This window comes from Polistes dominula, unplaced genomic scaffold (genome assembly GCF_049000335.1).
Source record: "Polistes dominula isolate Pdom_NZ unplaced genomic scaffold, Pdom_raw_medaka contig_22, whole genome shotgun sequence".
Classification (NCBI taxonomy): Eukaryota; Metazoa; Arthropoda; class Insecta; order Hymenoptera; family Vespidae; genus Polistes; species Polistes dominula.
Genome location: NW_028300966.1, coordinates 1894309 through 1966397, shown reverse-complemented (window position 1 = coordinate 1966397; position 72089 = coordinate 1894309). Strand labels below are relative to the sequence as shown.

The window sequence follows — 72089 nt, the reverse complement described above, 5'->3', positions numbered from 1 at the left end:
CACAAGAGTTAGAAGTGAAACCTTCAAATAAACAAGTTTCCAGGATATAATTTATTATATAATATTATTATAATATTATTTGTACTTTTAATTTGTAATTATTTCTTTAATTATAAATTTAATTATATAATAATTCGCGCCTGTTCGTATGCAACCCTCCCGACAACACACTTTGAAATTGTTGCTTGCGAGCGCCATCTACTGGGACGGAATTTTTTTCCAGTCAAAACTGTTTATACACGTATGTATAACGGGTTGCCAATCTTTCGGGCAGAAAAAATTCAGTCCCAGTAGATCGCGCTCGCAAGCAACATTTTCAAACTGTGTCTGGAGGGTTGCATTCATACAGGCGCGCATTTTGATAATAATTACAAAGAAAGTAAATAATAGAATAATTTAAACAATATTTGCAAATCAAATATTTTTATAAATAATAAAATAAAAATTAAACTGTAATATTGTAATTAATTTATGCATATTTTTAGAATAATATTTATTATTGTTAAAAAATAAAATAAAAAAAAATTGTAAATTGATTATCAAACGATTAGAATTATTTTGACAATTTCTATTAATTGGTATGTTATATATCTAAATAAATGTTATATACCAATCAAGGTATGTATATCGGTTTAACTAACATAAGATTGGTTAACTCGAAAGGCTTTACCAATTTAAACATGACTATATCTTCAACGTAATTTCCTTTAGCTCCGATGTATCTGTCAGGCAAAATGATTTTCTCGGTGGTTGCTTTCTGAACATAGTTCTCTCTCGTGCTTCCAAACTCCTATATAATACTTGCCGACGGCAACTATAGTAACGTTAGACGTGTCCTCGATTTTGGTGAATATCTTCTCGTCTCGTAGAAACAATGCGAGACGACTAAAATAGAAAATTTATCATTGATTTTTACCTAAATTCTATTTTCTTCATTTCTTCCAATTATTTTTTCTTCTTTTTTATCAATCTTTTTATACCTTTCAATTATATATATATATATATATATATATATATATATATATATATATATATATATATATATATATATATATATATATATATATATAAATGTATTAAAATTTATGTAATATAAATTAATATAATATTAAGATTTATTATAATATATAATTTAATTTATATTAATATAAATTAAATTTGTATTATAAATATTTATTTATAATATAATTATATTAATTATATAATAATTAAACAATATATGAAAAATTATAATCATAACAAAAAGTTATATAATTTATATATATATATATATATAAGTATAATTATATATTATAACATAGTTACTTAGGGATATTACAAAATTGTTGTTAATTCAAATTTAAGCCCATGTTTGTGCAAAATTATTTTTGAATGATTACTTTTCTTTGTTTGTTTCTTTTTTTTTTCTTCATAGATAATTTCACCTTTCATAGATAACAAAGTGTCCATCATGAAGAAAAAGACCACGACGAATTTGACGATAGAATTAATTAACAAATTTATGTGAAAATATTACTCGTGAGATTTACTCTTTTAACATTCTAAAGAGAATTCGTGAATACAAGTGTAGCAACATTTCTAAAAGGGACTTTTATTAGGATTAACATATTTTCCAAGATAGACAGGAAAGATATATCTGTCTTGAAAGTAAATTACCTGACAAGTAGTTGAAGAAGATTCTCTCTCTCTCTCTCTCTCTCTTTCTCTCACTCTCTTAACCATCCCAAAGAGCATCGTCTAGGTAGAAGATCTCCCTCGATAGACTGGGTCGTCTGTGGGTGGTAAATTATAAGATTGTTTACACGAAAGAGAGAGAAAGAGAGAGAAAGAGAGAGAGAGAGAGAGAGTGAGAGTGAGAGGGAGAATTCTGCTCGTGTTCCGGGTTCTTCTTACCTGTTTTCATTGCACGATATGGTTTCTTCCTGATAAGTACACGAGATGATTATCCACAGGTAATACTTTTCAAAGTTGAACGCATTATGGAAAATAATATTTATTTAACGTTATCCATTATTTATGTATTTTTTTATTTAACATATTACCATAAAACTTTAGGTATATATACATAATAAAATATTTAAATAAAATAAAATATATAAATTACAATATTATATAAATTAAATATATAAATAAAATAAAATATATATAAATTACAATATTATATAAATTAAATATATAAATTAAATAAAATATATATAAATTACAATATTATATAAATTAAATATATATTATTTATTATATAATTAAATAAGATAAACACACCAAAATATAAATCCCTCAAAGGATATCTTTAATAATATAGTTTGATCACTTACTCTGACAAGTAGAAGGAAGGGCGTTTTAGTGCAATTCGTCATTTACGCATACGTTGCAATGTTATATGTTTCCCCTACTGAGCAGGTAATTACCATTACAAGAGTAAGTGAGAATACTATTCCTAGGGACTTTATCGCCTGCTTTCAGTCTACAGGGCATTACTGCATCCACTCAACTCGTATTGCTGGCCACCGTCAGGTTGTTTAGGCAGAATACATCCAACCCGTGGGACTCGGCCGGTCTGCAAATTACACGTAAGCCGCACGCGCGGCTGATTAATTATTGCAAACCGCTTATTCGCGTGTTATTCGCGATGATTCTCCTACCTCGCGATTCTTCCTTGTGAAGGAGGGAGCTTAAGCATGATAACGATAACAGTAGCCAGTGCTGCTCGTTAAACATTTCCACGAAAAAATAACTACCTGTGCTTGGTAACTGTTCTCAAAACCAAGAAAGGGGGAAGGACTTTTCTGATTGAATAATACAAAATGTTATTTTTATCTTCGTTAACATCGAAGATGAAAGGGAACGTAATGTTCATATTTTTTTTAACTTATGTACCCTCTCGTACTAATCTGACAAACCTAAAACCCCCCCCCCCCTCCCCCTACCCTCTCCTCCCCATCTCAAACCTCGACATTTCATTTAAATATACGAGTCTTTGAGATTGTTTCAATGTAAACAACTTTGTTCATTTATTATTTATACACGTTACATAAAAGCAGTCAGTCAATCTTGTCTCTGACATCACGGCACTCATATTTTTAGTTTATTTCATAGAATATTTTGTACTTTCGAGTTAAAACTTCAACGTAGTTAATACGATTAGCTTGAAAACATAAAATTAATATACGCGTATAAAAACGCGTTCATTATAAATGAAAGAAATTTGAGATACTCGTTAAATTTATTTTTTAAACTACCTGTGTATATTTAAGTTTAGAATTTTATCGTTTAGAAATAGATTTTTAATCTGTTAATTCATCATTTTTTAATTTCATCATCGTTCATGTCTGGAAACGATTCTTCTGGCAAGTGCTTTCTATCAGAAAATCTTTCAGAGCTTTTAGGTTGAAGATCTCGTAACTCTGGTGATTTATAAAAATCTGAGGAAAATGTGATGAAACTTTTTTGACTTAAAGAATCAAAATCAAAACGTGATTATGTATCATTTATACAGTAAATGATTTTATTAGAAAAAAAAAAAATGATTTTCTATTAATTGAATAATTGAAGCAAAAAAAATATAAAATTGTATATAATTTTATACGATATTATTATATATTGTAAATGTTATTGATTTTCATTAAACACACATATGTATATATCTATATATAATAATTAAATATGAATAGATTTGAATCGATATAATACTAAACACAATATGAGATATATCAAAATCTATACGGTATTAACTAACGATAAATGTGATTTACTAGCAAATAGGATAATAATCACCAATAAGTTAGATATCGTTCTAATAGCCCAATAGATTAGAATAAATTGTGCTCGTTATACTAATGAGTTAGTTACAAATCACTAATGAAAATCTTTAGATTTATTATAGATTACAGTTACATTTAAAAAAAAATAATTACGAATAATCTATTTTTGTAATAAAAATTTCTACAAAACTAACGTGATCTTGTACAAGCACATTATTATAAATAATAAATAATCATTTGATAGTTAGCAAATAAAATATAAGAAGATTAATAGATGATCGCATGATAAAAGGTATGATTATGTTTGATATGAATTATGTAAGTTACTCACGCGATGATAATAGCAAAATGAAGAACGAAAGAATCACTATAGTGAGAGTAAAATGTGAACCATCATGGTTCGTGATTGATTATTTATAGATTTTTATAGATCAATGTGTAACTATTCTAACAATTCTATTATATTAAGGGGACCTTCTACTCTGAGCACCTAAAAAAAAGGCTATTTTCGCGAATTTTTTCCAAGAAAACTATAAAAGATATCGATCTAAAAGTTGTTGGGTTTGTTAAATTGAGTCTTAAACTATATAAATGAATTTTTATTTTTTCATTTTAATTAATTTTTTATTGCAAAAACAGTTGTATAAAAAAACACCTTAAAACTTTAGTACTTTGGTAGCTCCATCAGAATTTGAGAATGGCTTACCTGAAACAAAAGTAAAATGGTTTTATATTCTGTATGACTTCAGCTACAAAGTGACAGTTTTATATAAAAATTTTATCAATAAATAAAAAAATGGTGGACAAATTACAAAAAAAAAACTTAAATTTGACCTTTTTTTTATTGTTTTTGACTAAAAATAAATAGTAAAAATTAAAATATAAGAAAAAACTCTCCGTCACTTTGTTACAGCTCATGTGTAGAATATGTAGATTAAATTTTATAAGAATCGGTTTACTGGTTCGTGAGATACGATGGAGCTAGTATTTCAAAACATAGTTTCGAGATAAACGCGTTTAAAGTTTTTTTTTTCTACTCAAAATCGTTAAAAATTCTTACCTAAACTTAATCTGCGATGCCTGGACCGTACAATAGACCTTCTTCTTGTTCATATTCTTCAATTTCTTCCAGTCTTGCCTTCTTCCACTTTGATCTGGCATCTTTTGAGCACTCAGAGCTTCGACGGTTCGCAGATTCGATACGTCGGCCGTCGCGTCTTTTAGCAAAGTCGATCGCTCCTGGCCCAAGTTTCATGCCCATCGTTTCCATTATCTTCATCACTGTTTGAAATCCTTCGTTAAAGATACATGCTAAAACTTTGCACGCAATTTCAACAACTTCTTGGCCGTTAAACAGGTGTTTAGGTGCCATGTTCCATACGCAGTTATTAAAGCTTTCATTATTATTCTGCGTATGTCCACCTAAACATCTTTCCAGCAGTTCTGTCTTAGTCAGATCCTCATAAATAGGCTTTAGCACTTTCTGTACATCTTTAGAAAGTGCCGGAGGATGCTTGTATTTTTGCTTCAGTGCCTTAGTTTTGAGGTACTTACAACAGTCGATGGAACACGTATGGTAATTATTATTATCTTTTTTTTTTTTATGAATCGTGAGATATTATGATCCCTTTCTATTTGTAAGGAAAGATACAGTCTCCGTCGAAAGTGTACGAACAAGTTGAAATGAAAATAAATTAAAATGAAAACAAACTTTGAAAAGGGTTGAGAACAAGGGAATCTGTTATTTTATAAAATTCAACTTCAATGATCAATTAAACATTTCTCATTTCTTTTTCTTTTTATGAAATAAAAATGTTTCCTTGTCGAAGATATTAGAATGAGAATTGAGATGAAAATAATAAGGGAAGTGTAAACACATTCGGCCCATTACCGGCATTTATTATCGGCCCATTACCGGCATTTATTATCGGCCCATTACCGGCATTTATTATCGGCCCATTACCGGCATTTATTATCGGCCCATTACCGGCATTTATTATCGGCCCATTACCGGCATTTATTATCGGCCCATTACCGGCATTTATTATCGGCCCATTACCGGCATTTATTATCGGCCCATTACCGGCATTTATTATCGGCCCATTACCGGCATTTATTATCGGCCCATTACAAATATTTAGTATCGGCCCATTACCGGCATTTATTATCGGCCCATTAAAAATATTTAGTATTGGCCCATTACAAATATTTAGTATCGGCCCATTACAAATATTTAGTATAGGCCCATTACAAATGTTTAGTATCGGCCCATTACAAATATTTAGTATCGGCCCATTACCGGCATTTATTATCGGCCCATTACCGGCATTTATTATCGGCCAATTACCGGCATTTATTATCGGCTCATTACCAGCATTTATTATCGGCCCATTACCGGCATTTATTATCGGCTCATTACCGGCATTTATTATCGGCCCATTACCGGCATTTATTATCGGCCCATTACCGGCATTTATTATCGGCCCATTACCGGCATTTATTATCGGCCCATTACCGGCATTTATTATCGGCCCATTACCGGCATTTATTATCGGCCCATTACAAATATTTAGTATCGGCCCATTACAAATATTTAGTATCGGCCCATTACAAATATTTAGTATCGGCCCATTACAAATATTTAGTATCGGCCCATTACAAATATTTAGTATCAGCCCATTACAAATATTTAGTATAGGCCCATTACAAATGTTTAGTATCGGCCCATTACAAATATTTAGTATCGGCCCATTACAAATATTTAGTATCGGCCCATTACCGGCATTTATTATCGGCCCATTACAAATATTTAGTATCGGCCCATTACAAATATTTAGTATCGGCCCATTACAAATATTTAGTATCGGCCCATTACAAATATTTAGTATCGGCCCATTACAAATATTTAGTATCGGCCCATTACCGGCATTTATTATCGGCCCATTACCGGCATTTATTATCGGCCCATTACCGGCATTTATTATCGGCCCATTACCGGCATTTATTATCGGCCCATTACCGGCATTTATTATCGGCCCATTACCAGGATTTATTATCGGCCCATTACCGGCATTTATTATCGGCCCATTACAAATATTTAGTATCGGCCTATTACCGGCATTTATTATCGGCCCATTACAAATATTTAGTATCAGCCCATTACAAATATTTAGTATCGGCCCATTACAAATATTTAGTATCGGCCCATTACAAATATTTAGTATCGGCCCATTACCGGCACTTATTATCAGCCCATTACAAATATTTAGTATCGGCCCATTACAAATATTTAGTATCGGCCCATTACAAATATTTAGTATCGGCCCATTACCGGCATTTATTATCGGCCCATTACCGGCATTTATTATCGGCCCATTACCGGCATTTATTATCGGCCCATTACCGGCATTTATTATCGGCCCATTACCGGCATTTATTATCGGCCCATTACCGGCATTTATTATCGGCCTATTACAAATATTTAGTATCGGCCCATTACCGGCATTTATTATCGGCCCATTACCGGCATTTATTATCGGCCCATTACAAATATTTAGTATCGGCATATTACCGGCATTTATTATCGGCCCATTACAAATATTTAGTATCGGCCCATTACAAATATTTAGTATCGGCCCATTACAAATATTTAGTATCGGCCCATTACAAATATTTAGTATCGGCCCATTACCGGCATTTATTATCGGCCCATTACCGGCATTTATTATCGGCCCATTACCGGCATTTATTATCGGCCCATTACCGGCATTTATTATCGGCCCATTACAAATATTTAGTATCGGCCCATTACCGGCATTTATTATCGGCCCATTACAAATATTTAGTATCGGCCCATTACAAATATTTAGTATCGGCCCATTACAAATATTTAGTATCGGCCCATTACAAATATTTAGTATCGGCCCATTACAAATATTTAGTATCGGCCCATTACAAATATTTAGTATCGGCCCATTACAAATATTTAGTATCGGCCCATTACCGGCATTTATTATCGGCCCATTACCGGCATTTATTATCGGCCCATTACCGGCATTTATTATCGGCCCATTACCGGCATTTATTATCGGCCCATTACAAATATTTAGTATCGGCCCATTACCGGCATTTATTATCGGCCCATTACAAATATTTAGTATCGGCCCATTACAAATATTTAGTATCGGCCCATTACAAATATTTAGTATCGGCCCATTACAAATATTTAGTATCGGCCCATTACATATATTTAGTATAGGCCCATTACAAATGTTTAGTATCGGCCCATTACAAATATTTAGTATCGGCTTATTACAAATATTTAGTATCGGCCCATTACAAATATTTAGTATCGGCCCATTACAAATATTTAGTATCGGCCCATTACAAATTGATCATTGGCCGATTAATGGGCCCAGCAATGGGCCACGTATTATTCAAATTATTAGCCCATTAATTGAGATATCTGGAATATGTCAAAAAAAATTATCTCATTAAATATCTGATTTTATCCATGGCATGAAACTCTGACAAATGATACAACAATATATAATATATATAATATAAATATTATTATGTATTATTATTAATTATATATATATATTTTATAAATGGAATTTACAAAGTACTCTAATTAAAAATAAGATTTTACGTTAGAATTTAGTACGAATGAAAAGTGTCACCACCACCATTACGACTATCACCATCACCACCCTCCCATCGTTTCCATGATAAAAATTACGAATCAAAGCTTTGAAGGTAGCTTAAGGGTCGACGTTTTTTCCTTGAGAAAGAAAAAAAAAAGGAAATTTTTATTATCATCAAATATATATATATACGTACTTGTGAAAGTAGTATTCGCGTAAGAAAGATAAAAAGCGTTTTATCATCTTTAATTGCTATTATAGTATAACCGGGTCAAAAGCTTCAAAAGATTCGCAACAGCTCGAAAGATGGGACAAGTATGTACTCGGTGATAATTTAACTCAACCTTTACAAGGAGTTTCCATCTCCCTTTTTTTCTTTCTTTCTTTCTTTTATTTCCTTTTTTCTTTTTTATCCGTAGATCTTATTCTTTTGTGAAATCCTTTAATAGAAATTCACAGTGACGACTGTAGTAAAGGTGACTTAACTGAGTTATAATGTTATTATACTTCGTAAAACCTAAAGAACTCTTGATACGATGCAAAGAAGAGTAACATTAAATATGAAAAAGGATAAAGAAAGAAAAAAACACACACACACACACACACACATATACACAGTAAAAATAAAGAAACGAAGACATACATACCTTGGATAAAGTAAGAATATAAAATTTATTTTGAAAAGTAAAAGAAATGTTTTAAGAATCGATGTAACTTACGTGGCTGTCTTTCCTTCTTACGAGAATACGAGCATTTCTTGGAAATATTTATGAAATTACTTACAGCTTCTAGCTTCCAAAGAGAAAGAGAAAAAGATAAAGAGAAAGAGAAATAGACAGAGAGAGAGAGAGAGAGAGATAGAGAGAAATAGTTTCTTATTCCTTTTCTTGATCGACAAGAACGAAGAGAGAAAGATTCATCTCGCGAATGCGATGATCCTTTTGTTTTTCGAGAAGGAAAAGCTGGGATGATCCTAGGTAAGGATTCTCTCGTTTAAGGATTATAACGAGCGAGAGAGAGAGAGAGAGAGAGAGAGAGAGAGATAACATTGAACTATCTTCTCTCTTTCTCTCTCTTTCTTATCGTTTTAAATTCTTTAGAAAATTTCGACGAAATGAGAGAGAGAGAGAGAGAATATTATCGATCCTGAGTATAAACAAAGATGAGAATTTACCAAGGATTTATAAAGATTCTTATTTTAATAGGATGATTCGTGAATTTTCGAATGATTTATTATATTTCAGCGAGATTTACTTGTTTTATTCATTTTTCTATTAACTGAATTTTTAATTACTGGTTTATAATATTGGACTGGCAATTAATTCATTGATTATTTTAACCCTTAGTGTATTATGGATGCATATACGTGTTTGTTAATATTAATATAAAATAATGTAATATGTGTAATTAATAATTAATTAAATTATATTTATAGAAAGCACAAGTTTAATCATTAAATATATTATTTATTATTAGAATTTGGTTAATAATAAATTATTTCGTTTCTACAAAACATTTTAGTTTTCAAAGTATTCAGCACTCAAAGTGTTGAAAAAGCCACCTATCGATAAAATTCGCAATTATTTATTTGCCAACCTAATACAAGGGTGATTTCTTTTTTTTTTTTTTTTTATCATTGAACAAGAAAGTGGAAACTCGTAGATGGGAATGAAAAATACAAAAGAAAAAAAAAGTAATAATAAAAAAAGAAATGAAATTTACATTGAAAGCATTGAAAGGTAATCAGAATGCTATTTTGAAAAAAAAAAAAATAAAATGAGGGAGGTTAAAGAGATTAGGTTCTTTTGGTGTAAGTGTAGACGATGTAAACGAAAGGTAAGATAATGGAAAATCATAAAAGAACATTGGCAAATTCCCTGATTGGTCGCCGGTTTAAGAGACAGACAGACAAAGTGTGGAAATCTAGAATGGTAATATTTCAAATTCATTTTCCTGACAATCTCCGGCACTTACACAATGAATCCTCAAACCTTTCATTTAGAGAACCAATGAAATCAGAAATAATCCGTCTATGCAGAACAATAATATTGAAAAGATCAGCTGAGAGGAATAAAACAAATCAAAAAAGTAATGAAAATGAAACAAATAAACGATAAAGTTGATAAAGGAAAAGTCTAATAAATTTCACTTTATTGGAATCTGAACTATTTCTATCTTCTTTCTCTATTTTATATGTTTGTTGAACGTTAAAGTATACTTTAGATAAGATGAAAGAAAGAAAGAAAGAAATAAACAAAAAAACAAAACAAAAAAATACAGGAAAATAAAATGAGAATAAAAGTACATGCAGTTTGTATTTGAATGTGTGTTCTATTTCTTTTTACTTTGGTTTTTTTGTTTGTTTGTTTGGTTCTGTTTCAACGATTTTCCCTAAAAATTCATTGAACGAGTCTAAAACGAGAAAAAACGTACCTTTCCATTCTATTTCGTTTTCTTTTCTTTTTTTGGGGGGGTTAAGGAGGAAGGGTAAATCTTCCACGTAGGGGATCTACCTGTAAAAACCATGAGCAAACATTTCGATAAGTTATCGCGTAATTATGATGCCCATAGAAATCGTACGTTAGAACGTTTTATTTTTCTCCGGTAAGCAATAAAGTATACAACCTAGTCGTTTTTCATCGGCACCGTAGAAATAAAAGTTGAGAAATAGGAACAACGGAAACAAATATTCTTCCATTCGGTATCCAAAATTTCCTAACACATGATATTTATTTATTCTATTTTTTTCAAGAACGATTAATTTATTTTATCTCTTTCTTGATATTTAAATGTAACAATTTGTACGTGATTTTTTTAATTAACATAAGTCATGATTTAAAAATTATTATAAAAAAAAAATAAATGAAAAAGAGAAAATGAGAATTTTGTGCGTTGATTAAAATGAGTTGAAAAGAAAAGTGTCGTTCGTATTCAAAAGAGAAAGAAAATATTAAATTTGTTCTTTCGTCAAGCAACGAAAGTTTTTCGTTTCGTTTCGTTTCGTTTCATTTTGTTTCATTACGTTTCGTTTCACTTTTCAGTTGTTTTAATGTAAGTATAGTTCGTATATAATTTTAATGCGAAACGTAAACGCACGATGTACAAAGAAGAACACGCTGCCTTTCATACAAAGGTGAAACGAATGAAATTACGTTTTAACTAAAGCGGATGAATTAAAAGATCGTCGGTTGTGTTGAAAGAGAAAAAGAGAAAAAGAAAAATGGAAAAGAAAATGAAGAAGAAGAAGAAGAATTTTCGTACTTCCGAAAAATAAAAGCAGAACAAAAAAATGATATTAGGGAAACCCCTCGCGTGCTCGACCTTTTTATGGTTTCTTCTTCTTCTTCTTCTTCTTCTTCTTCTACCACTTGTTCCCCTTAACCATTTATCCGGTGTTCTTTGTTTTCAACGAAGCACAAACCGGGTTTGTCCCATTTCCTCTTTTCCATTTCCTATTTTACTTCTCTTCGTACCTCGTACTTCAAGCTCACTTTCTTTCTTCCTCTTGATTCTTCCCTCTCTCGGTTGGGTGCTCCTCTATCAACCCGATTCTTCTCGGCGAATTAACGTTTCACCACGAATCCGCAAAATAAATCTTCTAAGGCCGCAATTACAGTGGTCGCGGCAAGAAACTAAATCTTCGAATAACGATGCGGCCATTCCACAGGGGAGGGGGTGGTTCAGGATGGTGTAAGAAGGGTATGGAATGTGGTTATAATAAATTTATATCTTTCTCGTGCAAAACTAGTGTAACAGGAAAATTTGATTCTAATAAATCTTTTAGAAAATCGAAAAAAAATCTTCCTTCTGTGACCAAAAAAAAAAAAAAAGAAAATAATAAGAAAATTATTATCATCTTCTTCGATGTTAAAAAAGTAATAATAATAAGAATTTAAATTTACTAAAATAATATAAAGTTATATCTTTTGCGTGCAAACGAGTGTAATAGAAAAATTTGGTTTTGTAATAAATTTAAAAAAAAATCGAAAGTTATTATTATTATTATTATTTTTAACTGGCATTAGGAACTCGAAAGTTCATTGTCGCAAATACCAAATCCCGCCATTGTTCCTGTCCCTGAGCGCGATCCTTCCATTCGCGGTCTTCGTATCCTATTTTTTCAGGTCTCTTCTAATATTATCCTCCCATCTACATCTCGGTCTACCTAGTAGTCTATTCCCGTTTGGTATACTGACCAATATTTTGTGCGCCGTTCGATCCTCCCCCATGCACCACGCCAGGTGACCAGCCCATCTTAATCAGCCTGATTTTACGACGTTGATAATGTCCGGTTTGTTGTACAATCAATGTACTTCAACGTTATGGTGTTTTCTCCATTCGTCCGTTTCCTCATCACGTTTTGCACCGAAGATTTTACAAAAAACTTTGTTTTCGAAAATCCTCAATTTCTTTACGTCCCATAACGTAAGCGACCACGATTCACTACCATAAAGGACTACTGGTAGGATGATTGTCCTGTATATCCTGATTTTTGTAATTGCCTAGACAGCAATCGCGAGTTGAGTAATTTGTTAACCGAATGAAAATATGAGTTGCCTAAATTGATTCTTTTCTTAAGTTCTTCACAAAATCGAAAGTTGCTACGAAAAAAAAAAAAATAACAAACTTCTTTTTTCATCATCTTCAATGCTGACAAAAAAATAATAATCATTATTATAAGAATGTATGATATTATAATTGTATAAGTATTATTCACGGACCCAAAAATTCATGTTATTGAAAATAACTTATCTTTAGACGTTTAACATTAAAAAGTTCTGAACTAACCAAGAGGGATGATGATGAAGAAGAAGAAGAAGAAGAAGAAGAAGAAGAAGAAGAAGACCAACGTTCAATTACGAGACACAAAAGAGAAAGTTGCCTGAACGTCATCCGTTGTTACTGCTCGGCCGCACGTTTATTTGTTCTCTGGACTACTATGGCTGCCTTGTGATAGTAGGAAGGGACGAATCACTATTGTTCTTAAAGATTGAGTCTTCTGGAAGGATTAATGAGAGCTCTTTCATAAATCCGATTGGAAAAGCCCATCTTGAATCTTCTGCTGATGTCAGATGTCAAAAATTGTCATCTCTTTTAATCTACTGTGTCTATTATTATTATTATTATTATTATTATTATAAAATTGCAAAATCTTTTTCTTCTAATTTTTTTTAATCTAGTATTATATTTTTTGATATTTTATATAAAAAAAAAAAAAAAAATAAAATTATTAATCCTTCGAGAAGTTATACTCGATGATTACTCAGTGGTTTAACAGGATAACTATGTTTGTTTAGGTTTATATATATATATTAAAATTATTAATATAATATATTAATAAAATAAAAATAGTTAATTTAATAATAATATATAAATATATTATATATTAAAATTATAGAACCCAATAAGAGTACTATATATAGAACTATTGAGTTCAAATGAAGATGATTTCAATTTTTCGTTGACGAACTTGCCAAAAGTTCCTATCATTCTTTACATTTACACATATGAAATACATAAAACTATTTTATATATATATATATATATATATAAAAGAATAATAGTTTTTTCTAGGAATAGAAAAATGTTAAAAAGTTCTGATTGTAAGATTTTTCTTTATATTTCTGTACGTACAAAGGTATACCAAAAGAAACTTGAGATTGGTAGACGTTTCGATCTCGATAAAATTGAACGTTTTCGATATGAGAACGTTTAAATTACCTTCGATTCTTTTTCCCTTTCTCTCCCTTCATCCCTATACTAACCCCATTCCACCCTTTTCAAACAACAGAAGCTCGTTTCTAAACCGAGCGAGAAACTCTCTTTTACTGCGGTTGTTTTACGCGCTCGATCCGAAAATGTCGGCTAGCTGTTGAAGGGAGAGAGGAGGAAGGGCGTTTTTCGTCTCAAGTATCCACAACTTTACCTTCAAAGTAGTACGAACACTATACACTCAGACTACCAATATATCTAGGTATATTGTACAAAAGTAACTGTTTTTCGTTCTAACTATTTTTATTTTCCTTCCTGTAATCGTAGTTTCCTTTTTTTTTTTAAAGTATTTACGCATTATAGGGTTAACCAATCAAATAAAAATTATATATTAGAATTTTTTTTTATGAAATAATAAAAAATAAGTGACTCAAAAAGGTTTATATAAAATAATAATAAATCATTTTGATGATTACTTATTGATTATTGTTGTAAATTGTCTTCGTGTAATTGTAGTATATTTTTTTGTGTGTTTTAAAGTATTTACGTATTATACAGTAAAGTAATCGAATAAAAATTATATTAACAATAATATTTCTATAAAATCATGAAAAATAAGTGACTCATAAAATTTACAAATAATAATAAAAATTATTTTGATGATGATTTGTTGTTGTTAAAATTGATGTAATTAATTAAATCGTTTTTTGTGTTTGCAATCAAAAATAGTTGACGATATTCTCTCGAGGGAGATAATCGAGGGAGAGAGAGAGAGAGAAACTAGAGAAGTGGTGTATCCAGATAATATACGCATAGTATGTATACATATATATATGTAGTAGAATTACGTTATATATATATATATAGTAACTTTAGTGTAAAATCGAGCACGAAGATCGAGAATGGTAGGCGGCACGATCGAAACTAAAATTACATAGTTAATGGAACTCTGGACGTGGGCATATTCTCTCTTGCATTATGCGAACAAGGATAAAAAGAAATCTAGGAGAATCTCGTTCCCTTTAATCCTCACTCTCAACCCTTCACACCAACTTTACTCTAGAAAAATATAAGACAACGTTTTTTCTCTACTCAGGTTAAATCAAGATTTTTATCTTAGACTTTCCCTTTTAAGTTTTCTCAAGGAATTTTTACCACCCTGTTTTGTGTCTTACGTTAAATACGAACGATTTTCTTCTTCTAATTTACTTGGCAAATTAACCCTTTGCACTTGAGACCTTTTTTTCACTTGCACTAACAAACAACTCGACGACGATTAAGGAAACATTTTACATGTACATACTTTAAAGTCATTTATATAAACAAACAAACGTATACAAATAAAAATCAAATTTCATCAATTTTTTTTATTTTTCTAATATATAATATATTATTATATAATATTATTAATAATATAATAATAATAATATATAATTGTATTATATTATATATTAACGAATAGAAAACCAAAGTTTTATTGGATGATTAAATTTTTAAGACCATCCTCAGAATGAATTTCGAATACAGCAGTAATACCGTCATTAAATGGTAAAGTAACACCTCCATCAATAACTAAACCAGCATCGAAACCATGAGACATGACCTTGACCTTTCGACACATTCTTCTTTCGGGGGAAGATTTTGGTTTAGGCCATTTACTTGCTCTATACAATTCACGAATCATGTAAGACATTCTGTCATCTTCTACGTGAATAAGCAAATAATAAAATTAATTTATTTATTGAAATATGATTTTGTGATTTTCTTTTATTAAAGTTATTAATTTTATAAACAAATTGATACCTGGATCAAATGGAAGACTACGATGATAAGATTCAATTACATTCAAAGCTTCATCCTCATCGATATCCTTTCCCATTGCAATTTTGACCAATCTTTTAACAGTTTCAGGTGCTTGAAGATTCATAGAACGATACCAACTTCTAGAACCTGAACCAGTGCATACACACATTCCAGAACTTTGTAGTTTATAAACGTCTTGATCGTCAACTTGAATGGTCAATGTTAGTGTACCAGTTGATAAAAATTCACCCATGTATACCTAATAAAATAAAACCTTAAAGCAAAATTAAATAAAAATACATTTTTTTTCTCTCTTAATTATTATCATTATTATCAATTATCATTCTTTAAAAAAAAAAAAAATATTGAAAGAATGGAATAAACAAATAATATAAAAAAATGTTGATTTTGTTTTAAACCTCGTTTAACGCCAACCACGGTAAAACCCTTCGATTAGATTTCTGAAGAAAATCTGTGATATTTCTTTCGTTACTTTCTATGACGTTCCTGCAAAATAAAAAACAACAAAGAAAAAAAGAAATTTCAGACACATTAGAATGATAATTTGTGGAACGATAAAATGATAATTGATTTTAGCTTCGACACCGCCTGCCTGTACACCGATACCGTTTTTCATCTCTCTCTCATCTCTCTCTCTCTCTCTCTGTCTCTTCTCGTGCCGCATGAATATTAATTATTTTTGATGGAAGGTTTTTGCTTTGTGTTTTTGACCCTTCTCCCCTTGCCTCCCTTTCGTTGTTCTCCCCGTTGATCGAAAGGGAATTAAAAGCCAAATCGACATTTAACGTTAGGTTGCACGGATACACGTTAATTACCAATATTACTGTGATTTCGATAAATACGTTCTCTTATATGTAATCGAAATTTAATGAGCAATTTCAAATTGTTCGTTGAATTTGTTAAAAAAAAAAAAAAAAAAAAAAAATAGAAAATAAAATCAAATGAGAGAGAAAGAGGATTAAAATCAAAAGGACGAGAAGCTGATATTCATCAATTTTCACGTTGACACTTTGTGTGTGTGGTTTAATTGTAGATTCCCCATTGTGTATAGTACTTTAATAAAGTTACCACAGTATAAATAATTGTCAGTAGTTAACTCTATCTTTCTTTCTTTCTTTCTTGCTTTCATTCTTTCTTTTGCCTGTCTTGCATCAAGCCGTAAAATTTACGCGGGAATGTACGGGCTCGCGAACGCATAGTTTCAAAGTTATGACCTCTTCGTAAAAGTCATAACTACGTTAGACCTTGTAATTTGCAAGTTATAACTGCCAAAGTTATATAATGTATATAAACTATAACTTGAAACTGCCTTGTGGTCGAGCAATGAGAGCAATGAAGACGCATTACCCAACTGCTTTTATGAAAAACACGTAATCGGTGAATACCTATTGCTTATTTGAAACTTTCAAAAGAGTAAATGGATCTTCTTTTCTTTAATGACCTGCTACGATGAATAAAAGTTCCTATTATATAGGAAGGAAACATTATCCGCGATATGAACTATGAAAAAAGATAAGAAAATAAAGAAATCACCTTTGTTTCTTTTAAACCACAATTACGAACTTTAATTGGCTTGAACTACTTTCATTTTCGTTTTCTTATATTTATATTACATATGAGATGTTTATTTTGAAACTGGCCTAATTTCATTTGTTTCATTGCATTGAAACACAAATCCTTCGAACATAAATGGAGTTAGGCCACTTTGAAAATAAACGGCTTATATATTGATCAAAATGTTTGCTTATAATTCATTCGAACATGTATAAAAAATGATCTTTTACTTCTCTCTACTTACTCGCAATTCTGTTCATCGTAGTTAACTTTCATTAAATCTTTTAACGAACGAGTTTTTTCATCTAATTGATAAGGTTCGTCATTAATATTTTTCCCATACATTGTGGTTCTTATTCGACTTCTCATCAATAAATGATATTTTCCTTCTTGTAATTTTTGAAATATATTTTCAATCTTTGTACAATGATCTTTGGAAAATGTACGTTCATTGATAACGGTTTTTGGATTAATACCAATTATTGCTTTTTTATTATTTTTAATCAATCTTGATGCTAATAAAAAAGCACCATCTCCACCGATTGAAATCACCAGATCAGCCCATTCAACGTCTTCGTTAGCATTGTCTACGCTAATTGAAATATTGATTAATCATTTCAAGGTTTTTGTTTTGTTTGTTAAGTAATTTTAAGTAATCACGTAAAAATACCTTTTGATCATTCTAAAGTTACATCCAATTTTCTTCATTATTTCGTTCAATTGATTTTCACAATCAGTTTTCATTTTGTGTTCTTTTTTTAAAGTATCCAAAGATATTTCCGATTTCAATGTAAAAAATTTATCATTAAGTCTCATTTCATCTAAATCGGGATATTTCGATCTTATGATATCCCAACGTGTTACTTTAGTTATTCCTAAAACCCTTTGTGGTTTAAAGGGTAGACACAGCAAACGTTGTGTTAATTTCATTATTTTTTCAATCATGTCAAACTAATTCGAAAATTGGTTAGAATATATTGAAAATAATTGACAAAAATAAGCAGCTAAATTCAGGATGTAGAAAAAAAAACAAAGACAAAATCTTATGTAAATAAATATATTAACGTTGATAAAGAGATAAAAAAAAGAATGGGTTAAAAAGGGGTTAACGTTTGTCGGATTGGTATTTATTCCTTGTTTGCTTTAAGAGAGAATCTACGGAATTCAGAAACAGGATTCAGGATTCGTGCTATCCTTAGCAGCATCCTCCGCAGTTCGAATTCCCACTACCGCAGCATTCCGAGTCAGACCGTCTTCCGGTATTTCTTGGGAAACAGCAGGTACCACCGCCGCTACCGGAGCAACTGTATATCCTTCCGCAGGATTGACCACCGCATCCACCACAAATTCGATACCGAAAACCTTTGCACGTGTGGCACTTGATTCTAATATAAGAAAAACTCAAACTATATTTTTATACACTAAAAAATATTTTAAAAAAAGAAAAAATGTACTGTAAATTATATTTTCTATTTTTTATTACAATAATGTTGTTTTCAAATTTAATATTACTCACTGACAAGGATTCAATTGTATTCCATGACAACGATTGATTTCATCAGAACAAATAGGACCACCGCAATAATTGCAAGGACAATCCTTGCAACGATTTTGAAATTTCACCGTCGTACATGTCGGTGAAGATCTTAAGCAGGAAATTGGTGGACATGGTGACGACCTACAGGAAATTTGTGGTCGTCCTGGTGTACAACACGAACCACGTGTATGCTGTAAATTACGTCTACCGAAAATCGTCCAAGCATTCGAGAAGTGTTGTATAGGTTTGTATAATCCTCCACAACCACCACGTATCCTTCCATCTTCGTTTTGATTCTCCGAACCACCACCACCACCACCATCACCACCATCATCATCGTAGTGGTCTTGCTCTTCTTGAAATCTAAGCACGTCTTCGTTGATTACATTGTCGGACCATGGATATTCATCTTCGTCCATGTTCTCATAAAACATTGCATTCGAAGAATCAATGTTATTATTATTATTATTATTATTATTTAAAGATTTTATTTCTGTGTCGTTTAAATCATCTATTGATGATTGATCCAATTCATGACGAATTTTATTTTGTTGTTCAGTTAAATTGCATTTACTTCCACCACCTCTAAGACGTTCCACAATGTTCAATGTCTCATAAGATGATGAATTTTTACATGGTAATATTCCTTTTGAAAAATTACAGTCCTTGTAAGTTTTAGTACGTTCAACACGTTTCGTATTATACGAGAATAAATGAGAACAATTTTTCATTGGACAATAAATATTTGAAATAGTTTTTTTAGGAATGTCAAATTTTTTCAAACGTCGATTCTTTCTGTAAATATTTATAACAATGATATTTAAAATTTCAATCCTATTGCTTAGAGTTGATTATATAATTTTTCCATAGAGAAATCAGATTTTTTGGTCTTTCTTTCTTTTTGATTTTCTTTGCAAACAATAGTCGATTATTCGTACAAAGTTTAAACGAATTTGTCATTATTTTCATTTTTCAATGTGTCAATCAAGAAAATCGTATCGAAATACGCACGCATAGTACTCACTAATGTTAAAATATATTTGTTGTGTTTCTTTCATTCGTCACGAAATCAAATTAATCTCGGAGTAAAATTAAAAGTGGATTTTAATTAGTAAAAAGAGATTTAGACAAATTTAAAGAATTAAAGTTACGAAGTTAATTACTGTACGATCCGAAATGATTGTACGGTAACTAGCGGTATTCGAAATGCGCGCGTCTGATTCTATCGATTATGATTCTAGATCGATTCTTGTTACGAGTATCGAACAATTAGTTTAGTAGAATATCCTAGTTTCTTTTCGATTATTTTATTTATCATATAACGAAAAATAAAACAATAGAATATACCTATTATTTTCTCCATGGTACTTTGAAGTGTTTGATAGAAGCAACGTGGTGGACGTTGTTGTTTCGCGTTGAAACTTCCTAGAGACGTTAGTAGTAATACTAGTACTCCCATCAGCCATTATGTTTTGCTCAAGTTGAAAGTTCTGACGACGACGACGACGACGACGATGACGTTCAGGGACACCAGGAACTACGTAGCTGACGTAGTTGTTGTACGACGAGGGAACGCACTCTGCAGAAACGCTTACGCGTCCAACGCAATTCTTGCCTAAGAGACAACAGCTTTCCCAACAACTTTCCTGAGCTTTCTCCAACCACCACCCCATCCGTTGACCACGAAGGCTACTTAGGCTTCTAACAAACCCACGACATAGAAGATCTTCCTTAGGTCTTCCAAGTGAACTTACCACCTGGAAAACCCTATTCTTCTTTCTTCTACTACGAATTTTTGCCATTACGTTCTTTCTCAAGTTTTTACCACCACCACCACCACGTAAACGATTACGTGTTACGTAAAATCGTGGAAATAATTTTCTACCTGATAAATCAATTATATTCATTTTTGTTTGATCAAATATAATTGTGTTTTATATTTCAAATAAATAAAACATCAAATAACTCACTTAGATTGAACTCATCTTCGTCGTACAATCCGTTAGATGTTATTTCAATTCCTTATTAAAATAAAATAGAATTTGATTGAACATTAATCTTGTTTTTAAAATATAAACAACAATTATTTACCTGGTACGCAAGAACATTTTCCATCGCAACCTTGTCCTAATCCTGGACCACAACCTGGAAGTCCTCCGCAACAATTTGTACATTTGCGTTTCTTTTTGATTATAGGCATGGTCAATGTTTGAACACCCTTGTCTTTAACTAATACATAATTCATTCTTTTTTTTTCTACCCCTATTTCATTATTATACCAAATAATCTTACCATACATCATACACGTCGTAGGAGATAATAATACTTGGCTAAAAGATTAAATATAAGTATCATAATGTATAATGTATATAAAAATAAAGTAGAAACATTATTCCGGCGTAAGAATCACTGTAATAATATCATCCTACTTGGCTTCCGTAGAAATGGCAACATCCCTCGTCGTTATAACAGGGTCAATCCTAGAATAATGATCAGAATGGATCCTAACAATCGCTATAATATGTGGACTTTATATAACGTGCTTTACTTTTGTTGCACCAAGCTCGTTTCGAACGTTTCCTTGCTGGATCCGATTATCCTGCAGACAATGGAAAATACATCAATTGAATATCATACGAATTTTCAATCATAAATTATTATTATTATTCGATCAAATCTATATATGAGCCGTTTATTTTGAAAGTGATCTAATTTTTATTTTCAAAAAAAATCAACTTAGCTACATTTTTCAGTCTGATTCAGCAATTTCTTTCTAATATATTTTAAATCATGAAGATTTTGTAACAAGAAAGGTAATGCAATGATCAAAAAGTTTATTTTGAAAGTAACCTAATTCCATTTGTCAATTATTAATTTCCAATTGCAACGTGGTTATTGTACAATTTCATGTTATGTATCAATAAAGCATTTGAGGTTGCTTATACTCCAAGTAAATATTATAATACTCAATTGTAAATAAAATGAGACAAGAAGATTTTGTATGAAGAAAATTATTAGAAGATGCAATTTTTGAAAAGGGTCAAGAAAATATGTTGGATGTATTTTGTCAGAAATGAACCGTGTCAAATTTTCTATAAGACATCAATGAATGAGAATGAAAATTTGAAAGTTTTGAATTTATTACCACGTCTGGGTAGACCAAAAAAGTTCGAAAATATTCTATTGACACCACTGTATAAATTATGTTTCTGAAGTGTTTTAAAGATATGTAATATAAATTGAGTATTGTTTTTTTTCAATTTGAAGCATCTTAAATTATGTTGAATGGACTTGGATCCATTCGAAATTTTCTAACAAATCTGGTTGTTAATTTAGAAAGTGGCCTAATTCTATTCGTGGTTAGAAAATGCATATTATTCATTTAATAATTGGCACTATTTTAATAGAAACTATAAATTGAACATCCTTAGATACACTTAAGCAGTATAACTTGTACCTTATACGTATATTTTGAATTGCATTGAAACACAAACACTTCGAACATAAATGGAGTTAGGCTACTTTCCAAATAAACGGCTCATGTATTGTATATATATATATATATATATATATACCTGTCTGAGTCATTTTTCACATCTTCTTTGGGCCTACAAACCAAAAAAAAAAAAATATCAAATCGCAGTTTTAAGAAAAATCATACTATTCATAGAATTTACATATTTTTTATGTATTTTTTTTTTAAATGCTTACTTCTGTATTTCATCTTCCTTTTTGACAGTACCACCATCTTTTTCGGTTTGCCTAAAGTGATTATGATAATGAAGTTAATAGGTGATAAAATTTGGGATTTGTTTGTTTGTTTTTTTTTTTTTTTTTATATGAAAATACCTGTAATCGTTTGGAAATACAAGAAAATGGGAGGTGAGGGGTGATAAAGCTATTTAACTCGTGATATTTTAACGCGTTATTAACCGTTAATGAGCAAAAAATACAGAAAGAGAGAAAGAGAGAAAGAGAGAATGAAATATAAAGCCACATAAAGATAATAATTACGGAGTAACGAGAGAATATCTCAACTTACTGATATTTTTCCAACAGTTCTGCCATTCTTCTTTCCCTCACTCGTTTAAATTTTCTAACGGAGGATTAAAAATATAAAAGAGAGAAAGAAAAAAAGAAAGGAAAATAACCAAAACAAAACAACAAAATATTATGAGTTTACGTAGAACGACATAAATCTTACGTATTAAATAACAAATAACACAAAACCACAACACTAATTACTTACTCTCGTAATGGATCCATTTTTTCTGAAGGAATTGCCATGATTTTTTTTTTTTTTTTGATTTTTTTTACTCTTTTTTTTTTGGTCTATTTAATGTTATTCAAGTTTATACGAAAAAAAAATTTGATTTAATTTAGATTTGCCGAACTACATGTTGAAAATTTAATTTTGAATGATCGAAAGAATGGTGACGAAATTGGAAATTACAAAAAAAAAAAAAACATGTTTAATTGATCATTTTCTTATTCGATTTAATCGATATAATCGATTATGTATCTGTAACTTCATTCATTGCTAACAATTTTAATCGAATTATTAATAATAATAAATACAATAATAATAATAATAATAGTAAAGTAATCGTTCTTTTGTTTATCAAAAAATATCAACGAAATATTTTTATTCACGATGTCAATGATAATAAAAAAAATTTATTTCTTTTCGTGGTTGAATTGTAGTTTTATTGAAAAAAAAAAAAAAAAGAAAAAAAAATAAATGTCGAATTTATAGACGCTCATCTTTGATGTGAATTTTTTTTACTATTACATGAGGCATAAAATATTTGTGTGCAATAAAATTTGATTTCCATATTCTTTCGATTTATTTATGGTTAGATTTCTATTTCTATAGTTTCTTCATATCATGTTTTATATTTTTTGTATCGTTTTGCAATGTTACTACATTTACTATCAAAAGAACTAACGTTACATTTTTACCTTAAGCTGAATTGCCAAGCTATGGGGTAATAAAACTACGGTTTTTTATACTTTTATTTTTTTCATTTCGTATTCATATTCTCATTTTATATCTAGTTATTTTTTAGAATAAAAAAAGAAAAAAATATATATATATATATATGTATATGCATTTATTTTGAATATATTTTATGTATCATATTTATTTTGAAAATATTTTCATCATTCTCTCTGTTGACACAATTTTGAACATCCATTCCAATCCGAAATTTCGTTTTCTTTATCCTCAGGTGTATCTTTAGATTTGGAAATATCTTTTATCGCTTGGCCTATGTTAGTTATGGCAGATTTAACAAAATTCTTGCAACTATCTTGTACACGGGACCAAACTTTTCCCATCTCGAAATCTCCCAAAAATGAATTTTCATAATTTTTTGGTAATCCTTGTCTATCCGATGTATTTTCCATTTCTGATTCGTAGTACCTTTACGTAGAAAATCCAAAAAAAAAAAACAAAATTAAAGTGAATCAAAATAGAAAAAAAAATATATATATAAAAAATTATTTTATAATTAATTAATAATTATATTAATAATATTAGATTAATTAGAAATTAAATTATATTATTTTAATATTATATAATTATATTACATATAAATCAATGAAATAAATGAATTAAATAAATAATTCATATTAAATAAAATAATTAATTAATTTATAAATATATATATATAAAATATATAAAAATTATTTCATAATTAATTAATATTTTTGTTAATTTAAAACAAAACAAAAATATTAATATAATAAATATTAAATATTCTGCAAAATTTCTATCCACGTTAAAATAGAGATTGAAGGGTTGGGGGTTAATATTATCGATTATATTAAAGGTGAAAATGTGTATGACATCCCAACTAACTCATTAAAGGGTTATAAACCCTTTTAATCGAATGATTTTCGATCCGATAAACTATACAAGCGTAATTACGTTAAAGATTCATTTTCTTTCCATTTTCCAACGATATAGTTATCTTAAATAGATTTTTCATTATGGTGTGTGATTATATAAACGATTAAATAATGTTTCCTATACAAAAATTCATTTTATTTAATCTCTTTTCTTATTATTTTTTTCTCTTTCTTTTCATTCATAATGGATTTTAATAAATTTTATATTATTTATTATAAAATATTTATTATATGAATTAACCTGTTAATTGAGGAATTTTCTTTTTAATTTTGCACACCATATTTAATTATATATTTATTATTTTTTATATATTTATTTATTTATTACTTTTGCTTAAAATAAATAAAAAGAACTATGAAATATATATATATTTTATATATATATATATAAAGTACGAAAAATACGTATGACGTATTTATCCGTTCCACCCAATTAACATATTAATATTTTTATATATTTATATTTATGATTTATTATTTATTATATCTATTATTAATTATACTTAAAATAAATAAAAAAACCCTGAAATATATATTTTTTTCATTTATTTATATATAAAATACGTAAAATACGTTGGACGTATTTATACGTTCCACCCAATTAATAGGTTAATATTTTTATATATTTATATTTATGATTTACTATTTATTATGTATATTATCGTTCTAATTAATTATACTTAAAATAAATGAAAAATATAAATTTTTTCATTTATTTATATATAAAATACGTAAAATACGTTAGACGTATTTATACGTTCCACCCAATTAACAAGTTAAGTATTAAAAATTCGAGAAAATTTGTTTAACGCGAGAATTTTGACTTCAATCATTTTTCCTTCTTTCCCTTTAGACTTTTCTATAATTATTTGATAAAAGAAATAAGAAAAAATAGTTAGGGATAAAAAAAAAGAAAATAAAAATCCGACTCACCGTGGTCTTTTAGTAACCGAACGAACGTTAGAACTCGTCGTACCAACGTCTCTCAATCGAATATTCTCTCTCCTACCGTAATCCAGTCGACGAGTTTTCGATTCTACCATTTCGAGTTGACTCCAAGTCGAGTTCTCAATGGAAGAATGCTTTTTACCAGTGAAATGACTGCACCGGCAACGTTCGTGCTTGAAATCTCTGCTTTTACAAGGAGCTCCGTACTTGTCGATCATTGCATGCTCCTCCTCCTCCTCCTCCATCTCCTCCACCTCCTCCACCCCCCTTCTTCTCTTCCTCTTCTTCCTCATCCTTTTCCTTCCCAAATGGACCATCTCGTTGAACATCTTCGTTCATCGTCGTCGAATGTTCTTCGATCATAGAAGATCCCTTGGAACAGGGGCAAACATTCGTTTGATTATTCGAGCTCGAGTGCCAACTTGTAGAAAATTCTTCCATGCTTTCGCCAGTTTCTACGAATAGACTCGATTTCGATGGTGTACACTCATGGGAAAAACGAGTATCATTTTTTTCCGAACAACAACAACCCTTCACCAATAGCATGTTCGTAGACGAATCAATATTTTCATTGTTAATCCAAACGGGATATTTTTCTATCAATGATGTATGATTGGTATTACTATTACTATTATTATTATTATTATTATTATAATTTCTACAATTATCGTAGGAAATACTATTGGATTTAAATGAACATTCGTTATCGTTTCTATAAACATTTGAATTTTTGTCAATATGAGAATTATTATTATTATTGTAAATGTTCAAAGAACAAGATGGTGAACTGCAATGGTGACGACAATCCTTTGTGAGTTTCATTTTACTAATAGATGCAAATTCACCGTTCAATGGCCAATAATTTGTCGAATAATAATTATTGAAATTCTCGTTATTGCTTTCGGCCATTTCACTAATGTTCCTATTCATTATTATTTCAGGAATTTATGGTTAAATATATTGTCTTTATAATTTGATTTTTTTTTTTTTCGAATTTAATAATTTGTTAAAAATTTTCTTTTCAACGTGTACACCTAATGTCGGTTGATTTATTTTGTTTAAATTGTAATTCTTTTTATAATCATTTTCATCTTGAATTATTATATTATTATTAGTTGTAGTAGTTGCAATTATTGATGGTTTATACAAGTTGTTGTTAAAGGATTTCAAGGATACTTTAATAAAATCATTTTCTTGACATTTTTCTAATAGTTCAAATGAAATATTTTCTGGAAAGATAACAACACGTGTTTTAATTTATATTAAAAGAATTATTAAAAATTATATAACATTAAAAAAACAAAAATAATTGAATTATTTCAAAGATACCTTAAAAGATGTTAATAATCTCAAAGTTTAAATATAAAATTAAGAATTTAGGTTATCCATCGTTGTCAAAATCATCTAACGTGCCAAAATAAAATCACATGGTTAGAATCGAGGGTGGTGATGAGGGGGGAAATAATCCAATTGAAGGAATCTCTCACCGTCTTTTTTTTTTTTTTTTACATTTCATTTTCATTGACTCGTTTTGGAAGCTTCCTCTCTCTCTCTCTCTCTCTCTCACACACTCTCTCTCTCATTCATTTTTTTTTTTGGTGAGCAATTTAAAGCTTGTTCTATGCAAAGAGAGAGTGTCCCATAATGCTATGGCATAGTAATCGTTGTCGTCAAATTAGAAAGGGAAATAAATCATTAAAAAGAACTTAAACGTTTTTTCTCGACGAACAGTTTATCGTTGTGTGTGCCACTCGTCGAATGCTTGCCACTAATGGCACTCTCTCGCTTCGTCTCTTTAATTAAAAACCGTCCATCGAAGGGTGGGGGAGAGGAGGCAGGTGGGTGGGTGGTAGGTAGACAGAGAAAGGAGGCCTTTACAAAAATATATATATGTTGCATCGACTCATTACAGTAATTAATGTCGTCTGTATCTTCCACGTTGTAGGGTAAAAGACAATGAATCGAATGATGAACGAAACAACAACAAAAACAACAACAACAACAAAAAAGAAAAAAAAATATTATCTTTCATAACTTTTTATTTAACATTAATATTTATAAAAAAAAACAAAGGATAATTAATTAATTTATGAAAGTTACATTGAGATAGAAATAATTATATAATAATATTAAACAAAAAATTGTAATGGTAATATAATGGTAATATAAAATAAAATTATATTATAAAATAAAATTGTAAAGTAAAATTAAATCTAAAATAAAATATAAAAAAAAATTATATTATAAAATAAAATCGTAAAGTAAAATTAAATAAAAAATAAAATTATAATATAATATAAAATTATAATGTAAAATAAAATATAAAATAAATTAAAATTATAATTAGAAATAAAATAAAATTATAATTAAAAATAAAATTATAAAATGAAATAAAATTATATAATAAAATAAAATATTTAATGTTAATTTAATAAAATATTATTACCAATATAATGATAATTAAAACACACTCCCCTCTCCACTTACTGTCCAACTTTTTGTTGTTGAATTTTTTGAAATTTCCAATTAATCTTTCATCCCTTATTTTTCTTCCCTTACTTCTAACACTTCTAGCATTTCTCTCATACATTTGTGAATTTGGCAGAGGGTTAGGGTAGTACATTCGCGCCGTTTGGTTTAACTCAGAAGGAGGAGGGTTGGTTTCCTTCGACAGGGGAGTAAAAGGGTGGAGAAGGGAGGGGGAGGGTCATGCGTTACGAGAGGACGAGCACCATCTTTACGTCTTTATATTATATTTCTCTCTCTCTTTCTTTTTCTTTCTCTTTCTTCAACTCTCACATGTCTACCCTTAAGGTAATAGAAAAAGATTTTGCCTTTTTATATTTTCTTTCTTTTTTTTTTTTTTTACTTTCCTACCCTTTTCTTTACTTTCTTCCTTCTTTTTCAAAAGAAAGAAGCATAAAATTGTATTTCAGGTTCCTGGATGAGGATCAGGTTGCCTCGACGAGAATATGTAGAATCCTGGCGTATTTTGTAAAGGTAATCCGCGGATGCTTTTCATCCTTGGAATGAAACGTCTCGAGTATATATATATATAGATATAAGGGATATCTTTTTGCAAGTGGTGCCTTTTCGTCCGGAAGGTGCGTATAGAAAGAAGGGCCCTACAATCTACAGTGCGACGAGTACGATACGTTTCCCCCTCTTCCACCTCCCTTCTCATCTACCATGGAATTTTATTACTACCACATGCATATTTACTTTATCGTAATTCTCTATACATAATAATATTTCATTCATTTCAGTCGTTAGAATCAAATTAATGCAAAGTATTGTGTATATTGCGTTTACATAGTTCTAATAATATAATCTTAACTAACTATAAAATTATTTATAATAATAATTATAATTGTGCACATAATTATGAAAGTGATTTAATAGTTTATGTAAAGGATTACATAAATTATAAATAAATTTTATATAATATTGAAATAACAAATTTTATGTTACGAGTCATTTTTAACAATATCGTGAAAATTATGTTGAAGTAATTATAATATATTTTAATTTTAATTATATATAATTAATTATTTAATATATGTGTCATTATATTTATATTAAATAATTAATTTTAAATATTATATAATTAAAAATAATATTATTTTTAATATACTATATTATAATTATATAATTACATTAATAATAATAATAATAATAATATTATAAATTAATATTATAAATTAATATTTTATTTATTTATATTAAATAATTAATTTTAATTATATATAATTTATTTAATATATTTTAAATATATAATAATATCTTTAAAATAATGTAACATAAAATAACTAATAAACTAATTGTTTTTTATTTAATTTTAACTTAGACCTACTTTCATAATTATGGGCCCAATTATACATAATTCGATAGATAAAGATATCTTTTAGATGAAAATGTGATGCCCAATCGATATTTTGTTCGTTGTACTCGTCATACTCATCGTCGTCATCGTCGTCATAGTCGTTTTCTTATCTACAGAGAAAAAGAGAGAGAGAGAGAGAGAGAGAGAGAGAGGTAAAGTTTCATTCGTGCATACGAGTACTTAAGCTTAGTAGTCTCGGTTGCATTTGTCTTGGCAGAATATGCGCGAGGGTAGAAAGACCGGAGGGATGTGGAGGATGATGCACCCCCTAGAGTGGAGCACTTGAGACACCAGACACCCCTCCGCCGCCTGTCTGGTCACACGGCAGGCAACCCTTTTTTTTTAAGTGGCGAGTATTATGTCACTCTTGTGCTTTAATAGACACCTACCACACCTACTACAACGTTATCGTCGTTGCCTTGCATGCTTGGTTTACTGGCTGGCTGGCTGGCTGGGTGGCTGGCTGGCTGACTGGTGTATTCAACTCTGTGAAAAAATTCTGTCCTTTCGTTATAAAAAAAAATAAAAAAGATTTCACCTTGCGTGCAAAGGTTTACGTGAAGAAAGAGCAAAAGAAGATGATAAAATGAAAGAAAAACTTTAACCCACACTTTCGACGAATCAAGCTCCAGCAAGAATGCTGTTTAAGGTACACCGAGTACCACTTTTAAAGGTATCACCCCCCCCCCAACCTTCCATTATAAATTTACCTTTCCCCCCCTCCTTTCTACCCCATTACAATTTTTATACTTATCTTTCCTTTAAAATGAAACAAAAATAATATAAAACACATTATATCGTTGACGTTTCTTTTATTTCATTCTTTATTTTTGCAAATAAATAATTTCATAAATTTAATTAATCCGTTGAGTACGGAATTATTTGAATATTATTAACATATTTATATTATTAATTTGTTGTTATATGGATTAATATGTACAAAGTATAATATATTTTATTTGCAATTTATTTCTATTGGTAATATAAATATATTGGTAATATAAATTTATAATATTGTATATAATACTTACTATTAAATTAAAATAAATATTAATATTTACTGTTAAATTTAAATTAAATTTTATAATATATTACTTAAATATATAATTATATATTATAAAATATACACATATATTGTTAATATAAATATATTTTTGCAACAACATTTCAATTACAAAATCTAAATATATATATATATATATATATATATATATATATATATATATATTAAATAAAAAATAGAAATATTTATATATTTATATATTTTATAATATATTTATTTAAGAGCTTCTTAAATTTAGATGACGAGTCTCAATTGTCAAATGCACCCGAAGGTTTAATAATAAAATAAATATAATTCATAAATAAAATAAGAAAATATATATTTATAATTAGTCCCGCTTTTTGTAAGATTTATTTGACAATTTATGGGTTACATTTACAAAACTTATATTCACCTTGATATATACCGGTAATCAAGCAAAGTGATTAATCTTCGTTAATCGTATTTTGTCTAACAGGTATCGCTAGCTGGCAAGCAAGCAAGCAAGCAAGCAAGCAAGAAAGGGAAGAGAGAACAGGAAGAGGACCCTATACCCGGTGATCGATGAAAGCACGCATCGCATACCTTCAAAGTGAATTGTATCGAACCATACGATCAAAGCGTATGATCTCCGAGCTTCCAAGCGGAAGGCAAGATAAGCTTAGGCTAACTTCTGCTGGTCGACACGGTAAAAGATGGAAACCGAAAGAAAATAGTCAAGTAAGAGAAGAGGAAGAAGATGAAGAAGAAGAAGAAGAAGAAAATACGATAGAAAAGGTAAGAGAAAATCGCCAATCTCAAGGGAAATAAACCGGGGAGCTATTCTAAAATTCTGGTAAAGAGGAGTGGGGAACGGTAAGAGGAATCGGCGGCAGAAGGGAAGGGGAAGGAGGACCCTTTGAAAATATCGTGAAATATTTAACAGAAGCTCTCGTCGTCAAATTTCTTTTTGAAGCCGGTTATCCGGCATTATTTTTTACGATAAGGAAAATAGGATGGAAGAAAAGGGACCTTCGTCTTACGAAAAAGCAAAAAAAAAAAATAAAACAAAAAGGGAAATAATTTGAAGATTATTTCACGTTGATCGTGGGTTACCGATAAAAGAAAGAATGAAAAAAAAAATAATCCACGTGCTCAGAACGTTTTCTACAAGATTAAATAGCGAGTCCTGGGTCCAATGAGAGTACGAAAAAGGTAGGACAAAAAAAAGGAAATAAAAAACTAGAAGAAGAAGAAGAAGAAGAAGAACAGAATAAAAAAAATAAAAAGAAAAAGAAAGGAGACAGAAGGAACAAGTTATAGGATATAGAGGCTACGGTTAAAGTACCGTCGACGCGGAAACAAATTGCAGCCATTGTCCCCCCACCCTCTCCGTCCCCTTCCTCCATTCCTTCTCCCTCCCTTCGGACGTGAGCCTCCCTTTGAAGTTCACCGGACGAACGAGGCGAAACGTTCCGCATTAAAAAGGACGGTCTTCATAATGGGAGAGAAGAGATTTCGTAAATTAATATTGAAACGCGGAGAGAGGACTTACGAAAGAGAGAAAGAGAGAAAGAGAGAGAGAGAGAGAGAGAGAGAGAGAAGAGGATCTATCTGGTCGACGTGGCTCACCAGGCGCCAAGGCCGTGGAGGGTGAGTTTGAAAGGGTGGCTCAATTACGTGGCCGCACGTAAAATGCGCGATTTTCCTTCCCCCCATATTTCCCCCCTCCTCTTCTCTCCTACTCCATTTCCTTTCCTATAAGAATATTCGAGAAAAAAGGACGAAAAAGTAGAAGAAGAAAAAGGGAAGGTTGTGACCCCCTTCCCCTCAACTCCACCTCGCCAATTTGAATGATACGACGTTGTTGGACCGAACGAACGAAAAGAAGAAGAAAAAAAAGGAGAATAAAGATGAAGAATAGAGGAACGAGAAGAGAATGAGAGAACGAAGAGAGGATGAGGTAGGTGAGTGGGTGGGTAAGCTGCAGACAGGGTGGAGAGATAGATAATCAAGGCCAGACTGGAGGTGAACCAGGCATGTTAACCAATCAATCGTGTAGGTACCGGCTCTGTAACATCGACGCTTCCAGCACGCGGAGTTTCGGATATGCGAAGGGTAGGTTGGTTGGTTGGTTGGTTGGTTGCTTGGTTGGTTGGTTGGTTTATACCGCTCGGTGGACCAGCTTCAGGGAAAAGGAGGAGAACGGCTAGGGGGAGAGGATGGGAGAGAGGGAGGAGGAGTTGAATCACGTTGGTGGGGGTACAGTGTTCGGGCAATTACCTAGACCCGATCTAGCCACAGTCCCTCGAGCGTAATCACCAACACGTGCTGCTATTAGGCGTGCACGTGATCGATGTATCGAATCCAGTGGAAAATTGAGAAGATAGATAGATAGATAGATGGAGAACAAGTGGGAGTGAGAGTGAAGGAAAAGGAGAGGAGAGGAGGAGGAGGATCCTGTCGAGACTGGTCAGATTTTATCGGAAGGACAGAGTCCGGCTACCATTCGCCGTCGGCGACTTGTTAGAGCATCGATCTCCACGCACGGATTGAAAGTGGAAAGTGTACTCTCTCAAGCCCATTGGGTGTATAGGTCTGGCTTGTTTCTGACCTTCGAATTGGATTTCACGATTCCAAACGCGATGCTTGTTGCTTCGGAATAAATGCAAAAGGGGGTTTGGTTTTGGTTGGTGTCTCTCTTGTTGTTTAACGGCTTAATGATTTCGATGATTCCAGTACACCAATTGAACAGGTTAAAGAACCCAGATTGGATGGTTTACGTACTATATTTCGTACAGTCTATTAGAAGATCCAATACTCCGAAACTGGACACGCATATATGTTACATAGACGAAAGATGATTAATTTTCGTTGGGATAACGAGCTCTTTTCTATTTTTTTTTCTTTTTATATTATTTTCAGCTACCAGCTAGAGATACCCGATGGGATTCGTTAGACTATCGATTCGAATTGAAAATGGAAAGTCCACAAATCCAATGATATCCACCATCCTCCTTCTACACTGGATACTTCTCCATCCATCCAAGTTTCAAATTAAAAGTTGAAATTGCGAGAGTATGACGATAGGAAGAAGCCTTCAAAATACAACTGACGTTTACTTTCTATCGCAATATTGATTTTGATTCGTTTTTTTTTTGTTACCTACCCGATTTGTGGAAATTTCATTATACCTGGTGAGCATCGATCGATCCATTTGATTTCTTTCATTCAATTTTCTTACGTAGAAATAAACTCTCCACGAGATATTATTTCGTTCGATTATTTAACGGAAGGACTTGATGATCGATAAGCGTAGGATACGACAGTCAGAAGGATGTCATAACGTTTACACGCTATACACGATACAACTCACCCCATTCCTGTTTTTCCTGATAAAATCTGGCAATTTTCCAATAGAAATCCACGCAATCTCGATTTCGTGCAAGCTGCAGGATTGGCGTAAAATAAAATTTAATTTTCCATGGGATTCAATGGCAATTCGTGAACGGACAAGTGTGGGCCTTTTTGCTACGTTGAATTCGAATTGTACGAACAAACATCAATATATTTGCCTTTCTATGCCACCAGTGAAATTTACCAACACACACCGAGACCCCGGGCTATTTAACTTGTTCTCCCCCCCCCTCCTCCCACCCTTTTTATTTTGTTTTATTCGTTTTACATGACATTTTCTCTTTAAATTTTTGTCCTACTTTTTTTTCTTTCAATGTGCGATCAAAATGCAATTAAGCAAATCAAGCAAATAAAATAGAAATGTTATATTTAATCAACCGAAATATAAAATATCACAAAATATCTAAACAGATCTTGAAGAATCATACCATCACCAATGACAGGGATTGGGGGTGGTGTATTTTCTTAGTTTTTAGATTATACCGATAAACGTAGAGGAATAAAATTCTTCCAAAAATTTAATACTCGCAATAATATTTCATAGTGCACGGTAGGATATTGGAAGACATACGTACCTAAACCCGTAAGTTTTCTTGTCGTTGCTAAGGACAAGGTATTGCCAGGATCATACGACAGGATTACGAGGGCCCGGTCGTTACACACGCCTGACTGAAGATTTATGCTCGATGCTTGTGCTTCTTACCGGCTTTTGGATTGCTACCCGTGTAGACACTGCAGGGGAGAGGGGGTAAGGATTTTAGTTATTTCAATTCGTAAAAACGTAACGGGAGGAAAATAGAATTTTAGCTCGATCCAAAATAATAAAAAGAAAAAGAGGATACCGTTTGTTTTAGATATCCTGGGGGGGGGGGGTGGATAGGGTAGGGGTTGACTTTATCATTTTTACGATAATAATTTAGAAATAATGAAAGCAAACGTTACGTACGGATTTCAAATAATGTACCAAATGTCGTTCGTGTGTTTCAAGTAGAACTACTTCCCCTGTTGGGAAATCCAAGTTTGAAATGAACGGACTCACGTAGTGGCTCATGCTATCCTCTCTCTTTCTCTCTCTATCTTTCTCTTGTACTCTACTTCAACTCGTTCTTCCTTCTCTCTTACGAAAACCCCGTAGTCGTCCCTTGGATTTCCAGAATTTCATTATGGCGCCAAGGATGGGCTCTCCTCTTCCCAGGGTCACCATGGAGACTCTCAACGCGTCTAAGTCTCAACTAGTAATACGCCATCAACCCCCTACTCACACCCCTCACCCTATCATCTTTAGTTTTCTTCCTGCTAGCATCGAGGAGGTAAAAGGCTTTCGACGGGCTAGCAGAGAAAGGATGGTAGGAAGGAAGGAAGGAAAAAGGAAAGAGTGTAAATTTGCCGCGTGATCTTCTCATATAACGCGACGGCACGCAACCTTCGACGATTCAACTATGTTAGACGACAAAAGAAAAGGCCAAAGTTTTCTCTAACCTTTGTTCTACCTTTCTTTACTTTTTTTATTTTTATTTTTAAGACCATTTGCCACTGGACAATACGTTTAAACGATTATCATCGTCTGTTTATGACACCCGTGTTGTCACAAGTTGCTTATGGCAAATATTGGATTGGCAGTTAAGTGATTACGAATTTTAAATCAGAATGAAAATTCCAAAATATCAATTTATTCAATTAGGTATTGTCCATTTTTGTTGATGACCTTTTACTATTGGTCAGGCAGTATCAATTTCTGATCTTTGCTATCAAAAAACTGAATTAGGTGTAAAACAAAATCATCAATGACTTAATTGCCAACTCAATACTTCGTTCGATTAAAAACTCTTCGACTATTGGAATAATACAAACTCGAATTAAAGGATGACAAATTATTCTTACTGGTGATTATTTTAACTAAATGGGAAATAAATTATTCTAAGGGATGATATTATTTCTTAAAAAGGTATGCAATTATTTAAAGAAGTATATTAATGATCTTTGAGTGTATAAAAAAATGTTTAATTTATGTCTTCTTTTTCATTTTATTCTAATTATTTCACAGTATTAAACTCAATAGCAAATAACACCATGAATAATCATAATAATGTCTAATTTGAAAATGGTGAGAACATTCCTTGTTCGTAGAATAAAAGGCTAGACAGTAAAAATGACAGTATAAAATATTCTTTATTTTGATTTTATTTTATTCCATTTTCCTAACTAACACTGAGAAATAATACTACCAGTTTGTAATACGTAAGAAAAGATAACTGAGAAAGCAACATCTAGTTGTAACCCGAACTACCACCTTCAACATCCTGGCTTTTATTTAAAATATTTCTTTCTGGTAAACTGCTAACAGCAACATCAGCAACAGCAGCAGCTACATTGAACTGAATAAAACATTGTTTCTGTTCTTTCTATCATTTTCATTCTTATTTTGTTTTTTTTTGTTCCTTTAAATTTTTCTACAATTCAGTTTTTCCAACGGGAGTAAAGTGTTGTCTCGACCAGTAATGGTAAGTTTCTTGGACACGCGTTTCATGTGGTTTGTGAGTACTTTAAACGAACGATGAAGAATAATCATTTGAACGAAGTTCTACGTAGATGAAAAGGAGGACAAATTTAATATGCAAATAGCTAGGGACATTTACGACGATTCTTTTATTTTATTTCAAGCGTGAGAGAAGAGGTCGGTTTTTAGAGAAAAGGGTTTCAAGAGGAACTGTATCAACTTTTCTACTACTACTACTACTACTCTTCTTTATCTCTTTAAAAAAAAAAAAAAAAAACAAAAAAGAAATATGAGATAGAAGAAGAGACAAGCAGTTGAACAAAGAAAGAGATAGACCTATATATGTATATAGTGAAATGAGAAAAAGGGAAGATAGAGAAGAAAAGCCAGAAGAGTGGCTAAATAAAAAGGGATACTTTACCACCCATCCCACCCCCCCCCCCTCCTAAAAAAAACGAAAGAAAGAAAAGAAAAAAAAAACAAGTCAAATGCTTGGCGAACCAAAACGAAATGTCCCTAAGTAATTTTTGCATATCTGCATCTTCATTAAGTTGAATAATGCGAAAGGACACCCTGTATCTGGTTTATAAAAGTGGATTAACCCCACCAACCCCTTTAATCCTATTTCTTTCTCTCTCTCTCTTAATTTTTTTTTTAATTTTCTCCGTTTGACGATTATATTTTGGATATGGTCCCCAATGATTGGGGATTTTGTTGATAGGTGGCCTTTCAAAATTAGCAATGATTTAGTTGCCAATCCAATAAATGTTCAAAGTCATTTTTTCAATGATTTAACTTGACATTTTATTTCAAACAGAACAATAATAATAATAATAATAATGAAAATAAAAAATAAAAATAATAGAGAAAGAGAGGCCTCAAGACAGACGAAAAAAACGAATGAGTGTGAGAGAGACGGAAAAAAAGTGAAACCAAAAAAAAAACTCAGACGAGTGGTGTAGGTGGAGAGGAGAACTCTCGTAGGTCCCCACGCGACGGCGGTGGCGGTGTTATTTAAATTTTTTAATTTAATTACGAAGCTTAATGTGACCCCCTATCCCCCCCCGTTCTACCCCCATAAGCCGTTCTTGTCCAGTAGTCGGAGCGTGGTGCGAATGATTAACGCGTTCGTCGGTACGTGTTATTTCCTAGACGAGTCGATGAAACGGACCTTTTTCTTTTTATCATTTTCTCTCTCTCTCTCTCTCTCTCTCTTTTACTCTCACGCACACACTCTCACACTCTTTTGCAGCTTTCACTACACTTGGCCACCAGACTCTCTCATTCATAAGCAAAGCCGAAGTGGTTGAAAAAGCTCTCAGTTTTTTTTCCCATTTTTTTTTTTCTTCTTTTCTTCTTCTACTCTTCCCTAAAAACCGACCAACCACCGACCCCTGGCCAACCCCAGATCTAATTTTATTTTTTTTTCTCCCGGATATTTAAGTAATTTATGATTCTTTTTTTTTTTCAAGGTTAATACACTCCGGTCATTTGAAAAAAAAAAAAAGAAATTAACGAACGTAAGTTCTGTCTTTTTCTTCTGCTTCATTTGCTTCTTTTATTATTTCGTTTTTTTTTCTTTTTCTTTTGAAACTCTTTACCCCTTTTTCTCATTTTTACTTGTTTCCTCTTTTCAATATAACAATAATACGTGTACGACTTCATACGAGTACCCTGTGATCCTTTGAACTTATTCATCTTTGTACAAAAATACTTGGAATAAAACTTAGAGAGAAAGTTCTTGACGCTTGTGCATTCTAATCGAGACAAGTGTATTGCGTAGATTGGCTCATTTTGAAAAACGATTGTGCTAGTATTATTTTTATACGTTTCATTTTTAATAATAACAACCCCCTATCTCCAATATTATCTTTTTTCGTTTGTTTTTGATACAATTGTGTATCACATTTTTCCAAGAAAATAATTACAAAGAATAAATGAAAGTAGAATAAATGAAAATACGAAGAAGATAAAACACTGAGAAAGATAATAAGGGAAAACATAATAAGGGCAGTAAAAATGAACGAATATATAACGTAATAAAAAAAAAAAAATAAAACTAAACTAAATAACAATTATTAAAATAAAATAAAATAAAATTAAATAATAATTAAAAATAAAATAAAATTAAATTTAAAAAAAAAAAAACGTAATTCTATTTAATTGTATAAGTGTTTCACAGATATCCTTTTTTATTTTTTATTTCTTCGAATTAGTCGTCTGAAAGTAACATTTTAAGAAGAAAATGGGTTCGATGGTCTAAGGGGTAGTAAAAAGGTGAATGACGTTGTTGTCCTCGCCTTTCGCGACACATTTCTTCGAAAGATTGTTAGCTTTAAAGACGAATCTCACGATCTAAAGAAAGTTCGTTGAACAAAGGGAAAGTCGTCGTAGTTGTCGTTGTCGTCGTCGTCGTCGTCGTCGTCGTGTGCTTGCGAAGGGACGATGATGACGGGCAAAAAGTCAAGGCAGGAAGTTAAAGCCCTTCCTATCGGAGCTCCTTCCTTTCTTTTGTTATAAACGGTACGTCGACTTTGAAAATGCGTGCTCCTTGTTATGTTCCTTGATCGAACCACATCAAAGCATAGAAGAAAGGATTCAGTATTGTGATGTTCTAAAAGTAGTAATAGCTTTTAGCTATGACATAGAATAAGACTGACAGAAATGTTGTCAATACTGTTAAATGAGAACAAAAAAGACAAAATAATTAATTATATCCAAAAAAAATTCAATAGAATTAACCCTTTGAGTGTTGAATACATTTAACTAAAATTTGTTGTAATAACGGAATAATTTATTATTAACTAGATTCTATAATATTATAATAATTTATATTTAATAATTAAAGAGTTTTTCTTTCTATATAAATATAATTTTAATTAATTAATATAAACATTATATTGTTTTACATTAATATTAATAAAATTATTAAAACTATACATATAGTATAGTTATATTAATTTAATATAACATTAAATAAAAAAAAACAAACAAACACCTAAATGCATCGATAGACTACTCTGTTAATTTTTACCAAACGCATGTATGCATCCATAACACTCTAAGGGTTAATTGCAATCTTATAAATATAAATTGTAAAAGATATAATACAAAATTGAGAGGTTTAAAAAATATAAAAAAGAAATATCGATTAAGATTAAATTTGATTTTCAAATTGCATATTCAATATAGAAGAGGATCAAGGTACAAAGTTGTGTTGTGTGAAATGCACATACAAAATCTGCATTAGAGTTTGCAAGGATATCAGAGAACGGGGGTGGAATACATCGAAGTGAAGTAACTTAATCGTAGACAATCCTCCTTTCAACCTTGGCTCGTCGCACAAATTCGCGAACGAGGACAGTAACCAAAGAGAGGGTATAAAGAGGGAGAGAGAGAGAGAGAGAGAGAAAGATGGAGAGAAAGATAGTCTTCGAAGAGAATCGAGAAAGGGCGGTGGTGGTGGTGGTGGATCTTTAGGGGGTTGCGGTTTCGCCAAGAGAGATTTAAACCACCATCTCTCCCGAAGGTTACGAATTTATCCTCCCTTCATGCTCCTCTTCTTCTCCTCTTTCCCTCTTTCTCTTTCTCTTTCTGAACGAGGAACGTTAGAAACCCTTAGACGAAGCAGAAAAGATCGAGAACCGAAAGACCACCCTACCCTAAATGATACTTCACCGAACGTTGGGATGCCTTTCCATTCGGTAATTTGTGTGGGAATATGCCGAGTGCGTCTTTTTCCAACATTTTTTTTCTCTCTCTCTCTCTCTCTCTCTTTTTTTATTATTTTTACCTGTCTTCTCGATTCTCTTCTTTCTTTCGAAAAAAGGAAGATATCCTACAGTACTCCAACCCATACTTTTCTACTCCTCCTTCTTTCCTTTAGTAGTCTATTCCCCATTTCTTTCTTCCTTTCATCCCTTCTTTTCTACCTATAACGAATATCCATTCCCCCACGTCCCTTCGGATATAACTTACAGACGCCATTAAACGCCACGAGCAGGTTTAAACCCAGGGAAAAGACCCCTTTCGGCAGGAGGGTGTAAAGATTTCCAAGAATTTACCCCCTACCTTCTTCCCAACTCCACCCTGCACCCACCCATCACCTTTTCTCTTAAACTTCACCGCCCATCCCCCTTCTTTTGTATTTGAGCATAACCCACGAAAATTTTGACAATCTCTTACGCTTCTTCTTCTTCTTCTTCTTCTTCAGTTTTCTTATTCTTTTTCATCCAACGTCTTCTTCTTCTTCTTCATCATCTATTTTACTTTGTTTTCTCTCATTTCTCTTCCCCCCTCCCCCTCCCCCCCTCACTCCTTTAGGACGACGTAACACGAGAGGAATCTCGTGTCGTCCACACTGCTCTTACCCAAAAGGGTCCTCCACGAACTTATACCGCGACTCTTCCTACGGGACAGCTTTAATCAAAATGTTTAATGCATTCTGCTACGAACGTGGAAAGTCTGTACGAGACGTCTAACGGCCTTGATTGTTCTACTCTAAAGATATATATATATATACATATATACAACTATGTATATGTATACCACATATATATCTATCTATTCGTTGGGTTAATTAATTCGATTCGAAAATTCAATTTCGAGTATCGGCATTTCACTTTCTAGCTAGTTGATGAATAATTAAATATAAAAGAACCAAAAAAAAAAAACTAAAAATAAAAAATTCCTAGATCGAATGGGAGAGGAAAGATATATATATATAAAAAGGAAATTTAAAGGACAAGATATCGATTGATATTAAATAACGCAACTTTTCCGAGTACAATAAAGCCTAAACGATCTCGATCAAGGGAGGAAAAGGGGTCGGGGGAGGAGGGACTGGGTCTTACAGTAATTTATTCTGTCGCGGTAGTGTTTAAACACGGGATGAATTAAATTGGATGGCTGTATAAATCCTTAGAATCCTCCCGTTCGTGTCGAAGTACGGGTCGCAGATGTTTCTCGGCGATTGTCCCCATAAAAAAAGCCTTCCTGGGGGTAGGCGATAAAGAGAGGGCGTGGAAGCACAGCCCACGAAACGGATAGAAATTGAAAAATGTAAAGATACCGGATATCTCTCTCGTTATTCCTTCCAAATATATTTTTATAAATGTGTTACAAAATACTGCGTTTTTCATTGTTTTTTTTTTTTATTCCTTGTTTCTCTCATTGACAATCATCGAGTTCGTTCAATGCTTTACGCGAAAATTCACAAGAAACGGTGGAGACGAAGAGGGGTGAGAGGGTTTACAAAAAAATATTGATCTTGTAACACGTGTCTCGCAAAAGGTTTAGCCTACATTCGCTAGGGAGTTTTGTCGACTTTTCCGTCCTAAATCAACAACGTAGCGACGCCTTTCCTTCGTTTCGTGTTGACACCGTCTTTCTGCTCCGTTTACGCTACCTTTAAGATTCACCCCTCACCTCTCACCCTCATCTTCACCTCTCATACGAAGAATGTACATCTTACTGTCGTGTGATGTTTGGATGAGTCGACGGTTTAAAAGATAAATCTCGCGAGAATTTCATGGGCATTGATGTGCTTCTTCTTCTTCTTCTTCTTCTTTCTGTCGGTTGAAATAGTTTTCTTCTCATATTCAACCTATAATTCAATATTCAATCTGACAATCTTATAAAATATATATCGTAACTTAATAGTCAAACTATTTTTTTTTTTTTTATGAACTATTATGTTATCAAAGTAAACATGAATATCAAATAAGATTACATGAAAGAAAGATTCATATTCTATGAGAAACACGCACACATATATACATACATACATATATATATATATATGTGTTCGTACAGAGTGCTGAGAGAAAAGTGACGATGGACGTTGATTAATGATACCAAGGGTTTGGTTTTATGCTATGCGAGTTGTCCACATTGAGTTAATCGATTTCTCTTACCGAGATACCGCTTTGGCTTTACATACGTCAGTCCATTTGAATTGCGAGAACAATGGGGCTCGTGCCACGTAATGGGGCTCTGAATACGTTCGCGCTACTTGATATGCGATGAGATTGTACCACTTAATTTTCTCGTAAATCCTACGCTAATAGAAACAAGCTCAGTGTACTTTGACCTTTTCAATGCAATCATTAACGTTTCATTCAGTGATCTTCAATCTTCAATGAACACAAATGCAATATTATATTATTCCTATGATTATTTAATTTATATATATATATATAGATTAATAAAATATTATTAATATTAATTAACTTGATTTTAACCTATCGTGTATACGCAAAAATTCATTAATAAAAGATTTATCGACGTACTCGCTTTTACTATTGAATATGCATGAATCTATTATACCATACATGTGGGACGATGGCGAGTGGTTTCCAACAATTCTTACATATATTAATTCATTTTTGTATTTTTTTTTTTGTTTCTGATAATTTGCCATGTTTTCATCCTTAATTATATTTATAATTATCCAGATTAAAGATTTATCATATATATATATATATGGATTTAAAATAAAGAATAGAAAAACCAAATGAGATACTGTAAAATAATCCTATCAAATAAAATAATAATAAATAAGTACAATTAGATTATAAAATATATGAGAAACGATCAGTCCAAAAATAAAATTGACTCTCCTTGCGGATGTTTGTTTCTTTTTTTTTGTTCATCGTGACATTTTTCGGGCAAGAAAAAAAATCTCGTCGCAGCTCGTTAAGACAGATCATATGCGTACTTTTCACATACACGCACACATATATACATATATTAAACCATATGTGTAAAAGGTCGGAACACTCACGTAAAATTAATTTCCGCCCATGGGTGCTGTCGGTGTTGGACCAATGGCATATCCACTTGAGCCACTTGAGACATACTTATTCACGCCCTCGGCAAGTGCATCATGCACTACCTAACTTTACCAACTTCCAACGACTCTTTCTTTTCGTTACCCACGGCAATCTTCTCAGACAAGACTTCAAAATACATACATATATATATAGATACATTGATAAGTAAAGTATATATATATTTTACTATATATACTATATATATATATATATATATATATCCTTACTTTACGTATCCATATATAATAATTTATATATTAATAATTAATATTATATATGTCAATATAAATATATATCCATAAGTATACATAATATTACACATATAAAATATATTTATATATTATAAGTAAACATTAAATAAATATTAATAATTTTAATATATGTTATATATATTTAATAAAAATAATAAAAAAATAAAATAAAAAATTTTAATTATACATAAATATATAAATAAATAATGAAATAATGAAACGTAAGATCAAAATTAATGAATATTCAAGGTACAGTAATTTTTAAAACTGCATTCGTCTCATATTTCGAACCTAAATTTTTTGAAAGTTTCATTTTTACTATGTGTGATACTCCCACATCTGTTTTTTTTTATCTTACTCATCTATACACATAAATAATTATACGTAATGTATCTCAAAATGCAATTAAATTTTCTACGAATATACAAAGTGAAATATATATATATATATAATCATTTTTAAGATTTATGAATAAAATTCTTGAAATATTTAATTAAAGGTCTTCATAAAAGATCTTTCTTTTTCTCTTTTATATTCTTTATCCAAGAGAGTATTAATTAATAATTCGTTGAACCGAACTTTGTCCCGTTCTTAAAATCCAAATGATTTATTAACCATTCTCTGGAAAATGCAGGAAGCACCAAGGCTAATTTACATACGACATGGCCGAACTTTTCCTCTTTACTTGTACCACTGGAGTATTTTCCAAAGAAACTCGTAGAAACTCGTAGGAAAGATTTTGAGAAATGAGAGAGTTGGAAAGAGACACACCCACACTCATACACAGAATGAAAAAAGAGGATACTAAGAGTTGCTCGTAAATCGATTACTTTAATTAGGTTCACGTGTCAATTCTTTTAAAATTACTTTTCTGATAAATGAACGTTAGTGCTTTCTAAAAAAAATATCAGACACAAGTAATTGTAAGAAACGTTACAGACGAATAAAAAAAAATGCTATTATTATTATTATTATTATTATTATTATTATTACGATCGAATAATTTTAACATAAATTTTTAAAATAATAAATCGAAATTAAAGAATAAACGAGAAACGTGTTCACGTAAATCGCACACTTTCGTTCATTTTCAATATTAATGAGAAGCAGCAGCAGCAGCAGCAGTCGTGGTTGCTGGCTACGTGGTCCATAATCTTCTTAAGATCAGACGTAGTTATTAAATATTCAATGTTCGGTATAATGGAGACTTCTCTCAGCATTGTTTCGATTTTGCAGGTAGTGCAATGACCGCGACCTTTTATAATTGACAACAGACACCGTATACTTTTGAAAAATCATAATGAAAGATACATGCATATGGATATGATGAATTGTTAGAAAACGAGACAGACAGATCGACAGAAAGACAGAGAAGAAATAAGATGAAGAAATGATCATTTGCCAGTGACGTAGAAATCTGGTAGAAAGAAATGAGAATCTTGCAACGTGGTTGGTTCATCTGTTAGATTCTTGAATGAACAACAGTATACACGTAGCTACTTTGAAATTATTATGCTATTGTTGCTAAACACATAAATTTAAGTTTGATACTTTATTACGTTGAAGAAAGGTCTTCCTCGTATCGATATATAATGGAAATTCGATCTCTAGATGGTATATCGATGAAAGTGAGTAAAGATATTATGTAGATGCTACTAGGATGGAAGTATGCTTTGTAGCAAGGTGCACGATATCGGATGATGTTCCTTCGGATTATCGAGTAACCGTGCTCAGGCTCTCTTTACATAGTGTCCCATTACGAGGCAGGTGAGTTAACGAAGGGCCATCATGGATTATCTATCTTTTGTTACACTATCTTACCCATATACATTCGACAATTCTTTCAAATAATATTACACGTTAAAATGTTGAATAAAGAACGTTTCAAATTGATCCGTGTGACGTTAAGAAAAAAAATACAAATAAATAAATAAATAAATAAATAAATTCAATTTCATGAGAAGAAATATATAATAAATACGTTTAAGTTTGAGGGTAGAGAGAGGAAATATAAAATATACATTGAAAAATTTATCATCGATTCAACTACGTCCTCCTCCCTCTCGCTGTATTACGTGAGGACAATTTTTGACTTCCTTGGGATTTACAAAAATCTACAAGCATTTTTCGACTATTTTTTTTTTTTTTCATCGTTCTCTTTCCATAAGGTTTTTTATTTTTTCTTTTTACGTACGTACGTACGTACGTACGTACGAGGGAGAAAAACGGATATTTCGGAAAAATTTGTCAACGTTTGGCGTGACATCGAGTCGCTGTCAAGTCCGGAACAATTTTTCGACGTGTCTACCTACGATGGGAGTATTCCTCCGCCATATACACGAGAAGTTTGCGATAAAATATAAAATATATGACGAGTACCTACGTACCTACGTAGTAGGTACGCGTACCTACCAACCTATCTTCGGCCCAGCCAAGTGGTTTTAAATTTCCGTTATACGCCGTTATGGATATTTTCGAGTTTATGTATGTACTTCCTTCAAACTTGTTTATACCCGGACGACTTTAATCCGTTCCTCGATTCCAATGCTTCCGTTGAAATTTTAATTAAAAAAAATATCTTATACTCGAAGAGAAACTTTATTATTAATGTTATTTCATTATTATATTAATGCAAACCTTTCCAAATTATTTATCAAAGATATAAATGTAGATTAAAAAAAATTTTAATCGAAACAAAAGGCTTATACAAAAGATTGTTCATTTTCTTTCTATCTCTCTCGTCTTTTTACAAATTAAACATAAGGTTTCTGTTTTAACAACAACAACAACGTTCCTAATTAATGTATTAGCAAGCTAAACGGCTTGTTAACTTATAGAGAATAACAGAGATTTGGTTGATGGTGGTAAATTTCAAACGGAGAGATCTAACCAAAAGAACGTCTAAAATCAACTCTCTCTCTCTCTCTCTCTCTTTCCCTCTCTCGCGTTTACTACAAAGAGCTTTGTTCTGTTTGCACCGTAAATAGCTTTTAATCGATTTAACGCGGAAATACGCTAATTACTACTAAAACGTAACTATACTAATCGAACGATGCTAATCAAAGTGTTAATACACGTTTGATAAAACGTATTTATAATATATCTTACGAACAAAGAAGACAGAAAATCAATCTGTTTATTTGATATATAATAGATCATATTATACATAGTAGTAGTAGTAGTAGTAGTAGTAGTAGTAGTAGTAGTAGTGTATTATAAAAAGAAAAAAATCCCGGAAAGAAAATTGATTGGGCCAACCCCGTACAGTTTACATTTGTACCTATTGAGTTTCAAATCCGTGAGGGGAGGGGAATGGAAAAAAGTGTTTATACGTCGGAAAAAAGGTACGTTATACGAAACGAACTTGCGAAGCTACACCGATTGTATCGCATCGAATGATAAATTAAGTCGAGCATTCAGAATACATGAGTCATACGATGAGAGAAACTACTGTCTCTATCTGAAATGTACTCAAACACAATGCTAACTTTTCTTGCTTTTATTTCGTCCCGCGAAACGTAAATGAATCGCTTTACCGGTAGTGTGATAAATCATGTCAGTATATGCGCGATCAGAAGTTATACCAAGCTCGTAAACCTATCTGAATGGTAGATCCGATAGTGGTTCAATCTATCATTACACTTTGTTATACACCCCCATACCTGTATTCACACTTTTTTTTTTATTTTTGTTTTTCTTATTTTGTCCTTTCATTTCGTAACACCCAGCGCGTGTTCCATCCCACTTCAAATATTTCATCAAAGCTTTTTGCTTTTGATATATGACAAATTGGTTTCTAACAACATTTTTGCTCAAAGTTTTTCTATAACCAATTATCAATGTATATGTAATATTGATTTAATTATTTATTTCATTAGAAAATCATTAAAATATTTGATCAGGTGACAGATAAAAATCCACTATTATTATAAACAGGTTTAATGAATGAACGAATGAATTGAATGAATTTTTTTGTTGATTTTAATCCAACTGTTTAATGATTTATGAAAAAAAAAACTATATATGAGCAAATCAATCTACGAATATTATATCAATTGTATTACAATCGATTGTGATTATATTTTATCGATGAAGGAGTTACTAAAAGCATTAATAAAATTGTAAAGTGATGGACGGACCAATAGGACTGTGTCCGATCAAAAATATTACGGGAATTGAATGAACCATTTGCGTGGTGCTTTTATTTCATAGCGGACAATCCGCAAGTGGGACGTTTTGTTACGGCTTGATAGATATGCCGCGAACAATGCAATGAGGTTGCATTTCACGATACTGCCAGAAACGTTAGCTTGTTTTCAGTAGTAGAGTACGATCAAAAGCGTCATTTTGATTTCACGCCATTGCTTTGGGATTGGAATGTACTTCGTCGATAGCCTAATCCACAAGCTCTACCCCAAATTCACCCTATATGTCTGTAAAACGTAAAAGGATGAATATGTTGGTAACGTTATATCCAAGCACTCGTGAATAAACGAATTGAGCGTGAGCATTGGATTAACTGTAAAAAATTGATAGAGAAGATTTTCATGTTTATAGTAACATCCAAAAAAAACAAAAAAGAAAACCTTGGTTTTAGTCACGATTTGATTGAAAGTTATAATAAACGACGTAGACAGAGGTAATTAATATTTCTAACAATAATAAATTACACTCTCTTTCTCTTTTTCTCTCTTAAATATTTGCCCTTAAAATCACTTTATTAAACTAGAACAATTAAGCTGATAGTTTAAGATAATGAATTCAGTAATACAACAGTTTCTCAGCTTATCTTTCGGTATTCAATAGGAAAACTAATTTCCATTAATTACAATAATTAATTAATATTATCGAAACACAGGATTACGTTAAATTTTCTATCTATCGTTAAGAGGTTAAGGTATTAAAAAATCATAATAATATGTAATAAAATCACGCAATCAAAATCAAACCGAGTATGGTCTATATTTGTAGTCAGCAAACACGGTTTATGGCCAACAGAAACAGGCTGATAATACACGAGAGGGACTGGAAGAGCTGTGGGAGTACTCCGAAGAGGGAAAATCCAAGCTTGATAGGAACTGACCTGTGTGTGCTCTACCTCGTTTCTGTGTCCCTTTAATGGGCATGGGCCCATGACGACGACGACGACGACGACGTTGACGTCAACGAGGAATGAGGAAGATCGCATAGTGTGCCTTGTGTTTTGGTATTCGAAGGGTACAACAACGACATAGGCTGCATTATGCTACCTACCTTCATTGTCCGAACTACTATCCCTCTACCAGCTTCTAATTTTCTCTCTCTCTCTCTCTCTCATTGGTGCGTATCCTAAATGCGTAATCCTCGACAGCGTAACCCCATTAATAACAGCCATAATATATTCATTCTACGTGCTGATTTACGAGTTAGGTCGTTGGTTAGAGAGATAAAAAGTGTTCTTTCGCAAATTTTTAATGCCATCTGCCCGTGATGATGCTGTAGGAAAAGGAGATGATGTGAGAGGGTGTTTTATTCAGGTATCCTTTTCCTCTGTTTCTCTCTCATTCTCACTTTTTCGTCTATTAAAGTCATGGGTTTTCGCAGGACCTTAACACGTCGGTGCTTTCAACGCAGAGCCGATATATTTCACTTTTGTGCGGTCTAACAGTAAGGGTAAAAATTAAAGAGGGGTGCCTGTGTTTCACGGGGTGCTTTCTACTATCTCCTTAATAACGAGCCATTCGTTCTTGTAATAAGCCGTTACGAGCCCACCTGAAAAAGGCAACTTCGTAATATCCTGGCTACTCTTTCTTCTCGACCAATCATCGAACGACTTTTTATATATTTTTCTTTTTTTTTTTTTAATTTTTTTTTCTCCTTTTCTTTTTTTAGGGAACTCGGGCTAAGAGTATCCGCTCCTAAATCTTAATTACAGAGAGTTAGGGGTAGGAGGTCAGGCACGCAGTGAAATGTTTCAATGTTAAAGGTATATTTCGTTACTGTACCTAACGTTGGTTGATACCCTAACGCCTGATGTAAACTACTAAGCGAGGATGCTTATAAAAGTTTTAATTTTATGGCACGACTAAGGTCGATGTATAATACTTACTCGCCCGCGTAATATCTCCGAGATCATATATAAGGCAAAGCTATATTGTTTTAAGAACCCCCTGGAAGAAAAAAAAAAGAAGGAAAAAAAGGAAAGACCACGTACAAGAGATTTCTCGTTTACTTTTTTTACAAAGAAGAAGAAGAAGAAGAAGAAGAAAAAAGCAAAGTAAAATATACGGGGCGAGATTTTTTTCTTCTTTCTTTTTCTAAAGATATAATAAAACGAATTAATTTCGTACAAAGGATAAGAGAATAAATAAGAATCCTTTTACGAATATAATTCATTTTTCTGTGCGTTTGAAAGCAACTAAAAAATTTATATACGAATATAGTATTTATGTATACAAGTAAAATAGGGGATATATAAATCCGGTTTTTAAAGTTAAGAACACAATGTTGATTTAGATAAATGCATAGGAAAAATTCTCGCAAGCAATTGCTTTATAGAAAAAAGACTATACTACGACGACTACGACGATAACAAGGGCTTAGGAAGGAGGAGGGTAAAGGAAACGAAACATTGCTGGATATGCGTGAGGAATTTTTCATGCAATTCCATAAATGGAACGCACAGTACTGGTCCGAATGCAACGGCCCTTTCGACTTTATCGTTCTACCTTCTGCTCGAGCTCGTCTGGTATGTATATAACCATAGGGTGAAACCCAGGGTGAGAGATGCTGGAAAAGGGCATACACGTAGTAGACACGCGCGTACACACACATACACACACATATTCAGTGCACTGCTTGCACGTCCCATTGCGCAAATGCGCCGTTTGAATTCCACCTAGCGATTCGTGCGTGCGTGAGGAAGAGAGAAAATGAAAGAGAAAGAGAGAGAGAGAGAAACCGATATATTTTATGGACGAGAATTCGTAGTTGGGCCGACTCCAGTGGAAGTACATTTCGGTATTATGGAGGTACCTCACTTCATATATATACGCCCTTTTCCAAATGTGTGCCTCCTGAGACGTGTGAACGTCTTTCATTTCGATTGTTTCTCGTTTAATTGGTTAGCAACCCTCCTATATTTTCGCACGTGTTGCTTTTACATCCATTTTATTTTCTTAACATTTACATTGCAATTGTTCATTTTGTTTCTATATTTTTATAGTATTAAAAATCTATATATATATATATATATATATATATATATATATATATATATATATAAAAGATAAAATATTCAAATAGATTTAAGCAATTACTTTTAAATATTTAATTCGTAATATTCTAGTAAAAGTATTTTAATGAAAAATAAATAAACGTATTAGACGATACGATAAATTACGATTGAAGTAATCTAGGATGGGTAGAGGAAGTTTATCGACTTGTTAGAGTCCCTTAATCAATGCATCTCCATCGCTGCAATATATTTTATGACCTCGGGGACATTCGTGAACAACAAGAAGGACGTTGGTGCTACGATGTAGGACCTGTCAAGGTTGGCAAGGGCTACTTGCTCGTCGCATCGTTGTAAACTACCTGGCAGTCGATGGGAATAGTTATGGTACTAGAACCCCATGGTCCGTCGACCACGGGATATCGAGGGAGCACCGACCACCACTACCACCTCCTGTCGATTCATCCCTTTCTCAGGATCAGCCAAGCTGGTAATTTAATTATCATATAAATTAAATGCAGATCGTTGATGAACACGGTTAACGAACTGAGATAGAGAGTTAAGCCTTTAGAATTTTACTAAATCATCTGGGTTTATTGATTAACTTTCAAATGATAAATAAAAAAATAAAGAAACGAAAAACATAGAAGATTTCGTTGGGTATCCTTTGAACGATGATAAGTTTAGTTTAGAAGTTTGTAAGTTAAGTATTTTCTTATATAAATAGAAGAAGAAGAAGAAGAAGAAGAAGAAGAGAGAAAATATAAATGGGGCAGAGGGATTATAAGTAAGAAAAGAGACAGAAATGGAAGTTTCTCACCTGTCAAGTACATTCTGTTATCGAGTTGCTTAAAGCTTCTCCTGTAAATGTACGCTGTATTACGCTCGCATGGCAGCGTCAAAGCGAAGAGTACGCTTGAGAATCTCAAAGTTTCCTACCCTTCAGCACTTTTGACTGCGTGCTGATATGCGCGCATGCAAGAACTAAGGACTGAATAACGTTCGGTCTTGACTTGGAAAGCTTTTCTCTCTCTCCTCTCTCTCTCTCTTTCCTTCATACTTCTCTTCTAAAGAGATGCTCAAAGTGTACCTTCTCTAGGGAAAGATCTTAATTAAATCCACGCTTAAGGTGCGCGTTCCACGGAAATGGAATTTTCTTAATATCTCAAAACCGCTTCTCGTGTTTGTTACGTTATAATTTCTATGTATCTTAGGAGGAAGGGGAGGATGAGAGGGGTACAAGTCGAGAAGGAATCCTATCGTGCGTAGAGTTTGCACAACGGTGATTATAATAACGGAGACAGATAAGGTACGGGGGAATATAGTACGTATTATATGTACATATGACACAACGAGTATAACTCTATCTCTATTTCCTACCAATTCTCATTTTCTTTTATCTTCTTCTTCTTCTTCTTCTTCTTCCTCTTATTCATCTTCCTCTGCTTTTCCCTATCCTATTAATATTTAACAATATTATCTTTGCACGATCGCGTATACGAATGAGTTAATTTTAATTTTATAATATCGTATATATATATATAGAAAAGAAAGAAAACGTTATTAGTTGCAGTTATTCGATTTACTTGATAATTTATTTTTGTCAATTAAGATGAACCGAAATTATTGAAATTTATTTAAAAAAGAAACCAACATAATTTAATAATTAGAAAGATTAACGTCGCGCGTTCAAAGTAACAAAATTCAATTAACATGTAATGCATACGTGTCTTTAATTTGGTATGAAATACGATAACGATTCTGTTAAAACATAAGACAACTAAAGCTTGAGCTTTTCATAACAATCTGCTTTGATAACGTGCACGATGTAAGAGCAACCACCACCACCACCATCGTGAGATAAAGGAGCGTGTAATGTCACCTAGAGAATCGGCCAGTCAAGGTACGAGGATTACCTAGTGGAGGGAAGAAGGGAGAGGACGAAGGGAGAGAAAGGAGTTTTGAGAGAGAGAGAGAGAGAGTTACGAGTAGCCGAGGAAGCGAGAATAGTTTAGAAAGTTAGGAAGCAGTTAGATGACTGTGGTGTGACGTCATTAATAATACCTTATTAGCCCTGGGCGAAACTCGCATACCACCTAAGATATATGGGAACGTGGTGGGTCGACCTTCTAACCGACGATCGCAAATCCTTTCTTCCATTTATTTTTTTTTTTTAATTTTTAATGTCCTCGTTTACGTCGAAATTCTGTTTCAAACGAAAATTGTTCTTAATATATTTTATTTTATTTTAAATTATACTCGTATCTCAAACTAATCATTGATAAAATTTTACGTATCATACGTACATACGTGATTATAAATTTCTAGAGCATATAAGTAATTAAATTAAACGATTAATGAGAGGATAGACAAAGAAGAATCGATATTAACTCGTATTAATCGTATAAATCCGTACAATCGAATCAATTAAGCTGAACCTTTAAGTGACGCCCGGTCAGAGTTATACACGTAGATTTCGTTAATTATAACTACGATACTGATCGCATATTACCGTAGTACGTTGAACGCAATGTGCGATACCAAAATTGTTTATACTCAGTAGCAAAAGCAATTATCGTTTGTTACATAGAACAGTTATCAGTGATAGAAACAGCTAAAGAGTGAGAGAGAAATAGAAAGAGAGAGAGAGAGAGAGAGAGAGAGAGAGAGATAGAACGCAATACTGTTGTTTCGAGTATGTTTCGTGATGACGCATTTGTGCGATATTGTACTCGCCGTAATTAGGATTCGGGGATGTAGAAATAACGCTGGGGGTTTATTACGGCAAATATTTACAGACGTCGACAAATGGAAATGACTCGCGGTATAGTATATCGCACATTTTAAACGGACACTACCCTCGAACTCTACGGCCCAACCTACACCCATTCTCAACCTTCCACTTTATATTTCCACTCTTGTTACTCTCGCCTCGTTTTTTTTTTTCCTATAAAAGAAAGGAACTTTTTTCCCTTCTTTGAATATACCGCTATGTGTACTTTACCTTACGCGGATGAACATTTTTATTTTATTCTACTTTTCTTTCTGTCACACTCTTTCTCTTCTTTTTGTTTTATTTTTATTTTTTTCTTATTATTCTTCTTCTCTTTACAGACTAGTCTCCTTCGTATCTGTAAGTAAGCTGTTCTCGACAGAAATGAAATATAATATTACATAGACGATATTGCGTTTGTCCAAGGTTTTTTTCTCTCTCTTTCTCTCTCTCTCAACCTTCATTCCCTTTTCATTTCTATAACACGTTTTTCTTATTAACGCACGTTTATATATAAATATCTACTAACGTAATTTGTTTGAAAAAAATGTTCATTTTGAAACTAATAATCTTTTTATTATTGAAATATATTTAATTTATTCAAATCGACCGAGATAGATGAATATTGATAAAAATTCATAGAGAACACGACGATCAAAATTTCACGCATCCCTTTTTTTCTCTCCTTCTTCTTTTCTTTTTTTTTTCTAACACGGAGGGAAAAAAAAGTAACCATAAAACTAGGTCAAGCATAAACCGAGAAAACCAATAACGGAAAAAGCCAACGTAGCTGCTAGTTAAATAAAAAATAAAATGGAAAACGCATTTTGTTCATAGTAGAATCTCGTCCGAATCGGGTGGCAGGTGGGGAAGGTGGAATAGAAGCGCCAGTACGGATCGACGAAAAGTCCTTTATCCAGGAATAACGCGTAGTTCGGTGTTATATACGTTTGGCACCGGGTATAGGTTCCCGGGGTATTGCTTCTTTTAGTGAACAACAACAATTCGTTCGGCTTTCCGCAAATCATCGGTGAAACGCGGTTACGAGGCATAGTTTTGACTCGAGATTGGGGCCAATCGGTGAAACTTCTCGTTACTCACCGTCGTTGCATTCAACACTAGGAGGAGGAGGTTCGTAAAGGGCCGCGGAATGGCGTTTGGGTGGGCGGAATCAAATAACAGAATGCGGTTTGTTTGCAAGCCACCCTCTGAACGGACGGTAGGAAAACATAAACCGTTCACCCAACCCCTCTCTTTCTCTCTTGTACACGCTCGGTGGATCGTTTCTGCTTTCTCTCTCTCTCTCTCTCGCTCTCTGTTTCACTCTTTCATTCACCTATCCACTCCCTTTTTGATCCCTGCAATCTGATGGTAAAGCAGAATACGGCAATCAGCCTTTTCGACGACAACAAGAACACGTTTCGCATACAAATTCAATGAGATTCCATTCGACGATACGAAGAGAAGTTTATTTTTTTATTTTTTTTTGTTTTGTTTCAAGAAGTCGTCAATTTGCTAAAGACGAGTAAAGGTCGACCATTTAGACAGAGACACGCTAACGATAATTTTTATATGAAAAATAGGGAAGAAAATTAATGTACCTTTTCTTTTTTCTACATTTGAATTCATTTACCAAACAACAAATTAACTTTTGCAATTGGTAAATCGAGCATACGAGTGGAACAGGAAAAATGTTCACATCATCGTGATTTATGCAAATTTATCTACTGAAAATCACGATAAAATTTGTATAGAAACGAGATATTAGAGGTAAATTTCATGCTTTTATAAAATGGAGAGAGAGAGAGAGAGAGAGAGAGAGAGGTGAGGTTTTCCGTAAAACGAGAAAATCCAACGACTCGACACACACGGCCGTTTCGTTCGTTTAACGTTCGATTAAATGATCGTTCGTCCGAGAAATTTCGTAATTAACGTCGGCCTGCCAGCTAGCGACCACTTGGGACAATCATGATGCAATTAAGAATCGCATCTCGTTCCTGGCGTTAAGAGACGTGCATGGAGAAACTAAATTTAATGACGACTCGAGCCGACGTTAACGTTGCAAACCGTTAAAATGAGAGAAACGAAAAATAAATAGTAAAGGGATAGGGAAAGGGAGAGGGAGAGGGAGAGAGTGAGTGGGAACTATTTTGAGGAAGCGTTCAACCACGCGAGAAGAGTAGTCGAGTTGGATTGCGTCGGCCCGGAAGAAGTTTTAAATTGCTCGTCACCTCATTTCCTGATCCAGAGATCATCCTTCTTCTCTCTCTCTCTCTCTTTCTCTTTCTATTTCTTTCTTTCTTCTTTCCTATAAGCCTTCCATTTCGTCCGATTTCAACGTACAACTTTTCCTTCAGTGGTTCTACTTTACCATTACATACGTACGTCTCTTTACAGTCGAGTTATCCTGCAAATATCTCGTCCCCTATGGGACGTGCAAGATAAATGCGAAAAGAAGAAAGAGAGAGAGAGAGAGAGAGACAGAGACAGAGAAAGTTCTTGAAAATCGGTAGAAGATAGTCGACAAATTTAATAATTTCCTTATTCGTACCACGATCACCCCCATCTCCTTTACTCAGGTAGAGTAACCAGGTAGAGGAGAGCCTTTCCTTCATCCTCTCTCTTTCCGTATACTTCTCACTCGACGAAATGAGCGGTATGCATACATGCAAATTGGAACGCGTCCCCGCCAGTCTTCATTAAGTTGCTTGCAATCAGGCAACTCGAGACGTGCACGTGCTGAACGGCAAGTGTTGTGGCAAGCCTGGCCACCGCGAGCGACGTGTGTACACGCTTTAAGCCAGAAACAACGCAATGTGTATACGTCCTCTCTCTCTCTCTCTCTCTCTTTCTCTTATACATACACACATACTTATTCTACAGGCTTGCCACTTGAACCCTAAAGTTGAGTGAACGACATGCAGGTACACTAAACGAATATCGTCACCAAGTGAATGAGATTCAACGTATGTACATATATAGGAGTACGTACCTGAGTATAGGGTTAGTATGTGTTTTCGATTCACGTGTGTATGAATTTATATGGTCTTCTCTTAAAGCACAACAAAACTCAATGGTGACCCGCCACTTTACCGAATACATATCAAGTATACCGATCTCGTTACCCAACCTTTTCTTCTGGCTTCTTTGCCTCTTAACATTTACGTATCAAGACTTAAAAACCTGAGTAGAGAGCCGACTCATTAAAGTCGACGATTTTTTAATTATTATTTAGAGTGTAAACAACATTCACTCTTGGCACTTTACCCCGAGTATGGTAAAAATCATTTCGACGTTAAAACCTATACGATTTCATCGTGTTCTTTTCTTTTTTTTTTTCTACTTTCAAAAGTACGTATTCATAGAGGGAAAATTTCGAGGGAGTCGAATATACGAGAATATTCAGAAAAGTGAACAATTCTTTCAAAAGATGTACCTCTTCTTCTCGGCCTATAAGAGAGAGACAGGGAGAGAGAGAGAGAGAGAGAGAGAGAGTGAGTGAGACGAAGATTTTCATGCATCTACTACGATAAAGGATCTTGAAGTTCTTGGCGAACTTTTAATTGACTCCATCTGAAAACTTAACAGACGTAACTTTGATTCACCTCTCCGGCTAGGTTTTTCTTTCTCTCTTTTTTTGCCATATTTCTCGACAAAGAAAAAGGAAAAAGGAAAGGGAGAGAGAAAGAAGAAGAAGAAGAAGAGAAAAAGATAGAAAAGAAGATCGTTTTCTATCGAGCTGGTGACGGCTTGCTGAACGCCGACGGTGAAGAGGGTGAACTTCAAATCAGATCTTCCTTGAAATCAGTAGAAATCCGGAATGCGGAAATTGTGGACGTGCTTGCGTGAAAGACGATGCTTTTACTTTGACTACTACAGTGAAATATATACAGAAGAAATATTATATCATTCATTCGTTAGGTATTTTTTATTTATTGTTAGTAATCATTTAATTATTTTTAATAAATGTTGTTAATGTTATTAATAAAATACAATGTTTCATTACGTTAAAATTAACGTGAATTTTCATGAAATCGATGTTTCCCAAACTTCCTGATTTAAAGTTACAACCCTTTAGGTATGATCCTTTAGGTCAGCATCCCGATACTGTCTACTTCGTTATGATTCTACTGGCATCTCGCATGAATAAGAATGGTGAAGAGAATAAAAAAAAAATTTGAGAACGTGGTGGATGATGTTGCGAGAAGAGGAATGAAACTATCGGAAAGGACCAGAGGTAGGAAAGTGAGCAGAGGATGAGAAATAAGTAGAAGAAGAAGAAGAAGAAGAAGAAGAAGAAGAAGAAGTAAAAGAAGTAGAGAAAGTAGGTCAGAGACGAGATAGATTGCGTTGCGATACCGAAGGTACGATGGCGACGTCGTGTCTTGCATACGAAATCAACACCGAGAAAGGATACTTTATAACCTGCTACGTTCTTTCAAATTGTAGTACTTAAGGTGTGCTTTAGTAGGAACAATAATTAAGAACAACGATCACTTTTCTTTTCAAATTTTTTAGTCAATTAATTTTTGTTCATTATTTTTACGAGAGAAAAACGATAAACGTACGTACGTACGTTTATAAAAGAAGATAAATAAATGAAAAATGAAACAGCTTAAATTGCGTTTAAAAACAAACCGTAGGATATTTAATGATAGAGAAGAAAATAGGTAGAATCACGTGATGGGAAGTTAAACTTATACGTAGAAAGAGAGAAGGAAAGCTTTAGAGAAGTTTAAAAATGATGATGGAAAAAGACAGAGATAGAGAGAGTGAACGAACACAGGAAGAGATCGCAGTTCGATAAAAGAGAAAGACAAGAGAAGTTATATTCGTTTCACGGTATGAGAAGAGAAATAGAGTGAGAGAGAATTACCAACGGCTATCCATCCCATATTCTGACGCCTACAAACGGGTAAACGTAACGTCACGAAGGCTGCTTGCTGCTGGCGCTGGCAAAATATACGAGCAGCTCGTGGCTTCTACTTGCTTGCTTGCTTGCTTGCTTGCTTGCTTGCAGTGCTTGCATGCTAAAGGCATACTACGCGTTGTAGTCGTGCCAGGAGAACGTAAGGAGCTTTCGCGTCGACGCGAAAGTCGCGTCATACCGTGCGCCTTAACCCGTTTACCAGCTCTAGGAAACACGTTAAAGCGCAAGCTGCTTACACGTTCTCTCTCTCTCTCTCTCTCTCTCTCTCTCTCGGTCTCTTTGATAAGAGACGAAGCGAGTTCCAACGTATTTCAAGTGAAATCGATTTTCTTCTCTCAATCGAAAAATTCTTTTTTTACCTTCCAAGATTAATCTTTTTTTGAGAACCCTCTAGACGAGATGATCCTGAAAATTATCTATTCGATTTATTCCCGATTTATCCAACAAAAATATCTTCTATATATATATGTGTAAAATGTTTTTACTTGGAAGAAGTTAATATAATTTTAATTTATGCCTGATTAATTTTCATTGAGAGAGAGAGAGAGAATCTTTCTTATCTTACGGTTGGGAAAACTAATTATCTTGTGTGATAAAAACAACTGATAGGAATAACGAAAAAGTAGGTCATTCGTGATCTTTCGTTGATATGAGAATCTCTCTCTCTCTCTCTCTCTTGTTCTCTCTCATGCATGTACTACACTGGTTCACGCGCGCGTTTTGAATAGCCTGGTGAAAAGATATGAGAGAAGGGTAACGGGGTGGATGGTGTGAAACATACATTCAACGTATGCTCACACCTACGCTCGACGTTTTTATATACCTATCTAGCTGACGTTACGCGACCAAGAGTGAAAAGTGATATTACCGTGCTTTTCAACCGACGAGTAGTAGTAGCAGGTATCTTACGGTTGGTTCAACCGACAACGTGCATGTTTTCCTCTCACGTCTGTAACACGAGCTGTAATCGTTCCGAAACAAGCGTTATCTTTACAACGATGGCTTCTAAAAGTCTCACTATTTTTCATATATTTTTGTCTATCTTCAACGTTAGATAACATATATTCTCTTTGAAGTAGAACTCTTTAATTAAGAACATACACGCATATATAAAATAATGATATTTACATTTTTAAAGGATAAATTATTGTCCATTAATAAAACTTGATTTTTCCCTTTGTTATATTATAACTTTATGGATTGAAATTATACTTTGAATTGAAGTATTTATTCATTTGGACAAACTAAAGACGACGGCAAGCCTAATCTTTGCTTCTATTGGAAATCATGAAACAACTTGGTATCGAACCGCCCGATTAAATTAATCCTCGACGAGACGAGTTAAGGGTTGAATTGACGGAGGAGTTGGGAAGAGGCTAAGTCGACTAAACAATTCGCTTATCAGGAGGAGACGTCTGTGGAGAATCGAGAGAACGTAGGAGTCGAACTTGAAAGTGGTGATAGTGTTGTTTTGTTGATGGTGATGGTGATGGTGGTGAATGGATGGAGGGATGAGAGATGAGTATACGACATCACAGACCGCGTCACGTCACAACGAATCCATTCGGTTGTTACAGCTGTCGAAACTATGAAATTCAATGCAGCAAATTTGCATGCTAATCCGAGCATCGTAAACCTAGGCTTCGTGTCGTATGCTGCCGCCTGCGTTGGGATGTGTCTAAGTTGTAATTCAATGAAGACAGCAGCGTAGCACGCTGTAACCATATAACTCCCTTAACTTGGCTCGCTAATGACTTTAACAACATATACACAATCGATTCTCTTAACCACGTGAATGCGTGCACGTACGAGTAGACGTCAGCACGCGTTTCTAAACTGCTAGTTAAACCAACTTGACGATCGGATACTCAATGTTGCATGAGATAGAATTTTCATATCGTGCGATTTATTCGATAGAATCTAATTCAAAAGAGAAATTTTCTGTGGTTAAGTTTAATGATTCAACTTGTAAGTAATGTATCGGTAAGACAAAAAAAAATAGGAAAAAAAAGGTGATAGTCTTTGAAGTTGTAAGAGAGAATGTTAGGTGTATCGATCGTACCAAGCGGTCAGGAAACACCGATGAACGCGAAGTAGAAAAGCTTCCTCGCGTGTTCTGCTTTTCGTTAGCTCGGTGAAAGAACGAAGTAATCGTGGCTAATGATTCATCTATCACGCTATGCTCGTATTACAGTTAGCCTGGCACGATAAAGCTCATCTCAACTGCTTGACCAAGCGATAGAACTTTCCTTGGAATTCTATTTTACGTTAAAACTCACGACGACAGTGAAAAAAAAAACGTTTCGTGTTTGCGCATGATCATCTTACTAAATGAACTTATTTCTTGTTTCTGGATACATATATGATAAATGTCTATAAATTTTTTTATATCCTTTTATATTCACTTCTCATTTTTCTCGAGACACTAACGCGAAAATTACGTTGACGTAGCGAATAGACTGATACGAAAAGATAAAAGATAGAAAGAAGGAGAGAGAGATGGAAAACGAGAGAGGAGGGAATAGTAAAAATGGCAATGAAATTTCTTCGAAATAAAAGTTCAGAGTACTCTTCGAAGATAGCAAAAGAAGAGAGAATATAGAGGAATACATTGAAAGCGGATTTTACGGTCTACGAGCGAGAACTCGAGCGAAGTAGACGTGTCATCGACCTACCAACATAATTTCCGAAGGCTTTGATCTCTTTAGATTTTTCTAAAGTAGTCGAATTTATTGTTCATTTTTTTTTAAACGATCTAAAGTACCAACGTCCTTTATAATTTCTAGCAATATTTATATTTAATGTAATATATTATATTAGAACACTTAAGATTTATTAAAGTAGCATTATTAGAAACTTCATTTCGTAGCATGTTATCATCGTCACCTTATGAAGATATCAGGGCTCGTAATGCACGCTGAGATGATATTACTCGCTGTAATGCCACTAATACGTGGCGTAAGAGCCCGTTATATCAACGCTGCGCAAGCTTAAGTATCTTAAAATTAAATCTGAAACAGATAGAATTGTATCAGCAAACTCATTCAATAGTAACATAAAAAATAAACCACTTTTAATACCATTCTATGCAATGAAAAACTTTTGAAACTATTAAAATCAAAACGATAACGTTAGAAATAAAATTATTAAATAATTTAATACGCCTTATTTTTGTTTATATTGTCTCGTTGAAAGATAGAAGGCGAATACGAAGTACGTTACTACGAAACCTTGGTAGAGGAGATCTCGGAAGTGTCGAACGTTCGGCTATTATACTTATGTTATTGGCTTTATGAGTGAGAAAGAGTGAGAGTGAGAGAGAGAGAAAGAGAATAAGATTTTCTTATTCAAGAATAAGAAAACAATACACTCGTCGACATATAGGTTATTATAAATGTGTGTTTATATTTCCAGGTATTTCTCGAGCCGACGACAAAACGTAAACAGCCGATAACATAGGTATAATAGCCGAACGTTCGACACTCCGAAAGTCTACTCTAACAAGGTTACATAGTAACGTACCTCGTATTTGTCTTTTATCTTTCAACGAGACAACAACAACGATAATAAGGCATATTAAATTATTTAATAATTTTATTTCCAACGTTATCATTTTTATTTTAATAGTTTAAAAAGCTTTTCATTGCATAGAATGGTATAAAAACTCGATTATTTTTTATGTTACTCTTTATTGAGTTTGCTGATACAATTACTGTTTTATTTAGATAACTTGAAAGATTTTTAATTAATATTTATACTAACATTACATACTTAGTATATAATATTGCAAGCAAATAGTTGCATACTTTGATCAATTTCACAAATATTTAATAACTTTAATTTTTAATTATGTCAACTTTTATAGATTATTAAATTATTTCTTTCTATTTACCATTGAATATTTTTGATAAAATATTCAATGGTTTTAATGTGTGCCCTGCCTTCAGAAATGATTTACAGGAAATATTGTAATATAGTCTTTAGTATGTTTCAGCATTCAGATTTTTTATTTAATTTTATTTTATACATCGTCATCCTAAGGGTAGGATACTCATCCTGCAGTCATCAACGAAGACTAAAAGTAAGTATATTTTACTATGAAACATTTCTATGATAATTTCAATGGATTTTTATCACGACGATAATATTAATTATTTTTTTTCTTTTTCTGTTTCAGAAGATCATTGCAATCGTGCGTGTAGGCAATGACTTACTCGTGTGTTGCATCGTGTTAAAATAAAATATAAAAATGTCGACAAGTAGATTCAGTGTTGATCGACGTATGTTAAAGTTTCGTTTGCTCGGTTAAGAAACTCGCAAGTTTTTTTTATTCGGTTTAAACTTGTGCTCATCGTCATCCTAAGGGTAGGATACTCATCATGCATTCATCAACGAAGAATAAACGTAAGTCAATTTTTATATTAAACGTTTTCTCAATAATTATAGTGATTTTTATATAACAACGATTTATATAATCTTCTTTTTATTTGTGTTTCAGATCATCGTTGGAATAGTATTCACATTTTATTCATTAAATTCATTTAGAAATTCGTTTAACACTAGATTTGTTCACTATTGTTTTGTTGACTATTTTTTTAAAAATTTACAAACATTGTTTGAATGAAAAAGTGCATAGAGGAAAGGAATTAATATTTACGTATAATTCATTACAGCATTAAAAATTAATTCATATTTAAAAAAAAAATAATGTTTCTATTTTATATATATATATATGTAGCAAAAAAATTTGAAATGAATCAAATTTGTTCAGTCCATAAATCTAGTGTTAATTGAATTAACTGCATGTAATGCAGTTTTATAGTCATTGTTTGTGCTTTGTCATCGTCATCCTAAGGGTAGGAGACCCATCGTGCATTCATCGTGCATTCATCAAAGTGAGTATACTTTTGTATTAAAAAATTCCTTAATTATTGTAATGCTTCTCTGTGATAGTAATGATATTAATAGTATTGTTTTTTTATTTCTATTTCAGATTGCAATCGTGTGCGAAGCAATTGCATTACTACGGGTCGGTGTCTTGGACCGAATGGCCCATGTGAAGTGACCGGGAGTGAAATTTTTTGTTCTTGCATTTGACTGCGTGCAATGCAGTTTTTAAAGTAGCTTTAAAGTCAATGTTTGTTCGAGTAATTAAAGTCAAATTTTTGATCGCGAAGTAGAGTCAGTGACCGGGCGGGCGTAAATTAAATTCAAATCATACGCGTATGTAGAGTCAGTGTTGTTCGCCGTATAAGAAAAATGTTGGTTTCGCGATAAGAAACTCATCTATAGTTTCTTATATTCGTTTACCGTGTTATTAGAGTCACGCGAGTGAGTGAATGAGTGCAAGGAAAGATTCATCAAGGTATTCTCCGATGGACCTGGTGGACAAGGGATGCAGCTGGACCATTTTCTACGAAGTAGGAGTGTTTTGGAGCCACCGCAGAACTTCTAATGCCAACTGTTCATATAGCATACATATAACATTTTACTCTAATAAAATGTTACATATATGATATATAACATTGGTAACGAGTGAGTCAAAAAATTTTCAGTTCCTCCAGTGCTCAATTATGCTGAGGATGAAAGGTCCTAATTCCTTTTTATGAGTTACTCATGAAAATTGTATATTGCATTGTATGTTTTATTATTAGTTCAGGATAGGTTTTCTTGTCTCATCATATAAATTCAATTTAAATACATTTTTTTTTCATATATCGATATTTCAATATTATAAATAAATGGGCAAATAGTCATAACACATTTGTGACGGAATTTTAATCGCAATTTCCTAGAACACTACAATAGTTCGTTAGTAAGTAGGAGCAAGCTTTGGCACCCCTTCCCTCTTCCCCCTCCCCCCACTCGGGGGTGCATCGTGTTTTTCTTTACGGTTTGTTTGTGTCGCATGCGCACTCAAGAGCAGTCGGTGCTCGTTCACTCTTCCAGTCGCCGGTAAGCGTGCGGATGTTTTGCATCCCTTGCTCGTCCGTCCTTCAGTTTTCGCGTTGGTGACGTGTACGTTATCATTTTTCATCAAAATTAATAGACACTTGATGGATTATTAAATCAATAAAAAAATAAAACCAAAAAAGAAAAACAACAAAAACTCTTTTGAAGAGGAAAGAATATTTTTGGGAAAACAATATATTCAACTATTGGTCAATACAAATTTGTAATTCTTGGATCGTTCGTGTTTACAAAATTATGTACAACTTAAATACGTGTGTCTGATTATAGATTGAATAATATATATGATAAATGATGACTGTATAAAATCAAAATGAACGTATTCAAACTAAACGTGTTTTATGTGTTTAAAATTTAACGATTTATCTAAATTAATTTTTCTTTTTGTTTTTTTTTTTGCTTTTTTTTTTTTGATAAAATTATCTATCTATCTATTCGTGTTTAATGATACGATTTAATTCGAAAGTGCGTGTCGTGTCGTGAATTAGAATTATCGTGTACGTGTTCTAGATAGTTAAATCACATTCTTATTATCCGTTGTTCTCAGAGAAATGACACAGTACTGTAATATAATATAAATGCGTGAGAGAATTTCACGAATTCAACGATAAATGCGGATTGAAATCTTCGGTGGCATATAGTGCAACGAGGAAGGATTATTAACATCATTTTGGATGTCTTCGATACGGTAAGACATTAATATATATATATATACATTTTTTAAATATTGTTTTGTTTGGTATTGAAATCTATAAAAAAAAAAAAAAAAATAAAAATCAAAAATATTTTTTTTTCTTTTTATCTCTGTGGAAAACCGCAACGAGATAGAACGATTGTATCGGATAAAAGAAACGATATGGAAAGTTATCGCGTCGTGGGGGTCCACACGCATAGAGCGTGAGCTTGCAGGGTTTGGAATACAACGAGCCGAGCAAATGGCTAATTGGAATGTAGATAATGGACAAATCGATGAACGGCATCGTTGCTTCGAGCGAGTGAGCTCGTTTTTGTCGGTATCGTACGTATTACCTACTCGGTGAAATTTAATCTTCGCAGTTCGTTACTGCTCTCGACGGATACGTTCACGCTGTAATATTTCTATGATGTATTTGTGGATATGATATTTTGTCAGTTAGATTAAATAAAAAAATAAAAAAAAAAGTATGATCAAGTGATTTGTATTAACTAGAATTATTATCAGATTAATAATCGTAACATTTTCCTCTTAAATACCAACTTTCAAGAATATAGTTAGTAATTATTAGATTTTCGCATTAATAGCTTCATTGACACTGATTGGACACTCGGTAGACGGAACTAATAGATCCATTAGACGAACAAGCTCTTTCCTGAGGGACTCGAGATCGCAAGAAGGTCTTGCACAAGTCTCTTTAGCCATACTGCCGAACCTATTCCTATCTCCTAGAAACCTCATTGCACCCCCCTCCCCCCTTTCTTTGCTATCCTATAGTACTCGCCATTAACGCAGTATTCTACGTGAAACGAGCTTACCGTAATACGTTGCAAAATTTATGGTATACACGTAACCCAACGGTGATGATCGCGGTACGCGTTACCACCCCTTTCCCCTCGGTTTTATAGATACCTGTAGTACGACTTCGGGCATTTACGTTATTACGCCGTATAAATTAATCTACAACGTTGTTAACAAAATTCATCGTATTTCGATAATTCTCACTTTCCTGTATACGATCGAATATTTTCCATAAACGTAACGTACGTATTTAATATCTTACGGATTTGTCTCGTTTAACTGTATATATTTCTTCATTTAATTTAATTGCATTATATAATGAAAAAAACAAAAAACAAAAAAAAAAACAAAAAAATGTGAAAAGATGCAAAATAACGAATTGTACTTTGTGCTTTGTCTACTTTGCTGACTACTTTCCACTTGTAGAGCATTTCACGACTAATGAGTGTATTAAATCAACGCTAGGATGAACTTTTAATAATTTCGACTTCCTAGTCGCCACGTTGTGTGGTATTAATTATCTCCGGACAATTAATTGCACGTCTATCGGATTTCGCGTTTGCGAGCAGGTGCCGTTGGATATGGGTTAAAGGAGGGGGGGGGAGGTAGGATGAGGAGAATAAGGGGTGGAGAAATTACGAGGGTCGATTTCGCGACAGAATTTCAGCATCGGCTAGCGTCTTCTTACTCTGGGAGAACGCTTTTATCCGTGTTCGTTGTTACTTCTTGTTATAAAGTGCTTCATAATTTAAAACGACCCGTCGAGATAGGGACTTATAAATTGTTTCGGACGTTGGTACGCTCACGTTGGTCAGCATTATCGCGTTGTCATCGAAATTACGAATGCTAGACTACGCTCAAGCGAAACGCGTTTCGCATGCCATCTTTATTATTATTTTTTCGACTTTTTCCTTATAATACACAATCGTGATATCTCGTTTGTACAAATAAAACGTATTTTTTAGAATTTCACGGAACAAATAATAATAATAATAATAATAAAAAATATAATTATCAATTTATCTATATCCTTAATGTGAACGAGTATTATCGAGAAAACCATTATAGGGCATCCCCTTTGGCTTTTATAAAATATAAATTACAATTATTAGAAGCCTCGTTATGATTCAAAAGTGGAATGAATCATCGTTCGAGAAATTGCAATTAATTATACTCGGGATATAATCGGATATGTTATCCCCATTTTGATAAAAGTACCTCTAGTCGAATTATGGTTAAATTATTTAACGATGGTAGATAGCAAAGAGAGGACGAATAAAAGAATATGGGTGGGAGGAGGAGGGTGGAAAGTAAAAAAAAAAAATTAAAAAGAAATAGGATACATAACGATGAAATTCAATTTGTGCTTGAAGCAAGTAGACGGTAAATAATAAAAATAAAAAGAAAGAAAGAAATAAAAAGAGAAAGACCAAAAAAAAAAAATAAATACAAGGGAGGCAAGATAACGAGGAATAAAAGAAGAGAGGTAGGTATGTAAAATCGCGCGTGAACACACTGGTAGCAGCAACAGCAGCAGCAACAGCACCAACAGCAGCAGTGAGCACACGCGGTGGTTCGATTTAAATGCGAATTTTTGTCGGAATAGCAGCGAATACGGTCGAATACGGACGGGCCTTTTTAAGCGGCATAATCCATTTTTATTTTTCCGAGTACTCGCGAGACTTTTCGATGGTCGTTCAAAAATTCATCCAGAGTGGCATGGGGAAAAAAAAAAGAGGAAAGAAGGAACGTTGCGAACGCGTTTTACCTCTGTTGGTTGGTTGGGGGGTGGTAGTGCGAGTAAGCTGCTAGAAGAGGGCTAGAGAGAGAGAGAGAGAGAGTTTTTCTTTTCTCGCATTGGCAGAATTTACGGGGAGTACAGTCGAGATGATCGAGCGCTTAAATATGTAGCACCAACCGTTTCGCATTCTGGGAAATTCCGTCGGCTGGAACTGGATCCCATTGACGATATCTCGCCCTGTTGGAAAGTCAGAGAAGGCAGCCAGCTAGCGATAAATTTTTTAGAATTTTACGATTCCACACCGATGGTATGCGCGATTCACGTAGAGAAAGAGAGAGAGAGGAGAAGTCGTTTATCCGTGAAGAGAGCAGCAGCAGCACCAGCAGCCACCGGATCTACGAGTAAGTCGATGCTTCCGGATCGATGAACACTGAATTCTTCTTCCTTTTTTTTTATCTCACTTTAATGCATTCACATGTATATAGATATTTTCTATCTTTTTCCTTTCAAGGGTCCACTACTAAACTTTCTTCCTACTATCTCACATTCCTTTTCTATTCTTCCTTTTTCTCTCCCTTTCGCTGAGACAGTATCTCAATGCGTCGGTGGTTTTATTTGATCGCCCTCTTATGTTTTATTGAGCAGCTCCACTCACTCTCTCTCTCTCTCTCTCTTTCGTACTTCGTTTGTTTTCCTAGGAGTAACCAGCGGAAACAGCTGTGCCCGTGATTTCGAAATTTAACGACCCCCACCCTCTACCCCACCTAACTTTATTGCTAGACGCTTGTAATATCTCCGGTTCCACCCTTGATTGTTCAATGGATTACATTATTTCCGGTCGCCTGATGTTTTCGAATACGGTAAACATCGTATATAGGAGTAACCAAGAAGGAATTACGCTATCCAATGAAATCAAATAATAGTCAAACGTTAAGTAAATATTACGTTTAAGTATATTCTTTTAGATAATCGTTTAAAGTATTCACCCTCTCGAGTTTATTCATCAACCATTTCGTGACAAAAATCCTCAACTAAAATGAATCCTACGTTTTTCTTTTCTACCTTCGATATTTCGCATATTGGTAAATAAAAAACAAAATAAAAAAGAGAAAAAGTCAAAAAGAATGATAGAGAAAGAGAAAGAGAAAGAGAGAGAGAGAATTTTCGGATTTCGGGGTGTTTGCTCACGACTCTTGGATGGATATCGTTTCGACGTAGCCTTTGCCGATAGAGTTCGAGCTTGAAAAACGGTCCCGAGGTCGCTCTTCCTTTTTCCACTTTAAGCAAAAGTTCGTCGATTTTCGTGAAACTTGGAAATCCAACAACGTTCTTAGGTCCTGAGACGTTTCCCCATTGAAAGCTTTCTTTTCCGGGTCGCACCTGACGGATCGACTTATCCCCCCCATCTTCTCGTTCGTTCTGTACGTCTTCGTTTTCGTCAATAATGAAAGAAGAGAAAAAGAGAGAGAGAGAGAGAGAAAGAAATAGACTTCTTTTTTCCATTTATTTTTACGTCGTTGGAGTTCGTCAAGAAGGAACAACCCGAGTCTCGTCGAATACGGATTTCTTAGAATAAAAATGAGATTGGGCCACTCAAGGTCGACGATTTGAACCGCCAACGTCGTCGCCTGGATGAAGAATAAAGTTATATTAAGGTGAAGAAGAAATGGAAAAGTCTGTAGGACTTGCTTTGAAAGGGTTTCGTCGAAAGGTAGAGTCCCGATCGATATTATTTTATATATATAGATATAGATATAGAATTGTCGCTTGGTAAAAAGAGACTCTTCGAATTCGAATTAAATCCAATGAAAAGGATATATTTCTATGATGGTGTGTGCTATTAATAATAATAATAATAATAAATATAAAAGAAAATTAAACGTTTTATTAACATTATTTTATACGAAGATTTTAAAATATCGCGTTACCTTTACGATTCGTACTTGGATTTTCCTTTTTATGTCGCGAGACTCTTTTATGAGAAATAAAAGAAAGACCAAAAATATAAAAAAAAAAAAAACAACAACAAAAAAACCTTAGAAAAAGCTTACTCCTTTTTCTGAAAAACTTCACAACTACCAATCGCATCGTTTATTCATCTAACGTAACCGAAACTTACACACCCTCCTATCTATAACTATACGTCCATTGGGTACCACTTTCTTGGAAGAATATCAGACGAAAGGAGAGAGAAAGAGGATCTTAGAAAGCAGGGGTTGTGAACTTTTTGTTATAGTGTTCGAGCGACGAACATCTCAAAGGTTCTTTGGGAATAGGAGAGAGGAACCTTCTCGGCACACGCCGTGGTCTACATAATCTTATACCGGGGTTCGTCGTAAAAATGCAAAGCGTTCCGTGAAAATAAAAAGCCTTGGCCCTTGATCGGTGCGAAACTCATGAAAGTTTCAAGAGGAAGGCGAAACTCGACGACTCGGCATCAACGAAAGAACCAACTTGCGTGTGGAATGCGTTTTCACCCTTCTTGTCCTTTCCCTTATATATATATATATATCATGTACTTTAGTTTTCTTTTTTATCACCCTTCTATTCTTTTTCAATATCTATAATGACGAAAACAAACAACATTTCCTTAGATCGTATACGCATATTAATTGTTTCTTTTTTCATTTCAATAGATTCAATCTTGTCCCCTTACTTTAATGTTTTATTTTGTCCCTAAAACCTTAATCACAACTGCAGGAAGGATAGTTTCCGTTCAAGGACAAAGCTCTAACCCTTTTCGAAGGGTTCTGGTTCGAGCACAGGTGGTGGCTTTATCGAACGTTAACGGCATAAGCAGTTAAGATGTTATCTCTCGAAGGGTGAAAGTAGTAGTGGCCCTTGGCCAGAATTGACTATATTCCAACCCTCTTTTACTTCTTCTTCCTCTTTCTCTATCTTTCCTTTTCTCTCTCTCTCTCTCTCTCTCTTTCCTTCTTTCCGTTTGGGGTTGACCGCAGTCACGATCCATGTCGACTCGACCAGTCCGATTCTTATCGATTCTCCCAAGCTCACCACCTTCGAACCGCGATAGTTCTCCACTTCCTACCACTTTTCTTCCTTCTTCTTCTTCTTTTTTTTTTTTTCTCCACTTACCCAAAATTCTACTGAATCTTTTTAATGGACCACTGTAGGCCGCATTAATGTCAGACGCAGGGTCGTTGTAGATCTCACCCTGGTACGTTCGCGTTATGTATGTGGTCGAATCGTTGGTCTCGATGTTTTATTGGAACATTCGAAACATCTGCCGCGTATTTTCTATCTCCATTGCATTTCCTCTTTTCCCCACCCTCTACTTCCCCCCTTCCTCCTTCCCCTTCCCTCCCCCTCTCTCTCTACTCACCATTCTCTTCTCTCTTTTTCTCTTTACATCGTACCGTGTTTATCATTCGTTCGAGTGAATTAAAATCGATTAAATGAATCATTCTCTCATTGTACCTGTTATAAAAAAAAGTAGCAAATTTTAATCGAATTCAATTTTTCTTTCGATTAAAGCAAAAATTCATCTTTCCAACGGATATTTGATAATACTTTTGATTATCTGAAATATGAGATACACGAAGATTTAATGATAGATAATAAATTCATTCGTTCGATACTTCGAATTTAATAAGACGAAGGAAGATAGGATATTTTTTATTGTTAATGTCAATTTGAAATATATCTTAGTGATCAATTTTTCTATCTTATCTCTTCTTTTCTTTGTTTTTTTTTTTTTTTTTTCCTTTTAAATGTGAACCTTTTTCTTCTATACGTTGGCATGAGATAATCTTTCATATTCTCTGTTTAATGGGTATCACGAATCTTCGAACATGTAGCTTGCAGGCTACGGTGCTAATACCACGATGATCACCTTTTTGCCCTTAACACTGTGATCGTGTTAAGATCCTTAGGGCTATGGATAGAGACAAGGAAGGGAAAGAGAAAGAGAGAAAGAGAGAGAGAGAGAGAGTAAGAACTGGCTTTTGAATTGCTATAACTTCGGATTAAATCGGTAATTCTGTAGGGTCACGACATTCCCGAATGAATCTTCACTTTATTTTTCTTCTCTTCTTTTTATCGAGGATTTTCTTATCGACGATGCTCTAAATCTAAGTGTCTTCTTCTTCTTCTTCTTCTTCTTCTTTTTCTTCGTGATCTTCTTAAGGGTCTTGACAGATAATAAGGCGA

General features: G+C 33.0%; 3 protein-coding genes across 9 annotated transcripts; all 3 read right to left on the bottom strand.

The window, feature by feature from the left end:
- Positions 1–4419: 4419 nt before the first annotated feature.
- LOC149032442 (uncharacterized) lies at positions 4420–6117 on the bottom strand. Its single transcript, XM_089172951.1, has 2 exons — positions 4822–6117; positions 4420–4467 (listed from the first exon to the last, which is right to left on the bottom strand). Exon 1 carries the CDS (start codon positions 5131–5133, stop codon positions 4828–4830), a length of 306 nt encoding a protein of 101 aa, XP_089029077.1. The 5' UTR covers positions 5134–6117; the 3' UTR covers positions 4420–4467; positions 4822–4827.
- A 9349-nt stretch (positions 6118–15466) lies between these two features.
- On the bottom strand, positions 15467–18461 carry LOC107069385 (NAD kinase 2, mitochondrial). Its single transcript, XM_089172888.1, has 5 exons — positions 18168–18461; positions 17742–18089; positions 16342–16429; positions 15923–16181; positions 15467–15823 (listed from the first exon to the last, which is right to left on the bottom strand). The coding sequence occupies exons 1-5, from the start codon at positions 18440–18442 to the stop codon at positions 15594–15596; spliced, it is 1200 nt and encodes a 399-aa protein (XP_089029014.1). The 5' UTR covers positions 18443–18461; the 3' UTR covers positions 15467–15593.
- Positions 18462–18608: 147 nt separating this feature from the next.
- Positions 18609–58807, bottom strand: LOC107069384 (uncharacterized). 7 transcript variants are annotated; one of them, XM_089172883.1, is made up of 11 exons: positions 56776–58653; positions 22746–22796; positions 22610–22642; positions 21583–21633; positions 21464–21538; positions 21327–21364; positions 21126–21263; positions 21005–21055; positions 20382–20919; positions 19014–19829; positions 18609–18882 (listed from the first exon to the last, which is right to left on the bottom strand). In XM_089172883.1, the coding sequence occupies exons 1-11, from the start codon at positions 56883–56885 to the stop codon at positions 18693–18695; spliced, it is 2091 nt and encodes a 696-aa protein (XP_089029009.1). In that variant the 5' UTR covers positions 56886–58653; the 3' UTR covers positions 18609–18692. The 7 variants fall into 7 exon arrangements, with proteins under 7 accessions (XP_089029009.1, XP_089029011.1, XP_089029013.1 ...); XM_089172885.1 differs by having other exon boundaries at positions 21464–21514; XM_089172887.1 differs by having other exon boundaries at positions 21126–21179; positions 21464–21514.
- Positions 58808–72089: the final 13282 nt, after the last annotated feature.

Bases quoted from the DNA above. Each gene is read 5' to 3' on its own strand.
- LOC107069384 (XM_089172881.1), bottom strand. From the start codon at position 56,885: ATGTATTCGGTAAAGTGGCGGGTCACCATTGAGTTTTGTTGTGCTTTA. The intron at 22,797-56,775 runs GTACGTACTCCT...TAATCACTTTAG, and splicing joins CATACTAACCCTATACTCAG to GCAAACCGAAAAAGATGGTG. The intron at 18,883-19,013 runs GTGAGTAATATT...TTCTTATATTAG, and splicing joins ATACAATTGAATCCTTGTCA to AATCAAGTGCCACACGTGCA.
- LOC107069385 (XM_089172888.1), bottom strand. From the start codon at position 18,442: ATGATTGAAAAAATAATGAAATTAACACAACGTTTGCTGTGTCTACCC. The intron at 18,090-18,167 runs GTATTTTTACGT...TATTTCAATTAG, and splicing joins AACTTTAGAATGATCAAAAG to CGTAGACAATGCTAACGAAG. The intron at 16,182-16,341 runs GTTTAAAACAAA...TTATTTTATTAG, and splicing joins CGTGGTTGGCGTTAAACGAG to GTATACATGGGTGAATTTTT.
- LOC149032442 (XM_089172951.1), bottom strand. From the start codon at position 5,133: ATGGCACCTAAACACCTGTTTAACGGCCAAGAAGTTGTTGAAATTGCG.